Source organism: Malaclemys terrapin, chromosome 1 (genome assembly GCF_027887155.1).
Source record: "Malaclemys terrapin pileata isolate rMalTer1 chromosome 1, rMalTer1.hap1, whole genome shotgun sequence".
NCBI classification, from domain to species: domain Eukaryota; kingdom Metazoa; phylum Chordata; order Testudines; family Emydidae; genus Malaclemys; species Malaclemys terrapin.
The window spans coordinates 47,152,359-47,224,447 of record NC_071505.1 but is presented as its reverse complement, the minus strand read 5'-3'; the positions used below and the strand labels follow the sequence as shown (position 1 = coordinate 47,224,447).

Sequence of the window (72,089 nt, the reverse complement as noted above, 5' to 3'; positions counted from 1 at the left end):
ACAAACAAAAGGAAGTACTTCTTCACACAACACACAGACAACCTGTGGAACTCACTGCCAGCAGATGTTGTGAAGGCCAAAACTATAACCGGGTTCAGAAAAGAATTGGATAAATTAATGGAGGATAGGTCGATCAATGGCTATTAGTGACAACAGTCAGGAATGTATCCCCATGTTCTAGGGGTCCCAAAACCGTTGACTTGTGTCAGATGCTGTGACTGGCAGGCAGAGGATGGATCACTCAATAATTGCCCTGTTCTTCTGGCATCAGCCTATATCAGAAGACAGGATACTGGCTAGATGGACCATCTAGTCTGAGCCAGGCTGGCAATTCATGTTTATGTTCTTCAATGCTGAGGCTCTAAAATGACTGACCACACGGGGATGTACATTGTATCGGTGGCATGATCATCTCTCCCCTCCTGTGGCAAATGCAGAGGTTGGGCACATAAGGGGACTGCCTCTGGACCGAAGCGCAGCAAACTCCAGCTGCACCAAAACTCTGTCCCGGCACCGACACGCGCGGGAACCAATCCCTGTCGCCGAGCATGCCGGCCCGCTGGTTTCGCCTTCCGCTGCTGCAGGCCCGGCAGCCCCAGTCCTCCGCGGGGCGATCGCTGCGCCCCCGTTCCCTTCCTTCTCCTCCGGCCTCGGCGGGGCTCGCTGCGGGATGGAGCGTGCGCGGTCAGAGCGCGGAAGCTGGGGGCAGCTCCTGGCGGGCGCGGCGCTCTCCGGGGCGGGGCTCCGGGCCAGCCGGGCTCCACCCAAGCCCAGGCTGCGCGGAGCCCAGCCGGAGGCAGCCACCAGCGGGCAGGGGGGCCCCGGAGGCAGCGCACCAGCGGAGCCGCCATGGGGCTGGAGAAGGAAACGGGAGACACGAAGATCTTCATGGCCGAGGACAGCTTCGGGCGCCCCGGCGGCCCCGCGCTAGCCGGCCCGGAGAAGCGGGCGGAGAACAGCCCCGACAGAGACCCGCATGGGCTGAACACCCACCTGAAGGTGAGGAGGGGGGGCGGGGGTTAGGGCTGCATTGGCGGCCACCTGCACGCCGCTCCCTGCTCGCCTCCTGGCCGCTGGCTCCTTGCAAAGCCGGGGGCTGCGTTCCCCCTTAGCCGCCACGCTGCAGCCCCCGTGGCCGGCATCGGGCCCCTTCCTCTCTCTCTCCCCAGGAGCCCGGGCCTAAGAATATGTTTTAACATACGTGCTGTTGTTTGAAACGGGGCAACACAAAAATCGCGGGGGGGGGGGGGTTGTCTCTGCCCGATCCCCCGTGAGCCCGGCCTACCCGCACACCTGTGCAGGTCAGGCTCAGGCTGAACTGAATTGTTACAAAGCGAACTTCCCTGGTGCGACCTCTAGCCAAAAGTCACTCTGCGCTGTAAAGCCCGGGGACAGGGGTATTTAACCAAGCCGAGTGCAACCTGCTCCGTTTCTTTCCCATCAGCAACAAAAACCCCAATATAGTTCCCTCTTCATCCCCAGCGTTGTATCATTGCAATTGCCGTTGGAGACAGAAGCTGATTTAGCTGGGGGGGTGTTTTTTCTGTCGTTCTAGCTAGGGTTTGAGGATGTCCTAGCAGAGCCTGCATCATTTCACTCCTTTGACAAAGTTTGGATCTGCAGCCACGCTCTCTTTGAGCTCAGCAAATACGCGCTGTACAAGCTCCTGACTCTATTCCTTGCTATCCCACTGGCTCTGGTTGCAGGAATTGTCTTTGCAGTACTCAGCTGTCTGCACATCTGGTGAGTAAATTTATTGCCTTCCTCCTGAAACATTAATATCCATATACAGTAAAGAAGTGCCTCTATAAATTCAGTCTCTGTGCACAAGGGAGAATGAACAATTCTTATGATGTTGCCATAGATCCTAACGAGTGATAGTCATCTCTACAGCTAGTAAATTTAGGCTGATTTGAGTATTTACTGTGTTTTTAAAGTGACAGTAATGAGCTTTCTGTGCCTGGGGTCCCCCATCTGTAACAATTTCTTCTACCCTGGGTCTGTCTTGTTTATTTAGTTTGCAAGCTCCTTGGGACATGGACTGTTTCTTACTTTGGATTTGTGCGGCGCTTAGCACAATGGGGCCCTGATCTTGGGTAGGGCCTCTAGAAGCTACTGTGATATAAATAATGATGATGATGATTTAGTTTATTGGACTATGCAGATTGCTTAATCATGTGTATTTAATATAAGGGCTTGACAGAGGTATTCTGCCAGCTGGGTAGGAGGGCCATGTTTCCCTCCTTCCCACTGCAACTTTTTCTCATCAGTTTGGCACCCAGTCCCCTACTCAGTCTTACTCAATTGAGCTAGCTACTCCTCCTTTCCCATGCCACCTTTGCTGAAAAAAATAACCGTAGGGTACATTTTATCTTTGCTATTGCCACTAAAGCTGCTGCCTCTGCCTTTGAACATGAGGCATGGTCATAACAAAGTGCAATGCAATGGACGGTGGGCACCTCCAGGAAAGGGACCCCCTGCTGAGCTCAGGCAGTCTGATCCTGGCCACACGCCCAGTTCCACAGGCAGACACAGTAGCTCTAGAAGCTCACAAGGAAGCTGATGTACTTTGTTACATTTTTGGCAATGGTTTGGAGAATCTTCAGAACAGAGAGGCAGCTAGATTGTGGAGGTGGATGGAAGGGGGAAAAATGGGGGCTGGAGATGAAAGGGCTACATAAGGGAAGTTGGGAATCCATCTGGCTGCCAAGGTAGGTGAAAGGAGTAGGATGACCAAGTGCCCAGTACCATGCCCACAAACCAAGATTTTCTTTACCTGCTAGTTTTAGACAAGATTTCCATTATCAGAACGTGTTTTCAGGCATGGATAGCTGGAGTTTAACAGTGAGACCTTTCGAGCTCTTTAAACATCTAAAGATGTTGTAGTCCAATAAACCCCAATTCATTAATACTGTTCTAGGTTTCTGTGCCACAGAAGCACCTCTTGTATAGACTTCCATGCGGTGGAATGCAGACATGAGTTTTACAGAATTAGGTCTCTGAAAATCAGTTACAGCGTCAAATCCTACTCATGTGAGTGATCCCCATTGACTTTAACAGGAGCTGCAGTGGCTCAGCGCTTCTCAGATAGAGGTGTCTAACCATAGGCACCCAGTTTTGAAGATTTTGGCCTCAGTCTCTTTATAGGCCTAATTATTTCCTTCACTAAAAAGTACAGAAGAGAACTTTCATTCTCATCTCCTGTTATACCCTGGGTGGGGAGTAGAAGAGTTAGCTACCCCTGGCTCCATTCCTACCCTATCCAGAATCATAGAATATTAGGGTTGGAAGAGACCTCAGGAGGTCATCTAGTCTAACCCCCTGCTCAAAGCAGGACCAACACCAACTAAATCATTCCAGCCAGGACTTTGTCATGCGGGCCTTAAAAACCTCAAAGGAGGGAGATTCCACCACCTCCCTAGGGAGACCATTCCAGTGCTTCACCACCCTCCTACTGAAATAGTGTTTCCTAATATCCAACCTACACCTCCCCCACTGCAACTTGAGACCATTGCTTCTTGTTCTGTCATCTACCACAGCTGAGAACGGCCTAGCTCCATCCTCTTTGGAATCCCCCTTCAGGTAGTTGAAGGCTCTATCAAATCCCCCCCTCACTCTTCTCTTCTTTAGACTAAATAACCCCAGTTCCCTCAGCCTCTCCTCGTAAGTCATGTGCCCCAGCCCCCTAATCATTTTCGTTGCCCTCCGCTGGGCTCTCTCCAATTTGTCCACATCCCTTCTGTAGTGGGGGGGACCAAAACTGGACACAATACTCCAGATGTGGCCTCACCAGTGCTGAATAGAGGGGAATAATCACTTCCCTCGATCTGCTGGCAATGCTCCTACTAATACAGCTAAATATGCCGTTGGCCTTCTTGGCAACAAGGGCACACTGTTGACTCATATCCAGCTTCTCGTCCATTGTAATCCCCAGGTCCTTTTCTGCAGAACTGCTGCTTAGCCAGTCGGTCCCCAGTCTGTACAGTGCATGGGATTCTTCTGCCCTAAGAGCAGGACTCTGCACATGTCCTTGTTGAACCTCATCAGATTTATTTTGGCCCAATCCTCCAATTTGTCTAGGTCACTCAATTTGTCTAGGCCAGGATCCAATTCTAGTAGGAGACAAAGACCAGCTAAATCCAGTTTTCCCACACCAGCTTCAACCCAAAATTAGTGAAGCTTGAGTCTCTGTAAAGGTCTGTGTAGCACTGTCTGCCCATTCCACATTCCTGGGAGCATGGATTTGAACGCAGCTGTGTTTCCAGGATCTGGTGATGGGGCAGGAGACCCCAGAGCTGGCATGGAGTGGAGGCATAGGGTTTCCAAACATATAGTACTGGCTTCTTTTGGAATCCCACTGGGCTTACGAACATACCTGCTGCTTGTTTTGTGGGTGGGAGGAGGGGAATTCCATTCAAACCCTCCTTCCCTGGAACGATTCCAGGAAAACTCCATTAACAGATTGCGAGTTCTCCCTCCCATGTAACTGGCTGCAGGAGGAGCTATCAGAGCCTCTATGCCTCAGTTTCTTCATCCATCAAATGAATTGAGCCAATTATACTGAGGGGTCTTTTATGAGGCTAAATTCCATGCTGTTTGTAAAACACTTCGAAGTCCTCAGATGGAAAGTGCTATAGACATGCAAAGTACTGTTGTTGCAACTATATTGGCACACTAAAAATCCACTTAGGCCTGGCCTGGCAATGCTCACTCACCTAGAACCCCCCAGGATTTCAGCAACAGTTGTGCACCCCAGATCTGAGAGCAGATTTTAGTTCTCGGTAGCTGGGATAACTTTAAAGAAAGATGCAGGATGTTATACATCATATAATGGGAGTGGGGAAGGCGAAAGAAGTAAATGAGAAAAATACCAACAGTGTGGTTTGATTTACACTTACTTTTTTTCCCCCTATTAAAAAGTAACACATTCTGGACCCTCCCTCATACTGGGTGCATTAAGCCAGTCTCCATAGTTACACTATCTGGTAAGAATGAGACAGTCTGAAACTGTGCCAATGCCAGCCAACAGTTTAGTGACCTGTATATGAGCTCCTTGGAGCAAAGTTACTTCTCTGCATTCCTTTGCCTGTAGTGATTTATTTCTCTCATGCTACAGACTATAAGTTGTGGAAAACTTGTCACACCAACTCTTAGAAGCTCCGTGTGAATATCCTGAGTAAACTTTAAAAAATATCTTTAAACTGGAGCTTGAATTTTCTGTTGAAGTGGATTGTTTTATGACTAGGTTGTGCTATGTCAATACCAGTGTTCCAAGTGATGCACTCAAAATTCTGACCCTTATTATAGATCAGGGATGAAATATTGCCCTGAGTTACATGTGTGCAACCACCTAGAAGTGTAAGTCATGTATAACTCATGGCAGAATTTGGCCCTACACTTTTTTTCTAAAAATGTCCTGGTGATTGTTCATTAAGGTTCTAACCATGAGAAAAGCTGAGGACTTGCAACTCCCTCTGGGGAACCTTCCATGCTAGTGTAGCATGCACAGATATCCTCTCCCAGGTTGCAAAGCAAAGTTCCCCTCTGCCCGTGTAGAGATTTCCAAGACCGAGCAAGCTTCATGCCTTGACCTCATTTGGAGCTGCGGGTGCTTGGCATTATTCTGTATCACGGCCTGAATTTCCATCCATCACTTGCTACGGTGCACAGTCAATGACCAAGATGCAAAGAAGTGGACATCTGTCACCTTTCACATTTCTCTTTTATGGCTTATAGCAGTGGTACTCAACCTTGATGACCACAAAATCATGAGTGCTGAAAAGCCACATCCACACTGAATTAATGGAATCAGAGAGCCACTGAACAACTGTCCTGACATTGTGTTGTCTCCATATGAGAGTTGTCTGTCCCACCTCTCTACTCACTTTTTGGCTGCAGGGAATGAAAAGGAAGAGATGTTGTTTCTCTCTCTGTCTTTCCCTCCCCACCAACCAGTTTGTAGGGAGTGGATCTTTGAGGTTCTAGTCTGTTGGTTCACATATTACATTCCACATTGGACAGCAGGGAGACTTCTTGTGACTCCCTATTGAGTCTTATCAACACCTCTGTTATGAGTCTTCACTATCACTTTGATTATATTCTAAGCCAATGGGTTTGATTTACTGCTGGGAACTATGGCTGTGTGTTCCCACTAGGCACACCTGCACTGCATCTCGGCGCAAACCTCCCAGCCCACAAACTCTCACTTGCGGGGCTCATGCTAGCACTGTAAAAATAGCTGGGTATATGTTACAGCTTTGGCTGGAGGGGGCTTGAGACCCCGAGCTCCTCCCCCAGCCATTACCTCGACGCACCGTCTACATAGCAATTTTTAGAGCACTAGCGCAAAACTGTGGACCCAAGCTGGGAGCCTTGCTCTCAGATGCATTGGGGACATACCCACTGCTCTGAGGGGAGTTTGAGAGGCTCAAACTGCCTGCAGCCCACTCCACTGTAGAGCCTGGAGCAATCCTTTTACCCCCAGAAAGTAGGAGGCAGCCAAGGAAAGGATTCTTCCAGAATACCTGTGCGGGGCAGCAGTAAGACATCTCCCCTGAAGGGCAGATTCTGTTACTATTACTGCTGCCCTTGCCAGTGGTTCTGCCCAAGGATTGCAGCTTTACCACGGCCTGTCCATTAGGGGTGATTTCCTTCTCCCCCTACCCCACTCCTGATGCAGCTTCCCCCATAGGATTTGGGGTGAAGGTTTAAATTGCACTAGATTATTCAGATAATGTAGAGAAAATCATAAGCGACTCATGGAAAATTAGTGAACAGAAGAGGAGGCACAATTTATCTAGCAAATGACATGCAGCACACTATATGCTATAGTCATAATAAATTGTATACACAGTTGAACTGTACATAACCATAGCCACACTTTAGAGTGTAGCATACCCTCTTATACTACATGCATATTATTCCAGTAGCATTCAAAGCTCTATATGGTATGTACGTTACTTGCTGTTTCAGCAGAGACAAAGAAAGGGAAGGTTTTAGAAGAACTATTCTTGTTTAAATCCATCTGGGTTAGCTGAGAGTGCAGCATAGACATATTAGTATTCTGTTTGCATTGTTGGACTTGATTTGATAATGGCTGAGAACCCAAGCAGACAAACATTTAGTATTGCTCTATGGCACAGCCTTTTAGAAAAGCACTTTAAAATCACAGTTCAACATTACATAAATCATTTCTACGTTGTTTTTATCTACACTGAACACCCTTTTAAATGACTTCTAGCTTACTGAAATGCCTGCATAAATGAAGATAGGTCACATCCCTTTAGCACAATGTACACCATATGTTGCTTCTCAACATAGCCAAACTCCCATTTTTCTGAAAGTTTTAAATGTCTCTGAAACCTTTTTGGTTAAATAAGATTCCATTGTTGTTAATAAATGTAATCAAGCATTGACTGGCAAATCCATTATTCTATACTAGTAGTAGTAATCCTCAAATCTTCTCCTTTCTAGGATTGTGATGCCTTTTGTAAAGACCTGCCTCATGGTCTTGCCTTCAGTGCAGACTGTATGGAAGAGTGTGACGGGTGTTCTTATTGCACCGTTATTTCATAGCCTAGGCCGATGCTTTGCTACAGTCAATATACGCCTGGACCAAGAGTAAACATCAGGGATACAATTCTGCTGTAGTCTTAGATGGTGGTATGCTTCTTTGCTAATGTAACATAGCTACACTTATCATTCATTCCAAAACTGTTGGGATTAAACTAGCTGGTTTAAAATGGGGATACATTATTTAAAAAAAAAATCATTTACTTTCAGGGGATCAATTTAAGACTATTTTCATATCTAACTATTTTAAACAGAAAAAATGTGGGTATTTTGGCAACACTTTATTTTAATGGTACATTGATTGCCAGGTTGCAGAAAAATTCATGTGGAGGTATATGTGACCACCACAATAGGATCATAGAAAATTGCTGTGGCAGGTGGTGTTACTCGGAATACTAATGAAATTAGTAATGATGTGATATACTGGGCCAAACTCACTTCTAGGGTTTCAGAGATGGGTCTGGCTCACTATTCAGCATAATACATGGAAGGTTGTATGCTCAGTTCTCATTGTCAGCAGGAGTTGTGCCTGCAACTCCCTGCATGATACAGTACTGTTGTGCATGGGTAATATTCATTCAGCTCCCATTACTGCTTTGTAAATCTGCCATATATCAATGGAGAAGAGTTCCCCAAAGTTTACCCCTTAAAATAAAGTGTTAGCTAATGGTTTGAGACAATCAGCTAATCTATATATTTTATTTAATGAGATTTTAATTTTGCTGTATATTTTGTATTTATGTAAATGTTACTTTATCAGTTTTCCTTGAAGCATTATTTCTAAAGGATTTGTATACTTGCGGAATTATTATGCTGAAGAAGTTTGACACTGCAGAAGATTAAATGAGATTGGTGAGATTTTACTGACTAGATTACGCAGATCTTTGGAAATGCTGTTGTGCAATTCAAATATACCAAGTATATATTTTTTTCGTAATTGAATGTAAAAGCAGTGCACACAAATGTTTTCATACAAGATTATGCAAAAGAGTTTGAAATATATGTTTATGAGAATTGTTCATTTTTTTAATTAAAAACAGGCTGTAATAAATGCAACCTTGCCTATCTCTGTGTATTATCAGCAACATTGTGATATTTAAAATAATATACACTATTCTCACACTTTGATTAAGTGGAAAGCATTCTCTCTTATTTCAAGAAAGTGGACATATTTAGTATGCTTGTCCAGTTCTCTCCACACATTTAATTGACTCTGGTAAATGCTTATTTATTACTTTTAAAGTCTAACTATAAAGGATAGTTTTCCCTCCTGCACTTAATACAGCTTTATAAACCAGAATAGCGTGTAAACAAAGGTACATGAAAATTATATTGATCTTTTGATGGGGTACATGCTACTGATTTATATAAATGCAGATGAACAAATTACAACTGTAAAATGTTTATAATATGTTGCAATATGTTTTCCTCTGAAGCAATGTCATGCATTCCTTATCATATATGAGGTATGTAATAAAATAATAAATTAGCTTTTTCTATTTTTGGTAGCCCAATTTACTCAGTCATCTTTTTTTGTCTTGGTTCGATGACCAATATTTAAATCATTTTAAAAAACTTTTCTTTTAAATGAATGTAGGATACTTGTGCAACTTTACACTAACATATGGTAGGAAAAAGATGATGTAAATGGACACAGCTCCACTGATCTTGGTGATGTTTCACCCACTTACAATAGTAGAGAATTTGTCTCCCTATGTAAGATTTAGAACCACTCGTAAGTTCAAACTTAGCAAGTAAGACAGACTAATTTCTTCTAAAATCATGTTAATATTCTCTAAAATAGACTTCCCATTGAGGTACTTTGGCTACATGCCAAATGATTTTTTGGGGAATAAAATAGTACACAAATTTCATAGCATATGAAACAGAGCTTTATTTAATGAGCTGCAAAACATTCTCATTCGCCACTCAGTAGTAAACGAGCTAGTATACATTATGTAGTCTTTGTACTTCAAAAATGCACTTTTTCCATAGGTAGCAATTGGAGATGGACTCAAACCAAAGTTCTAGAACTGCACACTTTCACGTTCAAATCTGGATCTTAATACACATAGCTGGTCTCTATTGCGCTAGTCAGAAATTCCCACCCCCTCCCAATTAAAATTTTCAATGAAAATATGTTCTTCATATTTTTACCTGCATATTTTTCAAAAAAAAAAAAAGTCCATTTTGTAGAAAAAGCTATTTTGCATCAAAAAGGTTTTGTCAGAAAATTGGTGACGAGCTGTAGTCCTTATCTTTGAAATGTGCTGAACCAGTACCCTATCAATGAATAGCACTAAGCTTTGAGGAAGTTCAGCTCTGGATCCAAACTTTATGATTGAGGCCTAGTGACAACTGATTTGCTCTTGGTCACATGCTAATGGATACGTGCATTCTTAAAAATAGCTTGCTGAAGTCAGCAGGGCTCTAAACTGCCAAAGAGACTGATCTGGGTTGGGTCTGTCTTAGATTTTGGCCAGTCTGTACATTATTCATCACTAATTGATTTTTTTCACCATTACTGTAACTACATCACAAGACAAAAGCAAGCTTGTAATGAAGAACATCTCATTAAGGAAAGTATATATAGTTATAAGCTGTCCTGTTTTTTCTATTTTAGGACCAATAACTTTCTCTGGAGCAGGTATACCTCTGCTTGTAAAAGTGTTGCTTCCATCCTTAAAAAAACTGTCAGGTTTTGGGTTTTCTTTGGTCATGTAAAATGTATCTTCTAAATTTTGAAAGATCAGTGTTATGAAAAAGGAGGAAAGAATCATAGAAATGTAGGACCTAAGTTCCCTCTAAGGTGCACACCTGCGCAGCCATGCAGAGGCCACCAAGAGCTGTCACCTAACTCCCCCAGCCCCAGGGCTGCAGCATGGTGAGAAGAGACACCTCTCCCTCCGAGTTCCAGGGCTGCAACGGGGAGAGAGGACTCCCACAGCCCAGGGGCTGTGGTGGGGAGAGGCGTCTTTCCCCCAGCCCCAGAGCTACTGTGGTGGGGAGAGGTGCCCCTCCCCCAGCCCAGACCTACTGTGGTGGGGAGAGGCTCTCCCCCAGTCCAGGTGCTGCTGCAGGGAGAAAGAGCTAGGGGGAGTCCTCTCTCCCCACCACAGCCTCAGGACAGCTTGCATCCCAAACCCCTTATCCCTGGCCCCACTGCAGAGCCGGCACCCCCAGCCGGAGACTTCAACCCTCTGCCCCCACTCTGAGCCCCCTCCCACACTCTGAACCCCTCATCTCCATCCCCACTCCAGAGCCCAAACTCCCAGCCAGAGCCTTCACCTCCTGCACCCCAACTCTCTGCTCCAGCCCTGAGCCCCCTCCCACACTCCAAACCCCTTGTCCCCACCCCCGCCACACATCATCTCCATACAGTATTGGTGCACATAGCAAAATTCATTCCACACATGGATGGGAAAAATTAGAGGGAACATTGTGTAGGACTGGAAAGGACCTTGATAAGTCATGTAATCAGTCCCCAGCAGTGAGGCAGGATCAAGTATTATCTAGACCATCCCTAACAGGTGTTTGTCTAACCTGTTCTTAAAACCTCCAGTGACAGAGATTCCACAGCCTCCCTAATTAATTTGTGCGAGTGCTTAACTACCCTTACAGTTAGGAAGTTTTTCCTAATGTCTAAGAGAAATCTCCCTTACTGCAATTTAAGCCCGTTACTTCTTGTCCTGTCCTTAGTGGTTAAGGAGAACAATTTGTCACCCTCTTTATAGCAACCTTTTACATACCTGAAGACTTAGCATGTCTCCTCACAGTTTTTTCTTCTCGAGACTAAACACAAACACTTTTTAGATCTTTCTTCATAGGTCATGTTTTCTAGATCTTTAATCATTTTTGTTACGCTCTTTTGGACTTTCTCCAATTTGTCCTCATCTTTCCCAAAGTGTGTTGCCCAGAACTGGACACAATACTTCAGCTAAGGCCTTGTGGGTGCTGAGTAGAATGGAAGAATTACTTCTCATGTCTTGCTTACAACATTCCAACTACTACATCCCAAAATGATTTTTGCTTTATTTGCAACAACATTACCCTGTTGACTCCTATTTAATTTGTGATCCATTATAATCCCCAAATCCTTTTCTGTAATACTCCTCCTAGGCAGTCATTTCCCATTTTGTATTTGTGCAATTGATTATTTCTTCCTAAGTGTCATGCTTTGCAGTTATCACTGAAATTCATCCTACTTATTTCATACATTTTTTCCAGTTTGTCAATATCAAGTTCTAATCCTGTCCTGAATAGAATCAGACCCAGGACTGATCCCTGTGGGACCTCGCTTGATATGCCCTTCCAACTTGATTGCAAACTATTGGTAACTGCTCTCTGAGTCTGCTTTTCCAACCAGTTGTGCACACACCTTATAGAAGGTTGATCCAGGCTATATTTCTCTAGTTTGTTTATGAGACAGTATCAAAAACTTTACTAAAGTTGAGATATATCTCATCTACTGCTTCCCCCGCCCCCCTTCACAAGGTTTCTTATCCTGTCAAAGAAGGATTTTAGGTTGGTTGGGCATGATTTGTTCTTGATAAATCTATGCTGACATCATTTTATTTTCTTCTAAATGCTTACAAATTTATTGTTTGATTATTTGCTCAATTATCTTTCCAGATATGCAAGTTAAGTTGACAGTCTATAATTCCCTGCATTATCCTTGTTTTCCTTTGTGTAGATAGGTACTATATTTTCCCTTTTCCAGTCTTCTGGGATCTCTCCTATCCTCCACATGTTCTCAGTGATAATTGCTAATGACTCAGAATCTCTTCAGCCAGTTCCTTATGTATTCTAGGCTGTATATCAGGCCCTGCAGACTTGAAGACATCCAACTTGTGTACGTAATTCTTAACTTGTTCCTTTCCCATTTTAGCCTGAGTCTACCCCATTTACATTGATGTTTGTTATGTTAGAAGTCCAATTACTGCAAACTTTCTTAGTGAAAACTGAAACAACAAATGGCATTTTGGCCATTGCTGCATTTTCTGTTGTTATTTTACAAACATGTGAGAAGCAAGAGGAAGACCAAGGGCAGGGTAGGCCCATTACTTAATGAGGAAGGAAAGATGTTTTCTTACCATTTATGTACCTAGCTAGTTTAATCTTTTTTTTTTTTTTTTGCCTTGGCCTTTCTAATTTTGCCCCTACATTGAGGGTTTTTTTATATTCTTCCTTTGCAATTTGACCTAGTTTCCACTTTTTTGTAGGACTCTTTTTTGGGTTTCAGATCATTTAAGATCTTCTTGTTAAGCCAAAGTGGTCTCTTACCATACTTCCTATCTTTCCTATGCATTGGTTAGTTTGCTCTTTGCCCTCAATAATGCCTCTTTTAAAAAAAACTGCCAACTCTCCTGAATTCTTTTTTCCCTTAGACTTGTTTCCCATGGATCTTACCTACCATCTCCCTGAGTTCACTAAAGTCTGCTTTCTTTAACTCCACTATCTTTATTCTGCTGCTTTCACCCTATCATTCCTTAGAATCATGAAGTCTTATAATTTCATGATCATTTTCACCCCAGCTGCCTTCCACCTTCAAATTCGCAACCAGTTTCTCCCTGTTTGTCAGAAATAAATCTAAAAGAGCCTCTCCCCTAGTTGCCTTCTCCACCTCAATAAAAAGTTGTCTCCAGTGCATTCCAAGGACTTGTTGGATAATCTGTGCCCAGATGTATTATTTTTCCAATAGATGGCTGGGTAGTTGAAGTCCCCCATCACCACCAAATCCTGTGTTTTGGATGATTTTGTTCATTGTTTAAAAAAAAGTCTCCTCCACCTCTTCTTCCTGGTTAGGTGGTCTATAGTAGACTCCTAACATGACATCATCCTTTTTTTTTTTTTTGCCCTTTTGTCCTTACCCAGAGACTTTCAACAGTTCTGTCTCCCATTTTAATCTCAACCTCAGTGCAAGTGTATACATCTTTGATATACAAGGCAATACCTCTTCCCTTTTTTCCCCTACCTGTCCTTCCTGAACTAGCTGTATCCTTCTATACCAATATTCCAGTCATGTGAATTATCCCACCCAGTCTTTGTGATGCCAATTATGTCGTAATTGTGATTATTCACTATTTCTAGTTCTTCCTGTTTATTCCCCATATTTCTTGTATTAGTATTCAAAGATCTTTATTTGACTCCCCCTCTATATTCCTACATGTCTCTCCTTTGTCCCTGCTATAATTGCCCATATTCTCCCCAGATTCTGACCCTTTGCCCAGGTCTCCATGTTTTGGACTTACCTGTGGGTTTCTGCCTCTCCTGTCCCTGTCAAACCTAGTTTAAATCCCCACCTCACTAGGTTAGCCAGTCTGTATCCAAAAATACTTTTCCCCTTCCTTGATAGGTGGACCCCATCTCTGCTCAGCAGTCCTCAGAACAGCATCCCACAGCTGAGGAAGCCAAAGCCTTCCTGGTGACACCATCCACATAGCCAACCACGTGAACTGGAGGAAAGATACAGACACCACCCAGTACCTGGTTACTGGTGTGAATCTGCCCCAGGCCAATTATCCTTCCATTATGCCTTGCACATATTAGGCCAAAATCTGCTCTCAGATACACAAGTATAAATTCAGAGAGATGCCATTGACTTCAGTGGAGTTATTGCAAATTTATAGCTGTATACCTAAGAAGAAGAGTGGTCCCGTGGTTAGAGAACTAGCCTGGACCTAAGAAGACCTGGATTACAGCCTTCACAGGCTTCCTATTTTCAGCAAGTCATATAGGTCACCAGATCATCAGCTGTCAATTGTTATAGCTCTATTTGACAGCTGTGAAGCCAGGCAGCGAAAGTAAAAGGCTATGGATGCACATCTCATAGAATCATAGCAGTGTAGTTTGGAAGGGACCACAAGAGGTTATCTAGTCCAATCCCCGCACTCAAGGCAGGTTTCATCGAGCTAGCACAAGCATAAACAGCAGGGTAGCTGTGCTAGCATGGGTAGCGGCCTCCTGAAGTACAGCTTAATAATGTCCATGGGGTTCAGGTGGGTTCGTGCTCACACGGCTCTACCATGCCTATGCTATTGAGGCTATACTACTATTTATATTTGTCTAGCTCATTGAGAACTAGCACGAGTATGTGTATGCGAGCAGGGCTGTTGTGCCCCCCAGCTCATAGTGTAGATGTAGCTTAAAAGGATGGATCCTCTGACCCATTGACTTCAACTGATCTGTGACAGTTTAAACCAGCTGAGGGTCTTCCACTTAGGTTTTCTTAGCCTCACTTCCCATCTGCAGAATGGAGATAATAGTACTTTCCTTGCTCACAAGTGTGTTGGGAGGATAAAGACATTAAAGATTATTGTAATGGGGTACAAATAAGTACCTTAGATAGATTTATATTTATGAATTGTCAGTTTAGCTCTGCTAGGGAAATAATTTCAGAACCATGTTTTACATGCGGAGAGTATTCTTATTTAAAAAGCATAACTAACCTTAATTTGTCTTATTCTATATTTGTCCTTTAATATACAGAGGGCTTTAACCGACCTCCTCACATGAGTTGTTTAACATGGTCCTTTGCATCTGAGTTATTGTAAAACAAATATTTTACTGTTGCATGTAGAAAGAGGTTGTTACATTTCTATCTTCCCCCCACCCCATGTGTTGTTTAATAAAACTGAGTTTGAAAGAAATCCTAACAGGAATGTTGATTTATGATTAAATAAAAACCCCTTCCCTTCTCCCCCCCCCCCCCCCACCCTCCGCCTAATGAGTATACTTAGGCACACACCGATTTTTTCAGAGATAGCTGAAAAGTTCAGGACACTCCTGCAGTTCTGGCGCATTGGACCACACACTTATATCTTGTAGAAGCCAAAAAATGATAACACCATTATTTGTACTGGGTGTGATCTTCCCCCACCTGCAGGGATAAACTGTTGCTGTAAAGTCACATGAACTCTCTTTTTTAAAAATACATGTTGAAAAAGAACAGTCTTTGAGAAAAACAAGTAGAACAAGGTCATACACTGGACACTTCCACCAATATTGTACACTAACAGAGTGAGCATAAGAAAGTTAGAGCTAACTGCAAGAAGTTACAGTAAATGCACTCAACCTACAATTATAAAAGAGGTGGCAAGTGAGGTGCTGTAGATGCACATTATGTTCTAGCTAAATCACCACAGCTAATGCCTATTTACTGATTTCAAACCCAGCAATTGGCAGGCCACCTAGTCTTCAGCTGAATGGAATGAATATGGTTATGCCATAAGTGTTTTAATACAAGAATAGATTCCCCCTGGAGAAGTTTGTACCTAAATGAGCCTTAAGTAACTACTGTAAGGCTTTAATTGACTATTACTCTGACCTTGAACAACACAGAGTAATCACTTGGCTAGAGATAGGTATAAAATACAGTTTCCCATTATGCAATATATCCTCCTCCCATTGAAGTCAATGGGACTTTTGCCACTATCTTCAGTGGAAATGGGAACTTCCCTGTCTGTATTCATTACTTTGAACCTGACCCAAGACAACATGGTATTTCTAGCTATTAAGAAAAAGAGAGAACTCTGCAGCAAACCTGACAAAAATATCCCTATATTTTGGCCTGCTTGTGAGAGTGCCTAGAAAATGTACTTTTTTCCTTGGAGAGATTTCTCCATCAAAAACAAAAACCTTTCTGCTTCCCAGAATAATTGTGTGTTCCAGTCAAGGTGATGCTGACAGTTATCAGTGAAATACAGCTTATTTTGTCAGTTTGACTCAATCTGAATACTATCAATACCAAGTATTTGTAGACCAGCAAAGACTTGATGATATAGTGCAAGCACTGAATGAAGTGTTGAAGGAAGCTATAAGACCAACATGGATTAGCCAGTTGCATTATATAATTCATGCTACAGCAACTGTAGCGGCTCATCAGTTTATCATCAAGCCAGCAGAGGATGTGAACCAACAGAAAAGTTGCTATATTCAAAAACCTCCATGGAAATGAAGGTTAAACAAGAAGATTAAGCTGTTACATCACAATATCAGCCTATTGGATGAATTTGGGGGGAAAAAAGTTAAAAATAAAACAGAAGCAAACAGCCCTGGAGATGAAATATGAATGAAAGGGATGTGAGAGTTGTGAAGGAACAATGTAAACAAAAACTGACCATACTGAGTCACAGACTTGAAAAATATTCAGCACGAAGCTGTCAATGTCAAGAGAACAGACACTCCATGAGAGACCACAGAGATTCTTTGATTAGATCAACATTAAAAGCAGAATAGGAAAATGTAGAGAGACAATCAATAATGTGGAAGAGTTTCAGTGCTACTGGAAGGAACTCTGGTCAAAGGATGTACAATATAATCCAAAAATGTAGAAAACACACAATAAAGGAACACACAGGAATATCAAAGAAAGAAATAGATACTGACAGGAATTAAAAACTGGAAAGCACCCAGACCAGGTGGGGTGCATGGATTCTGGCTGAAATGCCTACCAACTCTCCATGATTGTTTACCTGAACAACTTAATAAATGTTTGAAGAACAGCTGTCCAAGATGGATGGTGATGGGGAGAACAGTCTTTATATAAAAAGAAGGCCATAGACTGATCACGTTTACCAACTGTGTGGACATTTCTAATGGCTATTCTGTCCAAGAAGATCTGAATAGTGCTAGCTCCTGAGCAAAAAGGCTGCACAGAAAACATGAAAGGTACAAAAATGACCTCAGACTGAACGGAAGGATCACAGAAGAGGCAAAACAAAAAAAGAAAAATGTAGAGATGGTGTGGATAGACTACCAAAAAGCACATGACAGCATCCCACGTTCATGGATAATTAAGACACTGAAAATGCACAAAGATTATTTCCTTTCTGCAGCAATCTCTGGTTAACTGGAACATTCGACTCATCCTGGAAGGGTGTCTCATTGATGAGGTCCAAATTAAAGGCGGAATCTTTCAAGGGGATTCCTTATCTCTAATGCTGTTCATGGCAGCAATGCTCCTGCTGTCATGGATGCTCCATGAGATAAATTGTGGTTATCATATCACCTAGGAGCAACTACCAGTTAACCATTTGTTATACACAGATGGTTTGAAACTATATGGATGGTCATAAAAGGAGATACAGAAATTGATGACTTGTAGAAAAGTTTGGTGAAGATATAAAGCTATGGATTGACTTGGCGAAATGCGTGTCTGCATCTGTAGAGGGGCACACTGGTACAGCCAGAAGGCATACAAGTTAACAAAGATACTATCCAAGATATCTCTCAGCATCATAGCCCCTACAAACACCTTGGAATCAGGGAACTGTCAGAGCTACAACATAAAGAAGCCAAAGAAGAAGTTAGGAAAATAATATTACTCTAAGAACAAAATTCTGCTCAAAGAATTTGATCCAAGCTAGCAATATGTGGGCGATATAAGTAGTACAGTACAAAACCAGAGTACTCTAGTGGAAACAAGAGAAGAAAACATCTGACATCCAAACAAGAAAGCTCCTGGTGATGCATAAAGTATAATGAATATCAATCAAGACTTGGGCAGGATGTACATAGGACAATGTGATGGGGGGAAAGCCTGCTATCTCTGGAGGAAGCAATTGACAATGAAGAATATCACATCAAAATATATGAGGAGTCAGCCAGAGTTTAAGATGATCTGGTCTTGATAACAAGTGACTGGTGAGCCTGCATTCCAGCTCAAGGAAAGACTTGAGAGATTTACACAGAAATCAGTGCACAGATAATGGAAAAAGATCAAACCCATTAGTGACTGAAGATTAACAAACTCTTAGCTTGTAGGATACCTCAAAAGAGAGACAGGGAGCCTCATTATCAGTGCACAAGAACAGTCTTTAAAGCTTAACTACGTTTGAAACAAAATTGACCAACAGAATTGCTTCCCTAACTGCAGAACATGTTCTGAAAAGGAAGAGCCAGTGGAACAGGTATTCAGCACCTGCATGAACCTGGCTGGGAGGGTCTATATGAACAGACACAATGAGATCACCAAGTATCTCCATTGGAGCCTCTGTGGCAAGTACAGATTTGAATGAAGCATGTGGTATTATGATCACTGAACTCATAGTGCTGTAGAGAATGAAGAGGCTAAGATTTTATGGGATCTAGCCAGTGTCACAGACCATGCAGGGCAGGCAAGCAGGCCGGATATAGTTGTAAACAACAACAGAGGGTCCTGTGGCACCTTTGAGACTAACAGAAGTATTGGGAGCATAAGCTTTCGTGGGTAAGAACCTCACTTCTTCAGATGCAAGGCATTTGTTCCCACATGAACAAATGGACTTTTTCCTCTGCCAAAATTGGGAGGAAAATTGGGAGGAAGGCATCTGAAGAAGTGAGGTTCTTACCCACGAAAGCTTATGCTCCCAATACTTCTGTTAGTCTCAAAGGTGCCACAGGACCCTCTGTTGCTTTTTACAGATTCAGACTAACACGGCTACCCCTCTGATAGTTGTAAACAAGAAGACCAACAAGACCATGTTAATTAATATTGCATTACCAGTAAGCAGAAACAGCAAAAAGGAACAAGGAGAAGATAGTGAAGCATGAAGAACTCTGCTATGAAGTGGAACCATTATTGAAAACTAGAACAAAGATGATCCCAGTGATAATTGGAGGACTTGGAGCAATCCTTAAGGGTATGAATGAGCAGCTCAAGAACACATTATGCGTGCAAGACATGATCAGTGTCCTCCACAAGAAAGTGCTTTTAGGCACTGTGAGAATTTTAAGGAAAGTCAAAGGTGAACGAGGCAGTTGAGCACCTAAAGGCAGGAAATGCAGAGGGTTTAACAAAACTCCTGACTACCCAAATGTATGGAATAAGTTCATGGTCAAGATTTATTGGTGACTCATAGGAATAAATTTTAGATAGTAGCTTTCCCTTTTTTATACTTAAAGATATTGTGTGTTGTGAAGGCTATTTGGTTTTTAAAAAATCCCCATGATGTAATACTGAGGGATAATATATAGCACTTCTCATCTTTAGATCTCAAAGCCTTTTACAAAGGAAGGCAGTACCATTATTCCCATTTTACAGATGAGGTGACATACCCAAAGTCACCCACAGGGCAGTGATAAAGCTGGAAATTGAACCATGTCTCCTGAGTTCCAGACCAGGGCCTTATCTACTGCTGTTTAGCAATAGCTCTCTCACTGGGGCCTATATATGTAGTACGGGGAGGGGAATTTTGGCACAGGAAAAAGTCCATGCTGGAGTTAGAAAAGTAAGCTGAAGAATGTACTAAAGCAGGTGCCTAAAAACGCACCTGCCTGAGCTTTGTCAATTCTGCTTGTGCTGTTCATTTAGTTGTGCTGCTTCTCTGCAAAAGCCATTGTATTGGCATGAGGGAGGCTGTGAAAGGGAAAATATACAAAAGAGAATAAAAAAAAAATACCCAGCAATGAGAAAAGAATAGGGATTAGAGAGCTAACAAGAGGGTGGATGAGTTTGCACTTAGCAAAGACTGTAAGTTCCTCCTGGAAAAGAAACAAAGCAAAAGGCAGGAGCAGTCATGATTGGAGTTGCAGCATCTCTGTCCATTGTGGACACATCCAATATCTCCTTTAACTGCCTGTGACTCAGCTGTAATTCTTGTGGTAATGCCAAAGACACAAGCAAATGGGAAGAAGGAAGCAGCCGCAGCCATACTATCAGACCAGAGTGAATTTTGGAGAATTTCTGCAAGCAAGAGGGAGCTGCTATATATTCTAGTTATCGTATCTGTCTGAGTATTTATAGTATTCTCATCCCCATGGTAGCACACAGGATGGTACACAGGTTTTTTTTTTTCATATATCCCACTGAGTGAGCAACCAATGCAAAATGATTTGCCTGATATCTTCCATTTGCCACACTGCAAAGTCACCTTTGCTCAGGAAGTTGTACAGGCCTACAGAAACAGCTACAATTTCATTTAATATAGAGTCAGGGTCTATTATATTTGCAGCTCTCATAAACTGTGACTAACAGTATATGAACAGCTAAACGAAGAAGAATAGACAGGCCTGGCACCAGAGCTGATCCGGAGAACAGAGGGTTGTGCTGTCTGCGGGGAGCTAAGGTATGGGATGTTGACCTGAGGAGGAAGAAGATCCTAATGGGAGCAGGAAAGAATCCACTGATTGTTTTTCATGTGGGAACAAATGATACAGCTAGGTTCTCGCTGGAATGTATCTAGGGAGACTATGCCAGGTTGGGAAAGACACTTAAAAAAATGGAGGCGAAGGTGATCTTCAGTGGGATTCTACCTGTCCCTAGAGGAGGAGAATGAAGGTGAGACAAGAAACTGATGGTCAACAGATGACTCAGGCAGTGGTTCTATAAGAAGGGCTTTGGGATGTTTGACCATTGGGAGGCATTCATGGACAGAGAACTGGTCTCATGGGATGGACTCCACCTGAGTAGGGAGGGAAATAGACTTCTGGGATGGAGGATGACGCAACTGATTAAAAGAGCTTAAACTAGAAACTTGGGAGAGACGTTTGGAAGATTCTCATATAATCATATTTTAACATTGAGAGGGGGAAATCAAATAAGAAAGGATACAGCAATGGAGAAAGGAACAGCATTGGGTAAGAGAATGGACATTAAGAGGAAAGATAGTGCCGATACCAATGAAGCTAACAGCAGAGGTGAAAGTAAACCGGTACGGTCCGGGCCTTTTGAATCCCCGCCTGAGCCCGGCTGCCAGAGCTGCGGCAGGGATTTAAAGGGCCCAGAGCTCCGCAGTGGCCGGAACCCCGGGCCCTTTAATTTGCCCTGGAGACTCCCAGCCACCTCTTCAGCTGGAAGCCCCAGGGTGATTTAAAGGCCCTGGGGCTCCCAGCCATAGCTGGTGCCCCAGGGCCTTTAAATCTTGAGAGGTCCCGCCTCTTCTGGGTGAGGCCACGTCTCTTCCGGGTGAGGCCACGCCCCCACTCAGGACTCCAGCTATACCGGTAAGTCCTGTAAGTTACTTCCACCCCTGGCTAACAGTCGGGTAGGTGATACTGGCAGTAGAATGACAATTCCTTGCCAATCAGGCAAAGAATGTGGGTGAAGCCAAGCGGCAGCAATTAAGATGTTCGCACACCAATGCAAGGAGCCTGGGTAACAAAATAGAGGAACTAGAACTACTGGTGCAGAAAGTGAAACCAGATATTATAGGGATAACAGAAACATGGTGGAATAGTAGTCATGACTGACTGGAGTACAGGCATTGAGGGGTTTGTGCTTTCAGGAAAGACAGAAATAAAGGCAAAAGTGGTTGAGTATCATTGTATATTAAAGATGAGGTAGACAGTAAAGAAATTAGAAGTGATGGAATGGATAAGACAGAGTCTGTTTGGGCCAAAATCACTTTGGGGAAGGAAGCTACTAGAAGTTCCCTTGGGTGAGTGCTCAGGGTATGCTACAGACCTCCAGGATCCAATTTGGATCTGGATAGAGACCTCTTCAATGTTTTTAATGAAATAAATACTACTGGGAATTGTGTGATTATGGGAGACTTTAACTTCCCGGATATAGATTGGAGGACAAGTGCTACTAATAATAGTAGGGCTCAGATTTTCTTGGATGTGTTAGCTGACAGATTTCTTCACCAAAGAGTCACTGAACCAACAAGAGATGATGCCATTTTAGATTTGGTATTGGTGAGTAGTGAGGACCTTATAGAAGAACTGGCTGTAGGGGACAACCTTGCTTCAAGTGATCATGATCTAATTCAGTTTAAACTTAATGAAAGGATAAACAAAAACAGATTTGCAACTAGGGTCCTTGATTTCAAAAGGGCTAACTTTAAAAAATTAAGGGAATTAGTTAGGGAAGTGGACTGGACTGAAGAACTCATCTGAATGTGGAGGAGGCTTGGAATTACTTTAAGTCAAAGTTGCAGAAACTATCTGAAGCCTGCATCCCAAGCAAGGGGAAAAAATATGTAGGGAAAGGTTGCAGACCTACCTGGATGAACAAGCATCTCAAACAGGTGATTAAGAGAAATCAGAAAGCCTACAAGAAATGGAAGATGGGCTGGATCAGCAAGGAAAGTTACCTCTTGGAGGTCAGAAAGTGTAAGGATAAAATGAGAACTACCAAAAGCTAAGCAGAATTGGACTTTGCAAAGGGAATTAAAACCAATAGAAAAAGGTTCTGTAGCCATATAAAAAAGAAATCAAGAAAAGAAGTGGGACCACTAAGCGCTAAGGATGGGGTGGAGATTAAAGATAATCAAAGCATGGCCCAAAACCTAAGCGCATACTTTGCCTCAGTTTTTAATATGGCTAATGAGAGTTTAGAGCTATTAGCAGGGTGGCTAATTGGAACGAGGATATGGAGGTAGGAATTACCACATCTGAGGTGGAAGTCAAACGCCAGCAGCTTAATGAGACTAAATCAGGAGGCCCACATAATCACTGTCCAAGAATATTAGAAGAACTGGCACATGAAATTGCAAACCCAATAGCAAGGATTTTTAATGAATCTGTAAACTCAAGGGTCAGACCTCATGACTGAAGAATAGCTAATATAGTACCTATTTTTAAGAAAGGGGAAAAAGTGATGTGGGAAACTACAGGCCTGTTAGTTTGACCTCAATTGTATGCAAGGTCTTGGAACAAATTTTTAAAAGAGAAAGTAGTTAAGGACATAAAGGTAATTGGGATAAAATACAACATGGTTTTACAAAAGGTAGGTCATGCCAGTCCAACCTGATCTCCTTCTTTGAGAAGATAACTGATTTTTTAGACAAAGGAAATGCAGTAGGCCTAATCTACCTGGATTTCAGTAAGACATTTGATACAGTTCCACATGGGAAATTATTAGTTAAATTGGAGAAGATGAGTATTAATTGAGAGGTGGATAAAGAACTGGTTAAAGTGGAGACTGCAATGGGTACGGGTCATACCCAAAAGGTGAACTGTCAGGATGAAGGGTAGTTACTAGTGGAATTCCTCAGGAATCAATCTTGGGACCAATCTTATTTAACATTTTTATTACTGGCATTAGCACAAAAAGTAGAAGTGTGCTAATAAAATTTGTGGATGACACAAAGTTGGAAGGTATTGCCAATATGGAGGAGGACCATAATATCATACAAGATGATCTGGATGACCTGGTAAACTGGAGTAATAGAAATGGGATGAAATTTAATAGTGTAAAGTGCAAGGTCATGCATTTAGGGACTAACAACAAGAATTTTTGCTGTAAGCTGGGGAAAAGCTATAAGCTCGGAAGAAGCAGAGGAGGAAAAAGACCTGTCTGTATTGGTTGGTCAAAGGATGACAATGAGCCGCCAATGTGAAGCGGCTGTGAAAAAGGCTAATGCAGTCCTAGGATGCACTAGGCAAGTTATTTCCAATAGAGAAAGGAAAGTGTTAGTACCATTATACAAAGCACTGGTAAGACCTCATCTTGAATAATGTGTGTAATTCTGGTTTCCCATATTTAAGAAAGATGAAGTCAAACTGGAACAGGTGCAGTGAATGGCTACTAGGATGAGCCAAGGAATGGAAAACCTACCTTATGAGAGGAGACTCAAAGAGCTTGGCTTGTTTAGCCTCCCCAAAAGAAGGCTGAAGAGAGAGATGATTGCTCTCTAAAAGTATGTCAGAGTGATAAATACCAGGGTGGAAGAGGAGTTATTTAAGTTAAGCGCCAATGTGGACACAAGAACAAATGGATATAAACTGGCCATCAACAGTTTAGGCTTGAAATTAGATGAAGGTTTCTAACCAAGGGGAGCAATGGGGGCAAAAAACCTAACTGGCTTCAAGGCTGAGTTTGTTGAGTTTGTTAAGTTTATGGAGGGGACACTAGATGGGGAGGGTTCTGAGTTACTACAGAGAATTCTTTCCTAGGTGTTTGGCTGGTGGGTCTTACCCACATGCTCACGGTCTAACTGATTGCCGTATTTGGTGTTGAGAAGGAATTTTCCCCCAGGTCAGATTTGCAGAGACCCTGGGGTTTTTTCGCCTTGCTCTGCAGCATGGTGCAGGTGTCACTTGCAGATTTAAGCTAGTGTAAATTGGGGATTCTTAGGAACTTGAAGTCTTTAAATCATGATCTGAGGACTTCAGGAACTCAGCCACAAGTTATGGGTCTATTACAGTAGTGGGTGGGTAAGGTTCTGTAGCCTGCGATGTGCAGGTCAGACTAGAGTATCATGATGTTCCCTTCTGACCTTAAAGTCTCTGGCTACAACCGTTGAGCAAAATGGCTCTACATTCTTATATTTTCATAAGAAATCATGGACAATATTATATTTAGCAGGAATAAGAAGATGTAAATACAGCATCAGGGAGATCATTGCTGGAATACAGTGCTAGTTGTGGTGTCCACATATTAAAAATATGTTGACAAATTGGAAAGGGTTAAGAACAGAGCAACTAGAATGATTCAAGGTGTTAAAAACATGTCTTACAATGAGATACTTAAGAAGCTCAATCTCCTTAGCTTATCCAAGAGACGGTTAAGAGGGGAGTTGATCAGTGTCTATGAGTACCTCCACAGAGAGATTTGATAATAGAGGATGTGTTAATATAGCAAAGGCACATGCCTGGAAGCTGAAGCTAGACAAATTCAAACTGGAAATAAGGTGCAAATTTTTAACTATGAGTGTAATTAACTGTTGAAACAATTTACCAGTGATGTGGTGGCTTCGCCATCACCTGTAGTCTTTAAATCAAGAATGGATGTCTTTCTAAAATATGTGCTCTAGCTTAATCAGAAGTCATGGCCTTGATGAAGGAATTATCGGGTGAAGTTCTACAACCTGTGTTACGCAGGAGGTCAGACTAGATGATCACAATGATTCCTTCAGGCCTTAATGTCTGTGCATCAGGGAATGAGACTACATTGTAAACAAATCCCCATGCTTCATGCCACATACCAGTTGGGGCCCAATATCCAAAAGAAAAACTCCATAAAGAATGTATTAATGGCTGAGGTTCTCATCCATAAAAAAAACACTTAAGCCTGTGCATAACTTACAGCACATGAATAGTCCATTGAAGACATTAGAAGGTGGGATTCACAAAGGTGAGTTAGGCACCTTTGTGAATCCCACCCTAAATTACTTAAGTGATCTTCTTATGAACCCTCTCCAAAGTGTTTGGCTCTTTTTAGTACTGCACATGCTGAAGGTTGCTTACTGATAGACACCGTTTTAGAAATGAAATAAACTGGCTGGCTTCTGTAGAAAATAAATTTAAAGGAAATACATTGCCAGGAGCTGATTCTGATCTCAGTTACACCAGAATATATTAGGAATAGTGCAGATGATGTCATTGGAATTACACAGGTATAAAATAGGTGTAAAAGAGATCAGACTCAGACTCCTAGAGGGCAGTTATACACTTGTAGTTAACTGTTATATCTCAGTCTCAGACATTGCTGCGTGGCGAGTAGTTTACACTCTGGTACCTATTTGGTAGAGCGGGAAATCATGCTGGGTATTAATCTAGAAGCATATAACACAAGTGCCGAAAAAACTTCCACTTCTAAAAATGAGAAGTACTGCCAGTGCTCAGCAAGTATTTTGTTCAATTCTACACTTACGTTTCAATCTTTCTGAAGGTTTCCATAATGGCTTATATATATATATATATATATATATATATATATATATATATATCTTCAGATAGTTTTTCAACAACAGATTGTCCCATCTGATGAACAATATAAACCATGCTGGTTGTTCTTTTGCTCAGTTGAGTTGCGTCTCTGGATCCACATTTGTGTTGGCTGGTTTGTTTGTTTGATTAATTCTTATGAAGGTAATGGTGTTATTGGAAATGGACACATTCCTTTGACCCTACCCATCCCTACAGATATGCCTCACACTCAGAAGTTGTTAGCATCAGTAATTTTCGCTTTGTGATTTATTCTCTCTTGGCATTTAACTTTAAGCAGTAACTTGTATTCTCACCAGATACCGTAGTTCATTTCAACCCCTAAGTTCCTTGATCTGGAATTCATCTTTCAATGTGTATAAACTCTGCCAACTTTGAAAAATTTTTGTACTGCAGTGATGCTGCAGTCCTACATGACTTCTTACAAGCTTCCTAGAAACAGGTTTCTTCTGAAGAATGTAAGAACTCTGGATCCATGTAGACTTCGGAGTTAACAAATGTATTTTTAATTTAGTCATCCTTAAGGCATGCAACAATGCTGCATAATGCTTCTAAAACTTCTGATACACATGTCTGAAACTGACTAATTTAAACATTCCTAACTTTTAAAACAATGACATGTTCTTCTTCAAATGCAGATTGCTTTTAAAAAAAGTTTAGGCCAAGTTTCTAGCCAAACGATTTTGCACACAAAAAAATTAACAAGATCATTTGAAATGAGAACCAATGTGAAGCATGGAAAATCTCCGCCCTGAAGGAATTTGCTTGATAAAATTATGAGCACTTGAAAAAGAGGGGAGTGAAAGGAGGGATAATTTACCATTAACTGACGACCCGTCCTCACTTATGATCATCACGATAATATGTTTGAACTCTATTTTCATTTTTAGGGGATGAACTTTACAGGCTATTTTACAGCATTAAACCAATGTTTACATCTAGTTTTCTTGGTGCAATACTCTGCTAACGGACATGTTTTAAAAGGTCAGATTATCTCTGCAAACGTTTAACAGAAAATAACTGATCGTTCCAACACGGCGAAATCTTAAATAGCAAAACAACGAATTAGTTCCTAGCAGTGCAGTGCCTTTGTAACCACAAGCAAAGGCACTTCAGACCCACAGAGCGCTGAGCATTGTTGTTATTTATTATTAATAAAACCGAATCTCTCTGAGTTACCCTGGGGTTTAGATTATAAAGAAACCGCATGCTGAAAACATTACAGCGTTTACCTCAATATCTCGTCTTTAAAAATCCCGGAAGATAATATGCATGGCAAACAGGCTACAATATGTTTGCATGGATCATTCTCCTCCCAGAAAAAAATACAGTAAAAGCGCGGACTTGTTAAATATTTGCATAGCTGTGAAATGAATCACTCGGAACAATTTCCCTCTTGCAACCCAAAAGGACCCCAATTTTCCACAGTTGTTCTTGTATGTAAACTATTGTCAAAGAAAAATACAAACTCCTCACTTTGATTTAGATGTGAAATACAACTACTCTCATTACTTTCCGCTCTGAAACATCAAGGCAACCGTTTTAGTACACAATATCTGGGGATCTGAAACAGGATTTATGAAGGAAACTGGAGACTTCTGACTGCGACCAGAGAACACAGAGACAGCTCCGAAGAGCTTGTCATCTTAGGACTAAAATTTGGTGCTTTTCCAGCACCACCGCCCTCGCAACATGCCGACGTGCTGCAGAGTGAATACATCGATTTTCCTTTTCGAAGCAAGCAGCAGTCTAACTTGGATCACTGTGTGGAGTGGTTGGCAAAGCAACCTCGCCCCAGGTTTCAAAATCTGCACAGGCAGAACAAGGTTGGGAAAGTCCAGTTTCAGGAATTCCCCCCCCCCCTTTGCACCCCCTGCTGCTCCCAGAGCTTTGGGGATGTGCCTAGACCCACCATTGCTGCCATCCCAGCCAAAAGCAAGCAGAACAAACCCTGGCCGGCGGCCAGCTGTCTCACTTATAGCTACCTCCCCCTCGCTTGCTTTTTACAATACAGGATCTTCCTTTCTCAGCGCGTCTAAACTATAGCGCAGTGAAACCTCAGTCAGACTCTCCACCAAGCCCAGGACAGCATGTCTGGTAGCCAATACGTAGACTCAGAGGTAGGATTTCCTTGGGATCCTTTAAAAAGTTAGTTCCAGTTCAGATACTTCTAGTTCCTGCTTCCTCCTGCCTCTAAGTACCTGCTTCAGCTATCGCTGGCTTGGCTTCTCTGGGCATTCTTGGCACTTTACTGATCTTGCTCTTGACCGTCCGTAACCCCTCCAGCAAAGAAGATAGGCTGTGCGCTTGGGAGGGGTGATTAGAGATAAGGATAGCAATCGGGGGTTATTTGTCCATGTTGCTAGCTCTCCGAGGAAACCCGATCTATTATTCGGCACCTTTGGGGAAGTTCCTCTCCCCATCCAGAGCCGATCGCTTTCCCTTCGTCCGGCTCTTTAACTTGTATTTGTAAACGTCGATATAGGAAACCGCGTCGCCCCGCAAAGCTAAAGGGTCAGGTGAAGCGCTGACAGCTTATTTCGTGGGCTGTTAATGAAGCTGCGCGGTGTTTTCCAGCCAGCACTAGTGACATGTTGCACAACGAGCAAAAGTCACCACCTGAGCAGGCTGCTCGGCTGGCTGCAGCCCTGTCGGGAAGGGGGTATGCTCTGCCCCGGCGGCGACTCTCCTTGCAGCCCTGGGGAGGAGTATTTGACAAGAGCCCAGGGCGACCCGTGCCAGGGGTCTGGTGTGATGGAATGTGGGACTCGCCCCAGGGGGCTGAGGGATGAGATCAGGGACTTGGAGCTGCAGTTGGCTGGGCTGGAGATGGGAGCCAAGTGAGGGACCCGGCGCAGAGATCGGGGACTGGGCACGCAGCCCCAGGTTGGAGATCGGCCTCAGATGGGGGGACAGACCTGAGATCCCGGGGGTAGGGACTGAGACAGACTCCGGGGGCAGGAAATGGCCCGGCTCAGAGAGCTGGCGCTGCCGGGATGGGCTGGGGGGCGCAGAACGGGACAGGGCGGCGGCGGCTGGGGCATGGAGCGGGCGCGGATTCAGCGGGGCCGGGCACATTCTCCTCGGGGGCGAGGGCGCGGCGGGGCGGGCTAGGCGCCGGCTGCCGGCGAGCGCTGGCAGGGGACCCCTGGCGGTGGGAGTCGGTGCTCTGCTTGGTACCGCGCGAGCGAGGGGTGTGGTGTGGGCTGCTTTTATCCGTTTAAAAAGCCAGCCGGGGGGCAGGCTCGGCGCTGAAGGGTCCCCGGCTCCGCGCACGCTGCAGCCCAGCCGCTGGATGAGCTCGTGACACTCCCCGCCACCGCCCAGCCCCGGGGAGTGCCTCATCTCTGCCCCGCTCCTGTCCCGTCCCCAGGGGCTCCTGTACACCGCGCCCGTCCGGGAGCAAGGGAACATCTACAAACCCCACAACAAGAGCATGGCCGAGGAGCTGAACGAGAAGACGATGCACGACGTGCATACCAAGGAGATCGACCTGGTCAGCCGGGACCCCAAGCGGCTCAACGACGACGTGGTCAAGGTAAGGATTAAAAGCCAGGAAACGCGGGAGATCCGGGGCTGGGGGCAGAGAAGCTGGAGCCGTTTTGTTGTTTTGGGGGATGTTTTTATTATTATTTTTTTGCTACAGCAGCTCCGAGTGCCGGCGGCACGGTGTTTGCAGAGATGCCAGGGACGGAACTGGTAACATTTGTGACAGTTCATTGCTTCCCTTCCCTCCACCACCTGCTGTCCCGGCAAACTATTTAAGGGGAGGGGGCACTCTACTGCATCGGTTTAAATAGCCTCCTGTCAGTCAGTACATTAATTGTGGCCATTTGAGCTAGCTGGGGAGCTTGCAACTGGTGGGAGCGCAACAGAATGGGGGCGGGGGGGACACCGGCTAGGTGAATGAACCTGCGCTCCGAGTTCCATAGCAATGGAACCTGTTGCGAGAACTCAAGGGGAACAGGGTATTCAGCACCATCCGCACCGCCTGCTGCTCAGCCGGCGTGTTTTCCGGGCATCTCTAAACGGTAACCAACTAGCTACTGAAGCGACTGTAGCTTTCAAGCCAATAGTGCAAGCTGAACAAAATGCAGCTGTAACTGGCGGGAGGAATGCCCCATTACAGAACCCACGGGCTGAGTGAACGGTCCTTCTGTTGCAGTCAAACTGGCTGCAAATGCTTGTTGGTAGTGCTTTGTGGTGTGGTGGGGGTGAGACATGGAACGAACATTACCATATTTAACCCAGGAAGGGAGATTTTACTGGCCAGCAATGATTCCTATAAATACCTTATAAAGGAATGGCAAAAAAAAAAAAAAGCAAAAATCAGGTGGAACTCAGATTACACTGTTAAGGATTTCTCTACACTACTTTCCTGTGGAACAGCTTTTCCCTGATCCAGATGCATACAGCTCACTTTTCCTAAGCCAATTGTTTGCAAAACCATAGCTCCTGGTTATTTTTTTTTCTGCAGTACTGAAATTATAAAAACAGGCAATAAACAAGCAAAAACTCAAAGTGACTGTGCCTGGACCTCTGGTCAGATTTTTAATTCCAATTTTGATCATTTCAGCAAATCTGGGACAATGGACATTGTTGCCTGGGCCCATCTGGGTCAGTGAAACCCTGGAGTTGATCCCTCATTAGCAGAGGAATGTCCTTCAAGTTTGTTGGACTCTGGGGAAACAGCAGATATCCAATGCTAACCTGTTTCAGATCCAGCAGTCATATAGTGCAATCCTAGTTCATCCTGCCTCTAGGATGGGAGGTAAAGCCTGTCTGTTCAGGTACTTTCAAGGAAACATTTCATTCTCTCTGTATCAGAAGAATTCCACTTTTGTTGATTTTCAAGGCAGGTTGGTGAAATGATTTAGACCTCTAGGGCCTAATCCAGAAAGGTGCAGAGCGCTCTTAAATCTCATTGACTGCAACAACATTTGAAGGCACTCATCACAGCAGAGGCTCTCTGCCTTGCTGGATCAAGCCCTAAAAGTTTTTGCAGGCAGATGGTATGCTCATAGAGCTATTTCCATAACTTTGCCTTTACAATCTAGAAACAAAAGAAGTTGAATTCTGTACACACTGAAAAATGGTCTACAAAAGATACAGAATGGCGCAAATGTTAATTTACAAGCCAACAACTTATTTTTATAAACTGAGAATTTTGTTTTCCTTTTGGTTGTGGAAGAGGAGCTGTAGGGGGAGAGCTTTGTGAGAGTTCGGAGAGGAGCATGCTAGTGCTCATGTAACCCACATACCTCCAGGGTGTGGTGTTCGAGCCCATCTAGTGGCACCAGGCCACTTAGGGAGAGCGATTAATGAGTCTGCTCTACAGCCTTAGCTAGGGACCACATGGCTTTTAGCTCATGTAGTAGAGGCTCATGCATTTAGCTCCAGAGGTCCCAGGTTTGATCCTGCCCACCAATGACCGGGGACTGTTGGTGTTACACTCACTGTGTGCGGCAGCAGTGGTAGAAGTCCCCTGCAACTAAACCTTCTGAGTATGAGTCATAGCCCCCAGGCTGGCTGGAATCTGGATATCCACAGAACAGAACTGAACAGAGAAAGAAAAATCCTACTGGGAAAAGAAGCAGATCGCTGATGGGGGAAAAAAAGCATAGCTGTCTTAAAGGAAACTGAAATTTACAAAGCACATCCCTTCCACCCGCCCACAGGGACAAGCCCTGTGCATGGTTGTTTGTTACTCCCAGTGACCCAAAAGAAAGTTAGAAAGTAAGATTTATAGGAATTTAAAAAAATCAAAACCTTTGGTCTCTCTCTGAAACAATCTGGATCCCTCTTTCCACAAATGTGCCACTTGCAAACACCCTAAAAATCTCCACCAACCAACCAATCAGAAAACTGATATTGCTTCCAAAGTATGCCAATCCCAGTGAGTGAGTGACAGGGAATGTCAGTATCATATCAAGCCAGTGTTCAGAGCCCCACTTTCAGTAACATTGAGAGAGATAAGGTGGGTGAGGTAATATCTTTTATTGGACAAACTTCTGTTGGTGAGAGAGACAAGCTTTTGAGCTACACAGGGTATCCAACTTTTGTTTTTTTACTAACAACAACATTTGCAAAATTCATAGGGCAATTGGAAAAACAACATTTTCCCGTCTAGTTACAAGACAGGCAACAATTAATTTTGCTGTTTATACTTTATTTCACAGATAGGTCCAATTTGCAAACTTTAGATCCAAATTTCCGGGTTCTTCGGCTACTGCTTTTAAGTTCAGCTCTTTAAGGGGCAACCATAAAGTTCATATCTAGATCAGAGCTTTCTGAAAGCTTCTGGAGAGGCAGTGTAGTCTTGTGGACAGGACTTGACTGGGTGTCAGGTGATCTGGGTTCCACTCCTGTCTCAACCACTAGCTGGCTGTGTTGCCTTGAGCAAGTAATTTTGCTTCTATTCCCCCCTGCCATTTGTCCATCATCTACTTAGCTGTTCAGGGCAGAGAGTGTCTCAAGACAACAAATGTGTTTGTACAGTACCTAGCATAATAGGACCCCAGTCTCGCTGGGGTCTGTAGGTGCTACCATACAAGTAATAAGCCATATAAGTAATATTACAATACAAGTAATACACAAATAGTACAAGTTCAGGGATGTAAGGAGTCAGAATTGTGATTCAGGCCTATCTCTACTTTGTTTAAAATATTTGTGTTTCACCAGATTCAGAACTTTCAGCCTTTTACTCGGCTTTATGCATTTCTTGCCACTGTGCTATGAGAATCAGAGAGTAACGTGGGGGCAAGTAAATCAACCATGAAAAGTAAATGATTAGACGGAGAACAAGGAATCCGCTCTTTAAGCAGCTCTTTAAAAGGCCTCAGTGTTGCCTGCATTCAAAAAAATCTCATAACAAGTTTTAAAAATAACCCTAGCTTGTGAGAAGCAGGGGATGCATTCCCCTGGTGTACATCACGCTGAGCCTGCCACACAGTTCACTGCATTTGCACAGTGTCCTCTGCACCAGATAAATAGGCTGTAGGGAGCACAGCAGTAAAGCAAGGTGCTATCAGATAGGTAGGAATCAAGAAAAGGGCATAACCCTGCTCCTGATCTGTACTGACACTGGAGGATTATAGGAGCTTGACTCTAAAGCTAAAGATATTGGTGACCTCAGCTTCAGTCACACTATAACTTTAAAAGATCTGTGAAATGGAAGCTAAGTGCCATACTAATTCATGAAAAGCTGACTAAATGACGTGATTTATTTTAGCATTGGGGTGTATATTAGAACTCACTGAATCTAAGGCCCTCTCAGTTAAGGTGAAAAGGCAGCAAGGTGTGGGATTCTATGTGGCAGCAAAACAGCCGGAGGAGTGGAGGAGGCATTGAAACACCTCAGATTTGAGCCTCAGATCCTAAGGTGATGTCCCCCTTACAACTACCTTCAATAGTTAGTATTACCCCTGTCCAATCTCTGACTGTGGGGTGGGAGTGGGGGGAGAAAGAATCTTTTAACATCTGGCATTTCCTCATGCTCACGAAAGGCTGCATTCTACAAGATGACAAGTGCCCCTGACTGGGCAACATGGTGCAGGATGAGGTTCTAAATTAACTGATACGCTCAAATCTCTTCATGTGTGTACAACATTGTGTATTCATGAGGCTGTGTGAGAGAAAAACAACTTGCTTTAAGCAGTGCCATGAGTTGCCTACACCGCACCATTTGGATTGAACTACCGCAGGGGGAATACTGCAAAACTAATCCAGGGGTAGTCTCAATGTTGTCAATGAATTAGCTTCAGCCATGTGCTCAGTTCTCATGTCAGCTTTCAGCGAACATTCACGTGATCAAATTTTATTGGCATGAATGTTCACGGGACATGAATTTCATAGTTACATGCATGAGTAGTTCCCAAATTGAATTTGAAAACTGACATGTAGAAGTATTGGCATGTTTCCACACTTGTCAAATCAGGGAAGAGAAACAATACCACATGACTTATTTCATAGACTCATAGACTTTAAGATCAGAAGGGCCTTTAAGGCCTGTCCAATCCCCACTAACCAACAGAGCTCAACTAGTGTATACTCATACTGAGCTCTTTGATGTCCATGGAGTTAAAAAAATTGTCATAAAATATTTTCAAACAACAAATAAATCTAAAAAAACTGCAACATTTGTGGATATTTCATGAGCAGAAAAAGATCTGCCACATTTATCAAATATATTTTTTGTTCCAAACTTTTTACTCAGCTCCAAATTGAACATTGTTGTCTCATGTTATTTTTTGAAGTAACAGTCCTTTACAAAGAAAATAGTCAGCACCTCTGCAATTTTATTTTTCTTATGCACTCAGATACTCTGGTGATGGAGGCCATATAAGTTTGTAAAGAGGGAGAAAATAAAAGTAATTGTGTTTGCTTGCCGCTGAGTGCCAGATGTTCCTGGTTTATTTGCTGCACGGTCTACATTATCAAAAATGACCACTAATTTTGTGTCCAGCCCCTGGGTACCCAACTTGAGAGTCTAATTTATGAGTGCTGAGCACCTTCACCTCCCATTTGAAGTTGTGGGTTCTCAATGTCTCAGAAGAACATGCCTTGATGTCTCAGGTTGGACACCAAAATTGAGGCACCAAAAACTAGTGGTTCTTTTCAAAATGTAGGCCTTCCATAGTATCTATATTAAGTTCTTCTTCCATTATGCAGATCTGTTACAATTTATTCTAAAGTTACAATTTTCCTGAGGGGATGTTTTTCATCCACTTAGAAAAAATGGGGTGAAACGTTTAGTTACATGTGTGCAACCCCACTGAAGTCAATGGAGTCACATACATGGAGGAGAACCAAATTTGGCTTGTCTTTGTTTATGCTTTCTTTTAAAAACTTAGCTCAATTTGCATAACAAATTTTAAAGTGAGTGTTGGTGCAACATTTTGATATAGAGAAATATGAAGACATGCTGGAAACTCATGAGTATGTAAAGATTCTCTGCTTATCAGAATCTAGATCATTTTCAGCTGAAGCCAGACTTTATATCTACAAGAAGGCATTTTCTGAGGGTTAAAGCCTATATTAATTTCTTCAATCAGAAATCATTTGGGGTAAAGGTATAGGAAGGAGGGTAGAGTGTAACCTCAACCCTCTTGTGAGACCCACATAAGTCCAGGCAAAATTGTAGTCCTAGCACTCAGCGGGAGGACAGAGAATGCTCCCTCTCTGTTTCCTCTGGGATGAAGGGGAGCAAGCTAGAAGATGGGGTAATGGCTCCATCTACCCAACAGTGGAATTGGCCAGCCAGATGGAAAGTAGTAATCGGTTCTAGCAGCAGGCATACTGCCTCTGATCCTAGGAGATCCTGGGGACATTCTGTAATACATAAAACAGCCTTATAGCTATATAGCTCATATATCACAATTGACTCTGAGCTGTACTCTGTGCTTTCTATGCCACGTTCTTCACCTCTGTGAGAGGAGACACAACCATTAGTGTGTGTATCACAATAGTGACCTTTATCACAAACCCCTAATTGTTCTCATCTGCCTTTTATCATTCCCCAAGGGCCCAATATTCACCTGTGGCTGGCTGAGGGGGGGAGAGATGCTTTCTCCATGAGGACTTTCTCATTCTCTGCACTTCCTAAAATTGTGCCTCACAACACACACTGATTTTTTTCCATCTTAGGGCCAAATTATGGTCCTGTAACCCTCTGGAGTACTGTGGCCTGGGGAACACTTTGAGTGCTCAAGCAGTGGTGGAGGAAGACATTCTGCCTGCATAAGGCATAACAACTTCACTGGTGCTGGGAAAAGCACAGCGAGGAGCAGGTTTCTTTGCACCTTTAAAAATATGTAGCCTACCCTCCTCCAGCTATTCCTTGTTTCTGACACAAGCTGGGTGGGCTCTGTCCAGCCTCCCAGCCCACTCAGCCATGCCACCTCAGCACCAGTACGCACTACCAGCAATGATACTAGGGTGACCAGATGTCCCAATTTTATAGGGACAGTCCCGATTTTGGGGTCTTTTTCTTATATAGGCTTCTATTACTCCCCACACCCTGTGCTGATTTTTCATACTTGCTGTCTGGTCACCCTAAATGATACAGCTATCTGGTTCCCACTCCTTGGTCATGAGCACAGCCAGCCAGATTATGACTGTCCCCTACAAGGATGTGTTAGATAGGAAATGTCCATTGCACCTTCTGGAAAACCCATGCAAGGCCATCCACAACTTGGTTTTTATTTTGTTTTTAAAAAGCAATGACCACCAACTACTTACTGCCCATGAGACCCTTCTTTCTGGGAAACATCTCCTGGCTTTACTACAGATACAAACAACAAGGAGTTTTTGCACCTAGTTTAATTTGCAAAAGCTTTTATCATTGTTGCTCAAATACAATTAAGTGTTCAGTCCTTTCTCTTCAACAGTTTATTCAGCTCAATGCAGTTCAGCTCACTACAGGATCAAACATATTCCAGAAACTTTGCTCAGATGTGAACAAACATCACATACACCATTTACACTGGTATCAGGGAGGGCACTACTATTCAGTCTGTACAATGAGCCACGCTGGCCTGGCACTCCCCTTTTATGTATCTTAAAACAAGACTTGGCAGAATTTGATTTTTTTAAATATAATTTTGACAGATAATCAGTGTTTATTTGTAAACATTTTTTCTATTTTTATTTATTAAAAATTTCACAGTTGTAGGAAATTATATGCGGGGGGTGTCAGACAACAGGATGGGTCAGACAATAATCATTTAATGACAATAGACATTGATTTCAAAAAGTTAAAGCTGTATAACCATTAAAATAGAAACTGTCAACATCACATCAAAATATACAGAGTAAATATCCTTAAATCAAACTCTACTAAGTTCTCGCTCAGCATTTTTCTTACTTTGCCTATCTGTACATTTCTGTTATTATCAATGGAAATATTTTTCATTGGTTTGTGTGTGTGGTGAAATTCACATTTTACTGACATTTACAGATAAAAATCTAATCCTTCCAAGCCTACTTAAAAACATTTATGACTCCCATCAGTGGCTAAAAAGAGAAAGTCAGTGCTGAAGGCAATATTAAGTCAGCTTAATCACCTCATCTAATACTTTACATCTAGGAAGTCAGACAACTTTGTGTTGAGTGCAGCATGAATACAGAGATAGATGTCTAGACAGACAGAGCATCTTTCATCTAATGAATGAAAGAATATCTTAGTTCACAAACCTTCTGTGAGGAAAGTCAGTTTTGTCATCCATGTTTTACAGACGGGAGTGCTAAGGCACAGAAAGATTGTGGCTTGTCCAGAGTCAGTGGCAGAGCCAGGAATAGAATCCAGGGGTCGAACTAGATGAAATAAGAGAAAATCCAGGGCTCAGCCAGGACTTTTCTTCCATCAGGAATGGATGAGATTTAATATACAGTCCCTTTCCTTTGTTTCTGCACAGTGCTGATAGTTTCTTAATGTCAAATATTAACTTGCAAGTGTTTATTTGGCTCCTTAATTGTACATAGTCCCAGAAGTTTGGATAAACTTTGCCTACCCATACACTCTGGGGGCCTTGTTCAAATGACTCTTACATAACTAGTTCTGGATTCAGGGCTTAGGGAACTGATTCACCATTGTAATACTCCAGTGCTATATCAGGGTACACTGGTTTGGAACTGGAGTAATATAGATAGGGAATTGAGGCAGAGCTCTTTTGAAGCATCAGTCTTCCTTTACATGGAAAGCAAGGAACTCTTTTGCTGGACTTGGAAGTTTAATCATTTGTAAGAATTACAGTGGTTAACCAGTAATTGTATTTATTCTGATCAAAGCCTCTTTTTGAAATATTTTTTTTATATTTAAGCTCTCACCATAATTAAACCCTTATGCATTGGCTTCCTGTTTAACACCAATGAATATGATTCATAACTCAAAAGGAAAATGTTTGTTTGTTTGCTATGGTGACATAACTAACTATTCAGTACTGATGCTTATTGTATTAGCATTTTTACACTGCCCCCAAATTAAACCAGGTGCTTCACAGAAGTTGAATGTTATAGCCTACATAATTTGACAGATTTAATATAACACACGAACTTTAAAAACACTTTGACAAACTCAAGTTGGAATTATCAGCGGGTAAATGTCATTTTGGGGCAGAATTTATGATGCATAGTGTTGAACTCTTTAGCTCACAATTCTTCATTAATAAAACTGGGAATTCTGTGACATGAACATGTAAGGAGTATGCAATAGAGAGATCTGCACATCAGGTCCAAAAAGAGTATTTTACACTTTGACACTTTTCAAGCAATAAGAAGCAATACACCATACTAAACCGGCTTGGATAAAACTATAGAACTAGGGGCGCCTGCTAACTGAAGAGAAAATCCATGTCAATTAAGTTAATCCCAGTATTTCTCTGTACCCTCCAAGCGCCAGCCTCTTAATAACTTTAAATGATACCCCTTAGTATAGGTAGAGGGGGCAATTTCATCCATGGTGTAACTCTCTGACTTCAGGGGAATTGTATGTGGGATGAGTTTGGTCTGTAGTCTTATGCTTATCTGGCACACATGCAATGTTTTCAGACAAGTGGGAGCTGATAAATTCAGCTTCTCAAATAGGAAGCGAGAAGATACCATCACAGCTTAAGGTGAAAGCATCACATTCCCTATTCAGACTGCTGCTGTGCTCAGTTTAAACTGGGATTTTCAAAAGAGCCCAAGGGAGCATCAGTGGGGTTTGGGCACCTACTTCCCGCAGGCTCCTCCGAAACCCCTGCCCTCACTCCCAACAGATAACAAGAAGCACACTCCATTTGTACACCACACGCAGTTACTATTTCCTATCTGCCCCATTTCTCTGCTCCCAATCCTTTTATGAGCTCCACATAGACAGATCTCTGTTCCTGTGCAGAGCTCATTGCAGGAGCACAGCCTTAGACTCACAGTGTCATCTATAGGAATTATAGCAATATCTAAAATTAAATAGTTTTAACACTGTTACTTGAGGATCTGTAATTTAAGGCCTTCCATAAAAAAAATTCTAACAGAAGATATGTAGAGACAAATATTTTTTAAAGGATCAGAAAAGTTAATTAGACTTTAAACAGCACTATCTACCTTGTATTAATGCTACCTTCAGTTCTAGGCATGGCAGGTAAAAAACAGGAAGGGGGCACTTGAGGGGAAGGAGAGAGAGAAAATTGTTACATATAATTATGGCAATCAAAGGGAAATTGTTTATTTCAGTTGATGTAGTATGGGTACCCAGAGGAAACTGGGTATTGGGAAATTATACTTCTTCTCATCCCAATTATGTGTTGGTGCCTCTACACAAATTCTCATTGAATTTGTTTAATAAAATCTTTATTGATTATTCGTTATTAAGGAGATTGTGTTTGTAAGTGGGGAGATTTAGGTGAATGAGAAAGAGGTTAGAGATACAGTATAACATGGAACTGGAGCATAAACCTGATCCAAAGGCCATTGTAGCTAATAGAAATATTAACAGCATCAGTGTCCTAGAAACAGACATTTGCATTGTTTTAAAGAGTAGTGGAGTCTTTTAAAAATCTCTTTACCAAAACCTTTATTTCTCATAAAGAAATCCTACGGTGAAATCCTGAAATCAATGGCAGATTTCTCATTGACTTCAGTGTTGCCTGAATTTTACCTCATAACTATATTTTTTCTGAGTAGGAAACATTTTCAGATATCCTTGGTGTAGGTGGTTGAATCAGATGTAGCAAATTGTGGAGTGTGAAACAAAGTGACACAAAAAAAGTTAAAGTTAGTTGAGAAAAGTTTCAGTATGGGGAAAATGTAGTGACCTAACCCAGCTTTCAGAACACCAGATTCCAGGAAGGGAAACAGCAGCTTTGTTTCCTCTATGACAAATTTACTCTGGCAACATCAAAGTAATTTTCCTAGGGAATTGGCTGGTAGGAATACACCACCTGCACAGGACGTAAAGCAGTACTTCAGATAGATTCAGATGACTCCTTGGATGGATATTTCATCATATCTCTCAAGCTACGTTGAGACAGACCAGGTGAGAACTTGGATAAAGGCCCGCTAAAGAATGCCTAGTTGTTGCAAGAAATTATGTTGGTAAAAGCAGGTGGAATTCTCTCTGCATTCACATGCATAACTTTGTTCTCAAGAGTAGTTACAGTGACCTCAATGGGACCGCTCAACGGATCAAGTTAAGTATGTGCTAAGAAGCGTATGCAGGCCTTGGGTTGTACTGAATAGTGTCAGGGAACAAGATGCTTCCTTCTTGGCAGGACATAAAATCGGAGCTGGGTGAATTAATAGCAAATAATTTATTTGAAATGTTCACAAGCAAATCATGATTTTCTCAGATTTATTCATTATTCAAAATTATTTAGTGAATGTATCTGTGGATTGTTTACAAGCAGCCCATTGGAATGATTTGATATTCAGAACTGAATATTTGAACGGTATTGGTTAGTTTTGATTGGACACTTGGCATATTTCTCTTCGCTGATTGGAGGAGTGTCAACCTTATAATCAGGATTCTTATTTATGAATTCAGCATTTGCTTTCTGTGAATACTCTCAAGTACTCACTGAAGATTCATTATTTCTATGAACATTCTTGCCAGGAAATGAATTTACTAGAATATTGTAGTGCAAGTGAACACAAAAAGGGAAGGAAACACAAGCAAAGCAAACTCACTTAAAAGTTTGAGCACATATTTGTGGGATATTTTTATTTATTTATTTGCAGCATTGGGCCATTTTTATATAAAACCAAGTTCTGACTATTTATGGCCCTCATGGGTTTTTTTTTTGTTTGTTTGTTTTTTGTGCTAAAGGAAAAGTGTCATCCCTGGGGGACCTGGCTGGCTTCTATGAAGGCAGTGTGCTCTGATTTCAGGGCTAGGAGCCGAAGTCTAATCTTGACTTTTGTGTTTATTGTGGTCAAAGGCAAGTTACCTCTTTGTCTCATGTGCTGGAAGAGACTCTTGATACATTTCTTCCACCAGATTACAGGTCAAGGTGATTTCCCTGTTTCTGATAAAAAATTATGCCATCTCTGGATACTGCTAGAGATTCCTAATCTCTAAACATCCTTGTCAAACCATGAGGATCTGTACTTTTGAATAGTAAGATTTTTGCCTTTGTCAAGTACCAGATTGCACCAACTGGCCAGTATTTAAAAGGGTTATTAGTGGGAAGCAGGACACCTGGGCATAAGCATGCTGTGTGTTTTCAGGGACAAAATATAAACATGTCCCCAGAAATGCAGGTGAATATGTTTGTTTGCCAGACGGTGCTGCCTCCATCCTTGGTTCTGGTATGACAGCGAGTTTTTGTTTAAAATGGAAAGCAAGTGAAGAAAATCCTTAGTTCCTCCCTCCCCCCAGGCACGTGCAACCCAGGGCAGGGGAGTGTATTACAGGTCAAGGAGTGAAATATCTGTTGGAGTTTCTTGTAATATGGACAGCAGCTCACCATGACTGTTTCCTTTTCATAAAGGCTTTGAAGCTCTGAAGTGCTATGCAATGTCAGTGCTCCAGTTTATCATAAAATCAAAATCAGTAAAATCACATGGTTGCTAGGAGCCCAGGCAAAAGAGGGAAGGAGCAGCTCAATGACACATAACGCTACTCCCTCTGCTTCAACCCCAAACCAACCCCATATCCCTCTCCTACTCTTCTCCTCTCCTCACATTCTGCAGGGATGACCTAATGTACTTTTCCAACTTCTCAGTTCCTATGATACATGGGAATAACTGTCAGGAAGGCAGTTGGTTCTGTGTGTGGAAGCATGTATTTTGCAAAGGAAGTGGGAATGTTTGAGTCAGGGAAGCATTTAAAAGTTTGGATGCATTTTATCTGCAACTATTGGGAGCTTCTTGCATAACTTTTACCTAGTTCCCAACCACCTAACAATGTTCTCCAGCTTTTGTAACTGTGAATTTTCAATATCCAAAAAGTAAGTGGAAGTACAAATAGCTAAGAACAAAATCCTCTGGACCCCCCATTTTTTAATAACATATTCACCAGTCTGAACCACGTCTGATAGATTGCATGGGTCATGGAGCTTCTCTCCCCTCCCAAATGTGACTCATAATGCAGTGCTGCTATGGTCATTATGGGACTATATGCATCTTTGCTTCAACTGACTTGTTTTTAAAGGAAATTGAATACAATGGAAAAATTTAAATGATAAATTGAGCACAATAGGGAAAGATCTTATCTGCTTCCTGCTATATGCTTGTTACTAGTCTTGTAAGGATACAATATAATCTCAAAAAAATACTGGCTTTTATTTAATGTGAGGAAAAACTTGCCCTAAAACAGCACAGTTCTGGCATTAAAATCAGCCTCAACATTTCACATTAGACATGTTTTAAAAAATATAAATAACCCCTTTTTATGGCTTATATAGAAATATATTCATGCATATAAATTGCTCATTAAGCACCTGGCTTTTGATCAGGCCCCGCAGCACAGCAGAGCGTTTAAGCCCATGATTTCAGTGGGACCATTCATGTGCTTGAAGTTAAGCACATACTTAAATGCTTTACTAGATTGGGGGCTTAAGGGTTTAGTCATGAAAGGGGCTGAATGCTTCCATAAGGAGCTGAACACCCTCCCACTGACTTCAGTGGAAATTGAGGGCTTTTAGCACTTCATCATGGCGCTCAGCACCTTGCTAGTTCACACCGAAACTGAGCATCAGTGGCGTATGTAAATTGGATCTTTTGTGGACACAAGCAGTAATGCTTCAAAAACATGGCAGTGTTTTTTTGGGGCATGCATAGTTATATCTGCAGAAATGTTGGCCGAATTGAAACCTCTGTGAAAATATGGCCTTCAGATATCCTTAGTTATCTTCCTAGCCATCACAACATGGTAAAGTTTGCTTTCCAATGGGTGATGTCTCAAAGAACAAACTTTTAAAAGGAGCAGCAATGATAGCTGGAGGTTTGGGACTGGAATTTGTAGGAACTTTCCCCCCCCCCCCCCCCCCCAACTCAGCAGCTTTTGATATATAACTCACTCTTGCACCCATCTCTATTCTCACATATAAAGAGTGCACATTTCTTCATTGAGCAGGCTGCTCCTTCAGAACAATAACTCTTATCTCAGACACTGTAAATTAATAGAGGTTTTCTTTAAACAAACCTTGAAAGAGTAGACAAGTTCTTCATATAATTTTCCCCCTTGCAAATAAATCTCTGTTCAAACATACTTAACTCACTGATAAACTAGTTTAATAAACACATCCAGGGCAAATGAAGCTGCAGTATTTCTCTAACAAAAGCTACAAGCAATGCAACAACTGGCTTTACCAAACTGAATAGTAGGAAACAAAGAACCGCTGAGGTCAGGAAATTTATTGTAGACATAGAACAGAAGTTGGTAATGTTTAAAAATCTTTGGCCTAAACAGAAGGTTATTTTGAGTTATTAGCACCCTTTAATTGGTCAAATCCCATTTCCTTACCTTGTGTACTTGTCATAATTTAACATGCCTGTATTTTCATTAGCATTGCAGACATGTCATGGCCATGTCACAACACACCCTAGAGGCTTTAGAATAACAAGTTCCCTGTGTACATGTACTGCAGTGAGGGAGGCCTCTGCCTAAATCTGTGCCTGACTGTATGGAGCTGCAACAAATCCTTTACAGACTAACCTACCAGGGCCAGTGTAAGGAAGTTTTGCGCCCTAGGCGAAACTTCCACCTTGCGCTCCCCCCTCTCCAGTCCTGCGGCAGCTCCCCACCCCCCTCCCACCACCCTGAGGCGCCCCCCCCCCCGCGGCAGCTCCCCCCCTGCCCTAAGGCACCCCCCCCGTGGCAGCTCCCCCCCCCCCAGGGAGCCGTGCGGCACCTCCCCACCCAGCTCACCTCTGCTCTGCCTCCTCCCCGAGCACACCGCCCCCACTCTAATTCTCCTCCCCTCCCAGGCTAGTGGCACCAAACAGCTGATTGGCCCCGCAAGCCTGGGAGGTGGGAGAAGTGGAGCAGTGACAGCGTGCTCGGGGAGGAGGTGTAGCAGAGGTGAGCTGGGGTGGGGAGCCCTGTGGCAGCTCCCCCCCGCCCGCCCTGAGGCACCCCCGCGGCAGCTCCCCCTCCCCAGGGAGCCGTGCGGCACCTCCCCACCCCAGCTCACCTCTGCTCTGCCTCCTCCCCGAGCACGCCGCTCCCGCTCTAATTCTCACTAATTCGCTCTAATTCTAATTCTTCCAGGCTTGCGGCACCAAACAGCTGATTGGCACTGCAAGCCTGGGAGGCGGGAGAAGTGGAGTGGCAACCACGTGCTCAGGGAGGAACACTGTAAAAAAAAATTGGGGGCAGCGCTTTTTGGCGCCCCCAAATCTTGGCACCCTAGGCAACCCCCTAGTTCGCCTTAATGGTAGCACTGGCCCTGTAACCTACGTTTGGTATATTTGACAAAAGTGGAACCCAAGTAAAGTTTATCTTATCCTTGTGAGCCAGTGAGTTTCTCTACTAAAAGCTAATGGGAAACTTTGCTGCATCTCCCTGCCCTAATGTCCATATTTCTAGCCACTTCACTCCTATTTTTACATGGCTTGGTTCACTTTGCCTTTTGTTATCAGTCTGATGTCACTCACCATCGCAGAGTGTTACTGGACTGATAACCAGAGGGGAAAGCTAAGAGACATGAACATGCTGCAGGAAGAGGGATGTAGTCAGAACAATGGAAATGACAACAGAACCTAGAAATGTTGATAACAAAATGCATAGGTTGCCTAATGCAGATGCTGCTTGTACAGGGTTGATCTCTATGCCTGTGGGCAGAATCTGCTCCTCACAGGAGGGATCAGGCTGATAGTTATGACTAAGGCTCCGTGTTTGTCATGGCAGTCATGGAAGTCATAGATTTTGTGACTTTCCGTGACCTCCGTGACTTCTTCAGCAGCCTGTGTGGCTGGCCCGGCAACTGCCTGAGCAGCTCGGGCAGCCCCTGGGACAGGCGCACCGGCTGTTGTTGTGGCTGTCTCGGGCTCCCTGCCCCCCCGCAACAGGTGTTTGGGTGTGGGGGGACTCAGGACTGAGGATTGGCATGCCGGGCGGTGCTTACCTGGGAGGGGGCTCCCCAGAATGGCAACAGGAATTCCCCTCCCTCAGCTCCTAGCTCCAAGTGCTGCTTCTGCCCGCAAGCACTGCCCCTGCAGTTCCCATTGGGCGCCATTCCCAGACAATGTCAAGTTAACATCCCTACTTAATCACTGTAGAGCAGCTTGGGACTTGTGGCCAGTGGAAAAGTGAAATGGGAAGATGTGGCAATGGGACATTGACTACAATTCATATGAGATGGTGTATTCAGTATTGTGCAGTATAATATAAAATTGATATAAAAGTTCCCACATTTGGTAAAGTTAGTCTGGAACAGTAATCCCTGATTGTTGTGGCATGAACTAATCATTGTTTAGCCTCTCACAAACATAACGGTTCCTATGTACTTTTAGGGCATTTGTGTGTGACTTGAGCAGTGCCACCGTGGTATAGTAAGTACCATGACTCCATGACATCATCTTCATCTCTTACACTTAGAACAGGCATGTCTGCCAAGAAAAGAAATATGGCCTGATTCTCCTCTCCTCAGGAGTCACTCCACAGAAGTCAGTACAGTTAGACTAGTATTGTAAGACAAGCAGTTACTGAGACTCAGGCCTAGAGAGAACATTCACTCTTGACTTTTCAGCCTGAAAAGCAATGAGATTGCTTTGGAGTCATATTTTTGAAATAAATATTTCACCATTGTAATGAATTATATGTAAATATATCTGAGCACATGGGCAATTCTAATAATTTACTTTAACAGTTTTGTGAGTTCCATATAAACATATAGTTTCTTTTTTTGGGTGCCAAAAAGATAGTCAAGCATAACCTTTTTGTTAAAAACAGACTAAGTTAAAGATGCAGCCTCAGAAGGGCTAAAGGGCTTCAGTGCAAAGTTAGTTTCCCAGTAAGATTTAATGTTTCTACTATGAGCCAGTCGAAAAAATAAATTCTCCTATAAAACAGCCAGCCAGGACAAACTCAATCCTGTGGTCCTTCTAGATGTGTGTAAAGACTTTTGGCCTAATCCTAAAAACCCTTTATGCACAGGACTAATTTGAGGAGTAATTTGACTCAGTGCAGAAGCAAATACATTTATGTTGCTGAATACATTTTGTGTTTCACCTACATTAGTGTAAGCAGAGTCAGGATGAGCTCTACCCTGACATCTGGTGGTGAATTATGGCGAGTGTGGAAAAGAACTCCAGGGGCTGATCTTGTTTGCATAGGCACACCCACTCGCCTGGCAGGAAACAACAGCAACTCAAAGTGGTTACTTTGGCTGGTGTGGGATCCCCAGTTTCTCTGTTATTGGGGCAGGAAGAATAAAGTTTTGTTACCCTGATTCTGTGAATCAAGGCATGTGGAACTGGTGTATGACAGAAGGACTGAGTGAGTCATTCACCATTACCTAAGTAGCATTTGCTTGTCAAGGGGCATGGGTTACAAAACCCAGTGAATTGAGAGAGGATGGGGACAGGTATTTGTACCTGATGGTGTGGCCCCCTCCCTGAGGGGGTTAAAACACCAATTGCACTACCTCCTCTCTCCACTGTTGAATGTCAGAGCTAACTTTGATTCCCTTAGGAGTCTAGTTACAGACTGCTGAGCTGAGTTCACTTTGGGCCAATAGTGCACCAGCACTGGGGCTCCCCTACTACTAGCTGAAATCATTAAGAGCTGAAATCACAAAAGAGCTAAAGCTATTTAAGAGCTGAAATCACTGAGGCTGTGTTAACTAGTGGGGGAGCCTGAAGCTATATTGCTAAGCTAACTTAGCTTAGCGGGGGTGAGCGGAGCGGCTCACAGGTTGGGGAGCGGAGCGGCTGGAGGAGCAGCTAGCAGAGCAGAGCCTTGTGGGAGCGGCCCAAGGGTTGGCTGGAGTGGAGCGGAGCGGCTCACAGGTCGGTGAGCGGAGCGGAGCAGCTGCCAGAGCAGTTTGTGGGACTGCGGGTGGAGTGGAGCACTTCGTGGTGAAGGCTGCAGTGGAACCCCACAGAGAAGCAGCTGGTTGGCCTCGGATCACGTAAGGTGCCCCTTAACACCCTGCTCACCCCCCCCCTTTGAACTCTGGGGCTGCACTGATCATGGACAGAGACTTTGGGGGGTTGTCGGACTTTTGGGACTTTTGTGATTCTTGGGTTGCTGGACCCAAGAGACTTTGGGATTGGTGGACTTTTGGGACTTTGGTGATTCTTGGGTCGCTGCTTTCAAGAACCAACGGGAGAGGACACGGCCCAATTTGCTGGGGTGGGTCTTCGCTCATGGTTTGGTCTAAAAACTCTAGTTGTGGTGTTTTTCCATTTAATGCTGATGTTGTTTACCTCATGTTATTAAACACTTTCTGTTACACTCAGACTCCGTGCTTGCGAGAGGGGAAGTATTGCCTCTTAGAGGTGCCCAGGGGGTGGTATGTAATTGTCCCAGGTCACTGGGTGGGGGCTCGAGCCGGTTTTGCATTGCGTTATTGAAACGGAACCCCTAGATACAGAACCCGGCCCTTGTTGCTGCCAACTTAGATGGGCAGAAGGGTTACATTAGCATAATGTGATACAAAAGAGAATGTTGATGACAGGTTTTATGTGCTTAACTAGAAAATCCTTGTATAGTTTGGGGAAAGGACTACTATAACCTAAAACTTGTTATCTTAACTATTGCAGAAATGTCTTTTTTTAGTAGCATGTTTTTATGTTCATGAATGAGGCAATATACACATTGCATAGATTCACACTCATATTTTCCACTCTCTGTTAGGAAGGTTGGCTGTAGAAATCAGTGTTGCAGGTCTTAGAATCATCTAATTTCCAGTACATGGATCACTAAACTCCATGTTTTCTACTGAAACAGAAATATAATATCCAGACCCTGTCCTAATGGAAATGATGCTTTTTTTCATTTCTGCATGTATACATTTTTTTTGTAATGTATTTGACCGGCTTCAACACCACCTGACAGTTCATGTTAGCCAAACAATGTCACGACACATCAAGCAAGGATTACTTTTCTTAATATATGTTACTAGATTTTGGTTAACTTGTACTTGCAAATTTATAGATTTATTTTATGGGCTAATGTGCTGCACAAAAGAATTTGGCATCATTTATAAAAGTCCAAAAGTATAAACCATTCAATCCTAACAAAGCTTTAATGGAAATACAAAGAAATTTGAGTATTTTTATTTCTTTGCTGTCACGCACAAGATTGCCAGCATAGCAATATGTTCCATTCATTACAGTTACAAAAATTCCATTTTCCTATCTTTGCTTGTTGATGGTATTGAACTTGGATGACTGTAGAACTTTACAGGAGAAAAGCCCCTAGTTTTCTATACTGATGTCACAGGGAGTTATTCTCTAATATGAGTTAAAACAAAAATTCATTTATATGAGCTACAAAACCATGTTTGTAATTCTTATTTGAAGAAAAGACATTTGCCAATCCTACCTTTTAAAGTTGATATTTTTATTATTATAATATTTTAAATTAGGTCGAGTTACATTTTACAAACTCCTTATAAATTTCTGGCTCTGCACAGCTTCTATAAAAAATACATAGAGTTGTGTCTTCATTGCACATATAACACATTTTCGTAATGGAAGATTGATTCCATGGATGAAATCCTGGCCTCTTTGAAGTCAGGAGGAGTTTTGCCATGGACTTCAGTGAGGCCAGAATATGCTGTTGAATTGGTTAGAAAACTTGTTTTCATTTGGTGAAATAATTCTTTTAGAGAAGTACCAAATATCACTTTTGTGCAATTAGAGCCTTCTTCAGAGTGGCATTATAGCTTGCTGTTTGCAGAACCAGGGAGAAGAATTAGGCTGGGAATGGAAACCTACAAGTAACCAGGGCTGGGGAGAAGTCTTAGGCTTAGTTACACACCAAATTAAGCTAAAATGATATTATCCATCCTTAACCAACACTACACCAGGAAGTTGTATCCATTTAAACAAACCGGTTTAGAAACCATTTTAAACGGTTGGAATTTCTGAGTGAAACCCTGGCTCCATTCAAGTGAATGGCAAAACTCACATTGATTTCAGTGGGGACAGGATTTCACCATCTGTGTGTAGATCAGCTGTTGGTTTGAGGATTAGACAGTGTTATTTTGGAATTTTCTTTTTGTGAATAAAATTGGATTCCCCCATGGTGGTGACGTGGCAGCTAATGACTCTACAGCGAGTGTGTGGCTTGTGTCTGGAGCTGGGTGGAGACTGCACTAATTTACAGGGATTTACATGGTCTCCCTGGAAATACAATTTTAGCTGCTTATCCATTTATGTACATGATTTGTCATCTTTACAGGTATTACAGAAGAGGTAAATGATTACATTCCCTATCCCATAAGGTGTTAAAAATATCAGACTCCATAACCATTGGGTAGAGCAGGATGCTGCTGAGAATAGTATAAGTAACAAATGTGCTGTGCCTTAGAAAAGCACATTAAAGAACTATGGCTCAGTGTGTGGCATATTAATCCTGATCCAGTAAACTCATACTCTTGGCAGCAATCTCATTTGGAGCAGCTCCTATGAGTGTATTGTTCTTTCCACCAATTTATATAATTGTTTTAATTTCTTGCAGCGGAATACTATCGTGATGTTCATTTTTCCTGTTGACCTACTCTGCTTGGTTATGTTGGCCACACTAAATATCCTGTGCCGTGGATTATATCAAACACATGTTTAGCTTGTGTGACATGGGGCTGAACTATTATGTCTCAATATGTTTCTGTTAATATTCTAATGGAAATGTTATGACAATTAAGCTTCCTGGATATTTTGGCATTTCAACAGAGACCTGTAAAATATGCATCCTTTATTGTAGCACTTCCTTCAGGTGAGTTTTTGCACAGGTTGGCTATAATAGTCAAAACTATGGAATGTGTACGAAAGGATATTTCTTCTAAATATTAATATATTAGCCTGGCCAGGTATCTTACCAACAGAGTGTCAACCCATGATCCCTATGGGCAAGAACTAGACTACAATGAAAAGATGTTCCTAATGATTAACTCAAACTGAGAATCCCCTGACACTTCCAGAATGAAAGAGATGCATCATCGGGTGCTGATATAAATATGGCACATGAACAACTATTTATGTTTGGTTTTAAAGCACAAGTTTAAAAAACTGCCTTCCCCACATACTGACTGTGAAAATTCAGTAAGAGTACTAAGGGTGGTATTAGAAAATTCAGCGAAGAGTGCATGTCTTTAAGTTAGAGGACTGCATGATGTGGCACGAATGGATGTAATCACCATAGATGGCTACATACTTATTTTTTTAGGAGAGCTCCCAGAAGGTTGTGTTGGGCACTCAACACATTGAAGATGCCGTACAATGTCTCACAATTTCCCCCCTCAGATACTTTGAATATGAGGGGGCTGTGACGTTGTGCAGTCTATATGGTTTTATAAAAACATGATAATAAGTGAATATAATGTAACTGGAATAGTTTTATAAAAACATGATAATAAGTGAATATAATGTAACTGGAATATGCTTCATGCAAAAGGTCTCTTGTAAGGTATCATTACAAAGCTTATAATCTACTGAGTGTGATCATCCTATCTGTATAAATGTACCACTCTTGTATCTGAAACTAGAAATATGAAATATAACTCTGAGGGCCTATTGTAATTATGCAAAGTGTGGGCCATTAATGGTGGTTTGGAATTTTAATGACTCCCATTGTCTGCAGATGGCTGTGTTTACCTGTGAGTCTTCCTGTATATGTGTGTGCTGGCAAGTGGGTAATGAAGTCTTGCAGTGACATGTGATCATGTCACTTGAACTGGAATCCATCTTTAACCTGGTGCTTTTCCAGTGAGGGGGGTGGAAACCCAGAGGGACAAAGGGTTCCCGCCTTATGCAAAAGATATATAAAGGGGTGGAAGAGAACAGAGGGGGAGAGGAGCCATCATGAAGAATCCCCTAGCTATCACCTGAGCTGGAACAAGAGCTGTACCAGGGGAAAGAATTGTGCCCAGGCCTGGAAGGTGTCCAGTCTGAGAAAAAACTTACTGAAGCATCTCTGAGGGTGAGATTATCTGTATTCAGTTTGATTAGACATAGATTTGTGCATTTTATTTTATTTTGCTTGGTGACTTACTTTGTTCTGTCTGTTACTACTTGGAACCACTTCAATCCTACTTTCTGTATTTAATAAAATCACTTTTTTCCTTATTAATTAACTCAGAGTATGTATTAATACCTGGGGGAGCAAACGACTGTGCATATCTCTCTATCAGTGTTATAGAGGGCGAACAATTTATGAGTTTACTCTGCATAAGCTTTATACAGGGTAAAACGGATTTATTTGGGTTTAGACCCCATTGGGAGTTGGGCATCTGAGCGCTATAGACAAGCACACTTCTGAGAGCTGTTTTCAGGTAAACCTGCAGCTTTGGGGCAAGTAATTCAGACCCTGGGTCTGTGTTGGAGCAGACAGGAGTGTCTGGCTCAGCAAGACAGGGTGCTGGAGTCCTGAGCTGGCAGGGAAAACAGGAATAGAAGTAGTCAAAAGTGTCAAAAGTGTAAAATACTCTTTTTTGACCTGATGTGCAGATCTCTCTATTGCATACTCCTTACACGTTCATGTCATAGAAGTAGTCTTGGTACATTAGGTGGCAGCTCCTCACTAAAATCGTTCATGGCTTTATCATTTTAAGGTGGACTGTTGTATTACACTTTATCAGGGGATAGTCAGAAGGCCCATTACAAGCTTCTACTCCTGAAAATGTGGTTTCCCATCTTCAGAGCAGAGCAACTACTGAGAGCATATTGCATCTGTGGTCCATCATATCCACTGGCTGCCAGTTCTCTGCTGGGTGAAATGTAAGGTGCTGGTTACTATCTATAAAGCCCTAAATGTTCTAGAACCCTGTTATCACAAAGGCCAGCTGTCCCTCTATTCCCCATCATACAATGCCAACATTTAACAGAAATGCTTTCCTTGCCTATCAAGGGTGAATGGGCCCTGGAGCTGAATGTTCCGAGCAGATGTTCCTCATTTCTAGAATTCACTCCTGCCAGAAGCGAGCTGGAGCCTGGCCACTTTTAGAACACGATGTAAGATGAATCTCATTAGTCACGTCCTCCACAAACTGCAGGTTCTGGAATCCCCTGATATATTGTATGGTTTGCCAATTGGTCTTCCCCACCTTTCAAGAAGTTGGCTTGGTTACCATGGGGGTGATTATGTGTGTGCTTCACATGATTGGGGAAATGTTGTTTGCTCTTGATTTAAGCTACATAAAATGTGTCTAGATTCTGAATACCTCAAATACAGCTAATAAAATAATAATTTATATCTAGGGTTTCTGGGTTTCAATTTACATTGAGCTGTCAACATTTTACAAACTATTACATTGCAGTCACCTTAGGATGTGAAAATGACTGCCTAATTCAAATGCACCAGAAGTCCCTGTCGCACTGTTGAAGTCTGGAGCTTGGTTTCATGGTAACATAGATGTCACAATGTGAAGTGGCTGGAATTAAGAGTCCAGTCATTCAGGAGGCAGAACATGCAACATGATTCTGCTCATTACAGTAGGAATTGAAGACAATCAGCACCTTGCAAGTTAAACCCTTACATGATCAGGAGATATGAAAATGTTGGGTTGATATTTAATGACTTAAATTTGTTTCTCTCAATATTTGCTCCTCTGTAATTGACTTCATAGGAAAAAAATTAGGGAAAGATGCACTATTATTTGAAAAACTTTTATTGGGGTTTTTAACCTCATTCTATTAAATTAAAATAGATTTTCCAAATGCACTAAAATTGTCTAAATAAATGACTTGTAATAATTTCACATAACCACATAATACTCCACTTACAGTGCTTTAGGAAAGCAACTATTTTGTTACAAAAATTTAGACTTTTAAATGAATAATATTCAATTTCTCATTCTAAGAAATTTTTCTTCTTTAACAACCAGATGAGCCCAATGTCAAAAGTGCTGTTTTTCATTCGAATTCAAAGGAAATTACACAAAATGTATCATAACTCTTTAACATCAATACTTAATCACTTTCATAAACCCAACAATATCTTGTTTCACTATTAAGAGGGGCCTGAAGAGACAGGACAGTAATTCACTGTCTAGTGTGATTAAGTCTAACATTATTTAAATATTCTAAATGCTTTTGCAAAATGGAAGGCTTTGCATGGAAATCTTTACTACTGTTTATAAGCCATTCATTCTACAGTATTGCATATTGTGATTTTGCAATGCAGAACTGCTGCTCCTCTTTTTAATACTAGTTTTCTATTCCAGAGCATTGCATATTTACATTAGAATATATGGAGCCTAATCTTGATCTCACTTCCCTGATCATATAAATTAGGAGTAACCCCAGTTACGTCTATGAAGTTTCACTGTCGCAAGTGGAAAGCAGATGCTTGTCTGCTGTATCTTCTTGTGTTCTTCAAGGATTGGTTCACAGTTAGACAGCAGCATTTCTCTACAGTACAATTCTCCTTATATCCATTGGAGGTCTGAGAATGGTGTCCCCATTTGTTCTTCTTTTTGCTCCTTCCTTCGGGGTCCATGACCCAATTTCCCTGTGTCTATTATAGGAGGAAACTCCAGGCCAGGAATCTGAGCTTCCATTCCAGTTACATGAACAGATCTGCTAGCCACAACTAGCAGAGACTTGTTTTATATTTTAGACACACTTACATGCAAAGGCTTCACACAGCCCACAAGACTGTTCCATGCAATTCAGAGACTAAGGTCCTGATTCAGCAAATTACGTAAGCAGGTGCTTGACTTTAAGGATATGAATAACCCTATCTTTAGTCAGCAAAAACTTAAGTACATGCTTAATGTACATATGTGCTTAAATGTCTAAATAAATGGGACTTGCATGCTCAAAGTTAAGCACATGCTTAAGTGTTTTGTTGAACCGAGGCCATAATGAGTAGATCATGGATAAGACAAAGGGTATTTGGAATCCACACATCTGTCGGTTGTGAATATCTGTCTAACCTGCTTTTGTGTCCTCTTTGCTTGCAGATTGATTTTGAAGATGTCATTGCTGAACCTGATGGAACACACAGTTTTGACGGGATTTGGAAGGCCAGCTTCACTACCTTCACTGTGACAAAATACTGGTTTTATCGCTTACTGTCGGCAATCTTTGGCATTCCTCTGGCTCTCATCTGGGGTATTTACTTTGCCATTTTGTCATTCTTGCACATCTGGGCAGTGGTGCCATGCATCAGGAGCTACTTGATTGAGATCCAATGCATCAGCCGGGTCTATTCTATCTGCATCCACACATTCTGCGACCCATTATTCGAGGCCATCGGCAAAATGTTCAGCACTATCCGGGCAACAGTACGAAAAGAAATATAAGTGATGCTTCAAGGACAGCTCTCTGTCTGGAGAGTCTTTTTGTGTGCCAATTTCAAGGCTCCTAAATCAATCTGCAGTAACAGCTGGTGAATATACTGGCCCAAAACAAAGAATCATTTGTTCAGTTTTCATTACTAATATTTATCCCTACTGGATTTTTTTTCACTCTGCATTTTTCAAACTGATCTTGAATTGCTACTCTCCCATTCCAGCCGCATATCATTTTGCTGACCATTTGATAAACAGATTGATGTGCTTTTGTCTGGGTTTTTTTTAGCCCTCCATTCATTCCTTGCAAGATACATTCACAATGATATAATAAAGAACTGCAAAAATGCTTTTCAACACTGTCATGCCATTCATTTTATTGTGGGCAAACAGTATAAAGCTATTGCAGCAGAATGAACCTGACAGTTGGCAGGTTTTAAAAGAATGTTCTTTTTTCAATTGTATTGTCAGTTGACTACAGCCATTTACTGTAATGGTCAGATATGGTCTACTATGAAAAGACAGATATAAATAAATTACTTAACTAATATATGTTCTGAAAATCTAATGCCTTATCAGATCAGAGACTTTGACACATATAACTTTCCATGTCCAAATGCTGAATGTCCATAAAAAGCTACAGTTAATGCCTTCTTGTGTCATAGTAGCTATCCTGAAAGTTTGCTGCCAACTGTTTGTCAACCCTTCACTATAATTACAGAAGCAAACTGAAGATCAAAGCTAAAAAATATTGTTATTAAAATGTTTTTCTGGCAGTGACTTATGATGTATCTCTTAGCTAATATGTAGGTGTTTATCACACCAGTAAATATCACAAATGTGTCTGAGATGACACTGGCTTAAAAAATGAATAATCCAGGTGTGCCAAACATGCCAACTATGAGCTGTCTCTGAGAGAAGCCAGCTTTAAAAAACCTTCCTGTCAGCCGAGGTCAGCATGCTGTTAGCTCACAGATTATTTTCAGGAGAATTCACGCTTTGCTGAGTCCAAACTAATCCATCACAAGAGCTGCTTTAGAAACTCCACATTGTGTTCCACTTTTTTAGCTGAGCTGCAGCCATCAGGAAGTCTTAATGGAGGGTATTGTGTGAAACTGTCAAATGTTGCAAAGCATGAGCCCTTGAAAATAAAGCATTTGCAACATATTATGCTGTGACCCATGGGAGCCTTTGACCTCACAGTGATGTTACTGAGTTCAGAGGATATCCTCATAAGGTTTGCATGAAGCATTTGAACCCTTAAAACCTGAAATGTACATAAAGCTGCCTGGTATAGTCAAAGCTTTATGCCTAGTGCTGAGATTCTGCATATTGCTTTCTATGAGTCAGGGGTGCCTTCCATTCTATTTCTGCCATAAGTGCACTTAAAATCTGTTTGGAGGATGCAGCTGCTTCTTCTTCTCTCTCTCTTTTTTATAGGCACATACATTACAAACCTATTAACTACTTTTGTTTTGCATTTAAAACAGACACTGGTATGGGTATAGTTTTATGTTTTTACTATGTACAGAACTGAGAGTGTACTATTATAGAGATTTTGCAGTATTAAAAACAAGCAAGATTGTAAACAAGAAATATTTTATCTTTATATGAGGAAAATCACTTTGAAAAGGCCTCCTTGATTTATCATGTAAACTGTGTATCCTGAAAGATGTCTGTTCACTTAGATTTATTAGTCCCTAATCCAAATACATTGCTGATCCAAGACATTTACATTGCTATTATATGCTTACAGATTTAACCGACACCTTTTTTTTATTTTGCATGTACTACAAAGGCTACAATCTACGCAATAAAAAATGTTTAATGATAGCTCCAGTCTGAATTATTCTTTACCTAAAAAGCTATTTTCACAAATCTCACATCCTTAAGAAGCAAGACCAAACATTTCTCAAGTAAAAGTCAAATAAATCATGTAAGAGAAAGATCCTGTAACTAAACCTTGGGTGGTGACTCGGTGTTTGTTATGAGTAGGTTTTCACAATAGTAAATGATGTTTCCCACACTGTTATACATTGACATTATTTAGCTAGTAGATAGCACACTGAACTGGGACTTGGGAGATGTGGCTTCTAGTCCCAACTCTGCTTCTGGGTGAGCTTAGGTAATTCACTTCACTTTCCTGTTCCTCAGGCATCGGGATAATGATACCTAAAGTGCTTTGGAGCTGTCCTGATGAAAAGCGCTACGTTAGAGCTAAATATTGTATATTTCATTTTACATAAAAGACATTGTGCCTGATCCTGCCACACTTGAGCTCTTTGGGAGTTCTGCCATTGACTTCAATGGGAATAATATTGGTCCTACCAATGCCGCTGTTTATCGTAACCATTTTTTCTATTGTAGGTACAGTACTATGTACTGAATCTTTTGTCCAGTCCTGAACTGACATAACATATGACAGGCTAATTTTTTCCTCAGGTTTATTACTTGATATCTGCCATCCCCTTACCATAATGCAAACACATGCTACAAATTAGGATATCACATTTTGAGCCCATAAATCTATTAGCTATGCTTTAAAGCACAAATCACAAACATTAGCACAAGGTAACTTCTCCTACATTCTACACTCGCAGGACAGTGTGTTCAATGATAATATAGTAAGCAATGCATTTAATTTCCCTGCAGTGTGAATGAAGAGAGCTTTTAAAAAAGAAGATTTTAAAATAAATTAAAGAATGACATGTGGACCCGGAGCGGACGAATATATGGATGTTTTTTGCAGAAAACAGGATGTCAATATTTTAACTGCCTGAAATGCTGTGTTATTTTTTCCTTTGAAAGGTGCTTGAAAGACCTGGGACAAAAACATCCATCCAACTTGTCCATCTGACAATGGCACATCAGCAACAGGCTTCAGGGAACATGGGGATCTGACTTTCTTTTCCATCCTCCGTAGCAACTCACTAGCTGGAGTTTATAGCAGGGAGTACTAGATGAGTATTAGACTGCTGTGGCGGATGAGGCCCTTGCTGCTGAACTGGGTCCCAGCCGCGCTGTTGAATAATGGCAGGGAAGAGTCATGATAACGATTTAGCCTGGTTATGAAACATGGTTAAGGTCCACTCTAAATTACAAATTGGAACCATATTTATAACTACAGTGTAAGAAGATTGCCTGCCACAGCTATATTTGTAGTGTAGACAAGACCTTAAATTGCTAGATTGGTACATAACTAAAGGGTCAGACTGCCCTATAGACTCAGATCCCAGATTCGCTGGTCCAAAAAGCTGTGCTCAATGGGGAGGAGGACAAAGGTGGCTTTAGGTCACCTTTATGGTCCCTGATCCCAGAGCTTCTGGATGCAGGCCCAGTCCCCAGCACAAAACAAAGCAGACTGAAAGCTGCTCTATTTCATACAAGCTGCCAACTGCCCTCAGGCTCTATTCTGGCAGTCAGAGACCCGCGAGGTACAGGATTGCCACAGCCAGTAACTTTCTCCCTGGTCGTATCCCTTAACCAGGAGTGGGGGCAGCCCTTTACCAGCTCTATGCAAGAAGAACCCTTCTCTGGCCAGTTAAATCAGGTGTAAGGCTGCTGTACACCCAAGGAGCAGCACAACGCAGCCTGAATGAACCAAAAGGTGGTGGTGCGGAGGGTGTAAAACTTTCTGGCAATTAGCAGAATATAGAATATCACATATCAAAACACCCGTCTCCCCCACTTCCAGCAACCAGAGCTCCAGGTGCACACATTGCCAGAATTCCTGCTGGCAGGAAACCGCAGATGAAAACAGGGGGTTCAGCAACTAAACCTAAAAAGCGTTAGCCCAGAAAATTAAAACCAAATGGTATGTTCCACAAGACAGACATATTCTAAAGAAAGACTGGAGAGTCAGTATGTAACTTAAAGGAAAGTCATAAACTGCAATAGAATTATACTGGGGAAAAAAACAGTTCAAAATTTGTCAGGCCAACCATCAACCAAAGCATGCAAAAGCTGAGTATTATAGAATCACAGAATATCAGGGTTGGAAGGGACCTCAGGAGCTCATCTCATCCAACCCCCTGCTCAAAGCAGGATCAATCCCCAACTAAATCATCCCAGCCAGGGCTTTGTCAAGCCGGGCCTTAAAAACCTCTAAGGGGGGAATAGCTCAGTGGTTTGAGCATTTGACCTGTTAAACCCAGGGTTGTAAGTTCAATCTTTGAGGGGGCCACTTAGGGATGTGGGGCAAAATCAGTAGTTGGTCCTGCTAGTGAAGGTAGGGGGCTAGACTCAATGACCTTTCAAGGTCCCTTCCAGTTCTAGGAGATGGGATCTCTCCATTAATTTATTTATAAGGAGATTCCACCACCTTCCTAGGTAACCCATTCCAGTGCTTCACCACCCTCCTAGTGAATTTTTTTTTCCTAATATCCAACCTAAACCTCCCCCACTGCAACTTGAGACCATTACTCCTTTTTCTGTCAACTGCTACCACTGAGAACAGTCTAGATCCATCCACTTTGGAACCCCCTTTCAGGTTGTGGAAAGCAGCTATCAAATCCCCCCTCATTCTTTTCTTCTGCAGACTTAAACAATCCCAGTTCCCTCAGCCTCTCCTCATAAGTCATGTGCTCCAGCCCCCTAATCAATTTTGTTGCCCTCTGCTGGACTCTTTCCAATTTTTCCACATCCTTCTTGTAGTGTGGGGCCCAAAACTGGACACAGTACCCCAGATGAGGCCTCACCAATGTCGAATAGAGGGGAATGATCACGTCCCTTGATCTGCTGGCAATGCTCCTACTTATATAGCCCAAAATGCCATTAGCCTTCTTGGCAACAAAGGCACACTGTTGACTCATATCCTGCTTCTCGTCCACTGTAACCCCTAGGTCCTTTTCTGCAGAACTGCTGCCTAACCACTCAGTCCCTAGTCTGTAGCCGTGCATGGGATTCTTCTATCCTAAGTGCAGGACTCTGCACTTGTCCTTGTTGAACCTCATCAGATTTCTTTTGGCCTAAATTTGTCTAGGTCCCTCTGTATCCTATCCCTAATCTCCAGCGTATCTACCACTCCTCCCAGTTTAGTGTCATCTGCAAATTTGCTGAGGGTGCAACCCACTCCATCCTCCAGATCATTAATGAAGATATTGAACAAAACTTGCTCCAGGACCAACCCTATATAACGTGTGACAGTCTGAACAGCAGCTAGCCAGCAAAAGAAAGAGGCTGCAAACATAAAGACTGGTCAGTTTGGGGGAGTAGACAACAGCCAATAGGCCAGGAATCCGGGGTGTGCACAAGGGGGGTAAGGAGGGGCCCAGGACCCCCAATAATGGTCAGGGGCACAGAACTTCTCTGGCCCCACGGCCAGGGAGCCAGGTAAGCGCGAGCTCCTGCCAGGGCCTGGGCCAAGGGGAGGGTAGAGCGAGCGCCTACCAGGCCGGATGGGGAGGCGGGAGAGCAAGCTCCTTGTGGCGGCACAGCATGTGCCCTCCAAAAGGGGTCAAATTTAAATTCCTCTGCACACCCCTGCTAGGAGTCAAACTTGGGGCCAATGCAATGTTACTCAAGTCAAGCACTGTATGCAGCTACAGCCTCACCCCCAGTCTCCAAATAGCTGTATTGTCACAGGCAGCACTGGCTATTTCAGACGAAAGAGACCAGTGCACCTGTGTCTGGTTAGCTGCCTCCCAACTGAGGTTAAGGGAAGGCACCTGGGCCACATAAATGGGGAGAGACTGAGACAGTGGGATCAACCAGGAAAAGGGGCCGGTGAGAGCTGCCTGACAACAGCTGAAGAGAATCAGAAGATGGACAGGTGAATGCTGTCTGAGACCAGGAGAGTCAGGAAGAAGCAGCAGAGAATTACCCGAGGGAAAGACTTGGAAGGAGGGCAGAAACCATGAGCTGCTGGTTAGGAGCTTGGAAGAAAGCTGTTGGTGACAACTGGCCAGTGCTGGGGACCCCTCATGAGCAGAAGGCTAGTGCAGTCCAGCTTAGTCACGCAAAGCTGAGCGGGAAGCAATACGGTTGTTGTAGGAGGGTGGATCTCTGAGCAGGGGCAGGATCCCAGGAGGAGGAAGAGAACATTGTTGGAAGGGGAGCCCTTGTAGTCAGGGCCGGCTCTGGCTTTTTTGCCACCCCAGGCAAAAAAGCCTCCGGCCGCCCCCCCCCCGCCCGAGCGCGGCAGGGGAGGGCAGCCAAAGCGCTGGGGGGAGGGCGGCGAGTCCCGGTCGGGGCTCCTCTCTCCCCGGCGGCGAGTCCCGGTCGGGGCTCTGCTGTACCCTACGGCCAGAGCGCCGGGGGGAGGGCGGCGAGTCCCGGTCGGGGCTCCACTCTCCCCGGCGGCCAGAGTGCCGGGGGGAGGGCAGCGAGCCCGCTGTCCGGCGGCCGCTGTCCGGCGGTCGGGGCTCCTTTCTCCCCGGCGGCCAGAGCGCCATGGGGAAGGCGGCGAGCCCCAGCCGTGGCCTCGCTCTCCCCGGCGGCCGGAGCCGGAGCACCGCGCTGCCCCCCTCCAGGTGCCGCCCCAAGCACAAGCTTGGTGGGCTGGTGCCTGGAGCTGGCCCTGCTTGTAGTGCAGACCTGAGCAGAGGGTTGTGGGAAGACTGGTCTTTCTCTGGCAGGGAGGTCTGGAGAGTGGGGCCCTGGCTCAGGGGAAAAAGGGAGGGGCTTACACTGAGAGGAGGAAAGGGGAAACTAAGGCAGGTGCACCTGTTGCACTGTGGCCTGCTGCAGGAGGTGGCCCCAGCCAGGGGCCAACTTGTGACATGGACAAATGTACTCAAATGATCAGCTGCAAAACAGGTCACAATGAGATAATTAAATTATTATAATTAGACTTCAGAATCAACATCCCACTGAAACAACTGGTGGCTCACAGCTCTCCTGCTGCTGGTATCTCAGTCAGTCCCAGCGTTGGTAAGACAGGATTACGTCCAGTCAACATTTGGAAGGGTTTTTTTGCTAGTGTAGCACTCTATAGAAAGTGTACTTTGCAGAAACTGATGGGACCCCCCAGAGAAGCTCCCAGTATGTCATCCCTACCATATGCTCCTTAGAAGTGTCCCTTTTTTTTGGAAACAATGATGGACAAGTAGCTGAAATTTCCAAGCAAAGATCCTTCCCAGCCACGGGTGCTGATAATGGATATAGCTAAAACAATAGATAAAAATATCAGTGCCAACATGTTGCACAGAATCTTCCAACTCTCACTGTATCAAGTTATTGCAAAGATGATATCTGATTGCAAGGCCTCCAGGGTGGGGACCATCTTTTTGTTCTGTGTTTGTACAGTGCCTATCACAATGAGTCCTGGTTCAAGGAATGTGCTTCCTAAGGGCTACAGTAATACAAATAATAATTATCCTCAGGTCCCAGAAATCTGATTCACATGTACTACCCGGGTAGCCTTCAAGGCCAGAATACCATGCTCCATTTGCAGAAAATCTTACAGAAAAAGGTTTAAAAGCATTTCAAAAAGGCCAAAACACTCCCTTTCAGCCTGGAATGTTTTGAGTCTCCATTTTCAAAAGATTTTTTAATTTTATATGCTGTAAAACTTTTGAAAAGTCAAAATTAGAATGAAATGTTTTGATTGTATCCAAACAAAACATTTCAACTGACTGGATTTTTTTTTTTTATTTTGGTTCATGGGAATTTTGATTTTTTTTATTTTCATTCCATTTCACAACAGAACTTTTTTTTTTTAAATGGCAGATTATCGCACAAAACGAAAACTCCAGTTTTCATCTCGCTCTTCTCATCATCTTAGCATCTGAGCTCCTCCTAAAGAGTTAAAACCCAAATTCACAAACAGCCCAGGGCCTGCCTACTTACCCCCAGGCAGCCAGGGAATTTTGGTCTCTCTCTCTCTGTCTCTTGCTAGCTCTCCCAATCTCTCTTTGCATGATAATTACAAGTGACAGACACAAATTATAATGGAGCACCCAACTTGGACCTTGGCGTAAGACCCTGGCTCATGGTAGGAGCATACAAACTGTATTAGCCCTGGAAGTATTGTACTTTGGTTTCCTCTGGGTGCCCAGCCCCATAGGACAGTACAGAGAAAACCCGGGGGCTGAGCTCATGGACTGTGATTGTCCTTGGCCCTTGCACAGGATATGCAATGTGAGGGAAAGTTATTTGCACCTTTCAGGGCCCAGGGAAAATCTGGCTCAACTGGCAAGTAACAGAATATTTGGCATAATTTTATGGATCTTCCCCACTTTTTGCAGAAATCACGCTGTGTTTGCCAGTCTCTTATTCTACCAGACCAAATCCATTCGGTGTATCGCGCACATTGTGCAATTTTTTCCATTTCCCTTGGTAACCACTAAAGAATTCAACTTTGCTTCTTCAGTCCTTTCTTCTTTTACTGATGCTGGAGCTGCTCCATCTTTCCTGCTGGTGACATCAGGTTGAAAAGTCACCATGAGCAACATCTGAGTAACACTAGTACATGTCAATAAAATAGCCTGGATCTATTTTATCTAACCTACCAAGGAATTTATCACCCCAGATCTGAAAGCCTGACAAAAATTTGCAAAGTAACCACAGGCAAAAATATCCAGGGTTAGGGATTCTCTTTAAAATCACACACAAATTCCTACATGGAACAAAAATTCAGTGAGCAAAGGGCTCTTACGTTTATCCTGCATTTTGAAAATGTGAATGGCTAGTATTCTGGTTTTGTAATGAAATTGTGGGGCAGCCATACTAAGTTCTCTTACATGTACTTTCCAAGGTGTGATCTATATACATACATGCTGTCCAAGCTTACTCTAAAGCCCAGTTTCTGGTCCAGCCAGCAGCAGCACAAGTTGACCTGTGTGCTTAGCGACATGCCTGCATCCAAGATCCCTACCAGCCTGCAAAAATCCTCCATTGTTCCCTAGCTTCAGCATGTGACAAAGATTCTGATAATAGGAACTGAGACTGGAATAGGGCCTGGTTGTAGAACAAGGAACAAATTATTATCGATTCAGGTGAGTTACTGGCCTACAGAAGAGTTTTCTCCATTCAACTCATTTGGATTATTAAATCCCAGCTGTAGATTCCTGTTCAATAGCTTTAGGATTCTTCTCAACAGAATTATCTCCTTTTCTTAAGATTGTGCTGTGAATATTGTTACAACTAGGGTCAGGCAATAATTAAACTGGGGTTGAAATCAGCTGAAGACGCCACCTGTTTCTTCTGTGCTGAGTAACTTGACCAGTCTTAGCCATGAAGAATCACAGATAGCAGATATGACTAGTAACAAAAGCAAGTTTTGTCATATTTGTCTGCATCAATTTTAACAGGACTGGGTCTCGGTGTAACGCTGGGTAAATTTGGGCCCTCATTCCAATGGCTAAAGAAAAGAGCCTGAGACCTCTTTGGCTTGGCATCTCTCTACCTCCCAACCTGTAAGCAGGGCCATTTAAGATATGGATTTACCTTTATGGTTGGTTGTTCTGGCATCTGACCCATAAGCAGCTGAGCTGGGCATTTCTCTGTAGCTATTATGGGGTCTTTTTGTAGAATTCTCCTAGCAAGCTATACTGTTCTCTGCACCAGTTCATTCCTTTGAGGATTGTAGGGGCTGGAACTATTACATTTGAAATTATTCTGTACCCCAAAACCTTTAACTCAGAGCTAGAAAACTGTGGCCAAGTTAACAAAGATTTCGGTGGCACCTTAAAGACTAACAGATTTATTTGGGCATAAGCTTTCCTGGGTAAAAAATCTAGTGGTTTTTTTACCCAGGAAAGCTTATGCCCAAATAAATCTATTAGTCTTTAAGGTGCCACCGGACTCCTCATTTTTGTGGATACAGACTAACATGGCTACCACTCTGATACTTGTGGCCAAGTCAGTGGATATTCCTCCAAAAAGACCAAAATAAGAAAAAATTTCTTTTAAATTTTCTATAACCTCTTGACTCATGGGTCTAGTGAGAAGTAGAATTTCTACATATCCCTTGTAATCCTGCTGCCAGGGATTGTCAGCAGTAACAAGGGCTGGGTTCAAATGTCTATGGGGTTTTTCTTAAAACTAACAAACACCACCTACTTGAGCTCCCAGAAATCTGATAAAAACTAAAAACCTGCCCTGGGCACCTTACTAGGCAATGTTTCCCCCCACTTGCAAGCAACGAGTTGGCGTATAAAACGAGTGAACACAATCAGCTTGGGAAAACACAGCAACAATAAATCAACAATACAGCTATCTGAATAATAAAAACACCCACCTTCATAGTATCTTTGGCAGTAGTCCTTTAGATTGTTTCCCCACCCACTGGTGTGAATGTCCAACATGCACATATTTCTTTGATGTGTCACCTCCCTCTGTTATACCTCACTCATTCTTTGGTATCAGTAGTTAGCATAGACTCAGAGTTGGGAGTTTCTCTGGATCTTAGACAAAGTGATGCCCTTCCCCTGTGGAGCATCTGTCAGCTCTTTCCCCTGTTCACCAACAGGGATGGCAGAAGCGAGTTCCTTCCCTCTCTAGCGTCAGGCCATATGGCTTATACAATGAAAATAGTCAGTGGCTATCAGACAGGTACAACACTGTGTATGCAGGTCTAGTGCTGGGTTTTCCAAAAACCTTGCAGACAATCTCATGGTATTAGATATTCTTTCAGTCTTGGAGATTACTTGTGGCCCCATTCATGACAATGAATACCCTTTGCCTTTGAACTGATCGAGTGTACATTCTGAATTGATCCCAACAACTCATTTGTCCCCCTGGTTTACTGAGCACTGCTGTTGGTTTAAGGATCTGGAGAAATATAATTTAGCTGTCAAAGTGATGCTGCACTACCTCTGTTGGTGCAGCCTCAGAGGGTCTGACTTTGTACCAGTGGAGTCAATGGGAGTGTTGCTATTGGCTTACAATGGGAGCAGGTGCAAGGCCATGCACAATCTATTTTGAATACGTGTAAATACAAGAATATTGTCTGAAGATGAATCTATACCCTGGGGGAGTTGTACATTAGAAATAGTTGCGTAACCAAGACTGGTAAAAAATGTACTCTCTATACTTAAGTCTACATAAAGAACATGACTGTTGCAGGGAATTAGTCCACATTTTGTTTTTAATACATCTTAAAGTGGATTGGATATTCTTGAAAGATGGCAGATGGAGAGCTCTTCGGGAATAAGTCCTCTGTTTCCAGAACAAGTATGGTACAGGTGAGGCAGCAGAGATGCAATTTTCCCCATATTGCCCTGAAAAATGTCTAATTTCTGTCCTGGTGAAAGCAGCCTTAAGGGCAAGAGGATAATTCCATGGACATTCAGTTTTTGGCTCTGCTGAAACTGACAACTAGAAAGCTAATGCAAGTTCATTGTGTCAGTGGTTTTTGTGATGTCTGGAGGTCTGGTCACTAAGAACTACTAGACTGAGACCACAAATCCATTTCACAAAGACCATTAAACAGTGATTAGACAGTAATGTCTTTTGTTCCTCATGAATCTGGCGTAGATTTAAACCAGGTACCTAAAAGTGAAATTTTGCATAGAAATGCTTTGGTTGTTGACAAAAAACTTTTTTTTAAATTAATCATTTTCAATTTGGGGCTCTCAAAAATGGAAATAGTTTGGGTTTTTAGAAACAAATTTTCTGCAAAAAAAATATTTTCCAAAAGAGGCATTTTTTTTCACTGAAAGAAGTGTTAAACTAAAAAAATCTGGAACAGCTGTATCTAATACCAATCTACTAAGCCATCTAAGTCAACATATATACACTATTTTATAAGAATAACTCCTGTACTTGGTATCTTACAGAAATCCTCTGTTGCCACAAATTCACTCAGAAATTCTAAAGTGCAAAGAGATCAACTATCAGTTATTCAACCATTACCCCACCAATATGCTGATTCAGCAAGGTACTTAAGAACATGTCCTACTTTAAGTACATGAGTAGTCTCATTGAGTTCACTGGGATTATACACATGCTTGAATTTATGCACGTGTGCGCTCAAGTCCTATCAGTCATTGGTCCCTGTATGTTAATGGTACCATACTTAATTCTGAATGAAAGCTGAAAGTGGAATTCCCATTAAAGTAAATGTTGCATCTACACAGATGACTGTCTTATGAACAGTGCTACTACAAGGCATGTTAAATACATTTTAAACACATACTGAACACACTGTTATTAAGAAAAAGAGGAGCTAATCCAAAGTATTGAATCAGGTCCCGCCTGCATCCCAGGACCGCCCGGGGAGGGATAAGTGGGGCAATTTGCCCCAGGCCCTGGATCCCAGAGGGGCCCCGTGAGCCCTGGCCCGGCGGCGGTCCAGGTCTTCGGCGGCATTTCGGTGGCAGGGGGCCCTTCAGTGCTGCCGAAGATGCGGAGCAACTGAAGGGCCCCCCACCGCCAAAATGCCCCGTGAGCTCTGGCCCGGCAGCAGTCCCGGTCTTCGGCGGCATTTCGGTGGCAGGGGGCCCTTCAGTGCTGCCGAAGACGCGGAGCAACTGAAGGGCCCCCCACCGCCGAAATGCCCCGTGAGCCCTGGCCCGGCGGCGGTCCAGGTCTTCGGCGGCATTTCGGTGGCAGGGGGCCCTTCAGTGCTGCCGAAGACGCGGAGCAACTGAAGGGCCCCCCACCGCCGAAATGCCCCGTGAGCTCTGGCCCGGCAGCAGTCCCGGTCTTCGGCGGCATTTCGGTGGCAGGGGGCCCTTCAGTGCTGCCGAAGACGCGGAGCAACTGAAGGGCCCCCCACCGCCGAAATGCCCCGTGAGCCCTGGCCCGGCGGCGGTCCAGGTCTTCGGCGGCATTTCGGTGGCAGGGGGCCCTTCAGTGCTGCCGTAGACGTGGAGCAACTGAAGGGCCCCCCACCGCCGAAATGCCCCGTGAGCTCTGGCCCGGCAGCAGTCCCGGTCTTCGGCGGCATTTCAGTGGCAGGGGGCCTTTCAGTTGCTCCGGGTCTTCGGTGGCATTTCGGCGGCACGGGGCCCTTCAGTGCTGCCGAAGACACAGAGCGACTGAAGGGCCACCCGCGGCCAAAATGCTGCCGAAGACTCGGACCGCCACCGGGTGAGTACAAGCGCCACAGCTCCCCCGCTTTGCCCCAGGCCCCCTGAATCCTTGGGGCGGCCCTGCTGCATCCTATGGTCCATTTAGTCATCTGACCAAGTCCCTTTGTAAAATGTGGTATCATTAGATGATGTAGGTTTCTTGCTCCCATGAGAACTTGTGCCTTCTGTACTTTTATATAATTATAAAATTTTTCTTCTGAGGCTTCTTGTTGCTGAAAATATAGAGCCTGATATAACAAGCACATGTTCCATTCGTGTTGTTGTCCTATATTTGGCAGATTGTGATATGAAAATAGTAGAGAGCCATACAACTGGAAGTTAATGCTGTAAGATGGAACCTTATAAGTGAACCTAGTATGTAACGTCCCTCTCATTCTTAATACTGATTCTTTTTGATACACTTTTCAACTTCACTCTTAGGAAAGAAGGTAGACACTGAAATAAACTCTTTTGGTATAAATGGTGCTCTCTGAGATGTAATTAAAACTACTTTGTCTTTAAACATGGAGTAAATCCTGTCTGGAATGAAATCTACAATAGTAGAAAGGGAAGAGGTAGATGATACACAACATGCGTAGTCTGAGTAATGGGCAAAAAATTGGAGAGTAACCTTATGACCATATTTAGTTTCGACATCTAAATCTTTGCTGGCCTAAACCCATCCCACATGGCCTGTGAGCTGGACATTTTTCAAAACTGCATATGATCAGAGCCCTGAGTCTCACGGACAAAAATGTAGGAAGACTAAGACCAAAGAGTACAAGGTTTTCTTTCTTGAGGGTAACATTTTTCTTTGTCAAATAGAGACACTTCCAGTCATAACTCAGCTTAGTGTGTGATTTTTGTCAATTCACAACAATGATGACAAAAATACAAGAGCTGAAGGAACCTTTATAATTTCTGGAGTTCAACTGTACAAAATCAAACAGCTCTCCTATTTTTAAGAGAGTGAGCCATGTTCATCACCAGTGTCAGATGCTTGAAGACATTGGAGCTGCATTAGGTACACATTTGGCCCTTATAAACATTGTACCTTGTATTTTCCAACCTGCCAAAGCACAAATGTCTGAGAAAGTCACAAAATGAGGGACACAAAGAGTATTCATGCTGTGGGATTCACTCCTTTAATGTAAACAGGTCTATCTACAACCACTGTTTCATGATTCTTTATTTCTGGTGTAAATCATTTTCAATATCAAAAGTGATGGGACAACATAGGGAACTTTGAGGGACGTCACTCATTTGAGTCCTAAAGTGAGAAACATTTCAGAGGAATCTGTATCTTGTATAGGGTGACCAGATGTCCCGATTTTATAGGGACAGTCCCAATTTGGGGGGCTTTTTCTTATATAGGCACCTATTACCGCCCCCCCCCACACACACACACACACCAACTCCCTGCCCTGATTTTTCACACTTGCTATCTGGTCACCCTAATCTTGTATATCTATGGTGGGCATTTCAAAGTACCAAGGTTGGCCTGACTTCTCTCACTGAAGTCAAAAGAGTTTTACTATTGACCATGGAAAATCAGACCCCAAAATTAGTAGTTGAGCCAAATCTTGCTCACTTTACTGATGTCAGTTGAATCATTGAAAGGTGTTACTGGCGTGAGTAGGGCAAGCATATTTGTCACACCATTTCTCCTCTGATTTGCACCATTGGCCCTGTTCTTCTGAGATTCAAGAGTTACACGAGCTGCAGATCTCACCCTTAGTGTCCAAAAATGAGAACATAAATGAAACCTGTCACATCATTTTTATTCCAGCGTGATTCCACTGACTAAAATGGAGTAACTCCTGATTTACAGGAACAAAATCAGGTTCATGCAGTTTAATTGGTTTCAAGCAATCGGTCTGTTTTTTCCTTGTGGTCTGAGATGAGATTTGAGGAAATCACCCTCTGGAATTATGAGACTCACAGCTAGTGGTGACAGAATGATAGATCACCTATATAATAGAGCACTTTCAATTATTTTTTCCCCCCTGAAATTCATTATAGTAAATGTTCTACAATGGAAAAATAATGATAGATTTTATTTTAATGTTCTGTAGTGTAAAAATAAAGGTCTTTTAGCAAAATTACAATTGAAAGGGAGCTTCCAATGCATCTAGGACTCTGTTAAATGAACTGAAGTTGTGATATTCCAGGAGCTGACAAAACAAAATTCTAAAGCTGTTTTTTGGTGGTTGTTTTTTTTAAAGGCTCTTATTGAATTATAATGCGGAGACTGACATCTACTGGCTGCCTACAAACCAAATAATGACATCCTTGTAGATCAACTGGTTAGACATAGAGAACTAAACTCTAGAGTAAGATCTAAAAATGAATGTGTATTTATAAATTTTTTGCAACATTTATAGCAGTGGTTCTCAACCTTTCCAGACTACTGTACCCCTTTCAAGAGTCTGATTTGTCTTGTGTACACCCAAGTTTCACCTCACTTAAAAACTTATAAAATCAGACATAAAACTATAAAAGTATCAGAGCACACTATTCCTAAAAAATGGCTTATTTTCTCATTGTTATCATATAATTATAAAATAAATCAATTGGAATATAAATATTGTCCTTAAATTTCAGTGTATAGTACATAGAGCAGTATAAACAAATCATTGTCTATGAAATTTTAGTTTGTACTGACTTGGCTAGTGCTTTTTATGTAGCTTGTTGTAAAACTAAGCAAATGTCTAGATGAGTTGATGTACCCCTTGGAAGAGCTCTGAGTACTCCCAGGAGTACATGTACCCTGGTTGAGAACTACTGATTTATAGTACAGATAAAACAATAGTTAGAACATGTTCATATATGTACCAATACAGGAAATTACTTACATGCTAACTCCCATTAATTTCAGTGGGACTTAAGCAAGCACTTTAAGATATGCACATGCTTACCTGATTTCCTGAATTAAGGATAGTTATGAACATACATGTCGGAAAACAGCCAACTTCACAAGAGGGTTTGCATTTCATCTAGTGAAACAAATGTTTGTGAGCCACACTGCCAGTGGAATGGTGCCCTCTGCTTTCATCCTAATAAAAGTCTTCTTTTACTGTGAGTGTGAAGAGGAGGCAAATCTAATCTAATTCTCCCCAGAGTGCAGCAGAAATGGATACGCTGGCATTCTGTTTTGAGTGGAATGCACCTGTACACAGAGCTTGCACACTAGGAAAAGGCACCCAGCAAGAAAATAAAGCATGAAATACACATAGGAAAGCAGAGCTCCTATCTGCACAATTGTTGATTGGGTAGAGAATCCAAGCAAGGCAATATTACCCTGGGTAGGAGATATTTCCTGTGGGGTTTCTTTTTAAATCCCATTTTGGACCAGGCTCACTGATGAACTCTGGACATGCAAAGCAGCTGTAAAGCAATCCGAACTGAATGGTTAACCCGTAACTGAATTGCTTTGTATCACTGGAGTACTCTGACCAAAGTGGTGTTAAGGGAGTTGTAATGAACAATCCAAAAATAAAAGATTGCTTTTCATGTAATAATTGTTGTAAAAATTAATTAATTAATTGGGAAGCCCTGTCTTTTGAACAAGAACCTTAAATAATGGTACTGAGGACAAAAATCTGTGTTCAAAAGACAGTTCAACCTGGAAGGGGAGTGAGAAGGGGAGACTTTGAGCCAAATTCTCAGATGGGGGGAGGGATAGCTCAGTGGTTTGAGCTTTGGCCCCCTAAATCCACAGTTGTAAATTCAATCTTTGAGAGGGCCACTTAGGGATCTGGGTCAAAATCAGTGCTTGGTCCTGCTAGTGAAGGCAGGGGGCTGGACTCAATGACTTTTCAGGGTCCCTTCCAGTTCTATGAGATAGGTATATCTCCATATATTTATTTTTTATTTTATTCTGGCTGTTTTGTGCTTCTCTAGTGTTGCAAATCAGCCATAAACACAGTTTACCCAGCCAGTTATACAGTCTACAGTTGCTTGACATTTCAAGAGCAGCGCAAAGCTGCAGAAACAGATTGATGCTTAATACACCTCTACCTCGATATAACGCGACCCGATATAATACGAATTCGGATATAACGCAGTAAAGCAGTGCTCCGGGGGGGTCGGGGCTGCACACTCTGGTGGATCAAAGCAAGTTCAATATAACATGGTTTCACCTATAATGCGGTAAGATTTTTTGGCTCCCGAGGACAGCGTTATATCGAGGTAGAGGTGTATTTATAAATAAATAAACATAGTGTTTTGAATTTGTATAGGCTTTTTCATTTGCAAATCTCATAGAGATTGCCAAAGAAGGGTAAGCATTATATTTATCATTATACAGACGTGGAAACAGGTCATATGATATGTCAACAGTAGAGGCAGGAACAGAGCCTTGGCCCCCATGCTAGACAACAATTGCTCTCCTTGATTAACTACCACACTCCAGCAAATCCACATTATCGAAAGGAATGAGGTCCTCACCAAAAACACAAAGCCCTTTAGCCTGATGATCAAGAGCAATGCTCAAGACCCACCCTCATTATCTCACTGTTTATCGTGGAAATAAATAAAACATATGCTTTCTGCATTTTTTTTCCAGAACCAAAACCAACCATTGACATTT

General features: G+C 42.6%; 2 protein-coding genes across 5 annotated transcripts; both read left to right on the top strand.

Moving 5' to 3' along the window:
- The first annotated feature begins 733 nt into the window (after positions 1–733).
- CAV2 (caveolin 2) lies at positions 734–15,221 on the top strand. The gene is made up of 3 exons (XM_054023733.1): positions 734–999; positions 1,556–1,743; positions 7,474–15,221. The coding sequence occupies exons 1-3, from the start codon at positions 850–852 to the stop codon at positions 7,622–7,624; spliced, it is 489 nt and encodes a 162-aa protein (XP_053879708.1). The 5' UTR covers positions 734–849; the 3' UTR covers positions 7,625–15,221.
- Positions 15,222–28,165: 12,944 nt separating this feature from the next.
- Positions 28,166–56,375, top strand: CAV1 (caveolin 1). 4 transcript variants are annotated; one of them, XM_054023707.1, is made up of 3 exons: positions 28,166–28,283; positions 29,537–29,701; positions 54,213–56,375. In XM_054023707.1, the coding sequence occupies exons 1-3, from the start codon at positions 28,254–28,256 to the stop codon at positions 54,552–54,554; spliced, it is 537 nt and encodes a 178-aa protein (XP_053879682.1). In that variant the 5' UTR covers positions 28,166–28,253; the 3' UTR covers positions 54,555–56,375. The 4 variants fall into 4 exon arrangements, with proteins under 4 accessions (XP_053879682.1, XP_053879697.1, XP_053879673.1 ...); XM_054023722.1 differs by lacking the exon at positions 28,166–28,283 and adding an exon at positions 28,807–28,825; XM_054023698.1 differs by lacking the exon at positions 28,166–28,283 and adding an exon at positions 28,875–29,095.
- Positions 56,376–72,089: the final 15,714 nt, after the last annotated feature.

What these genes read in the sequence shown, in the direction of transcription:
- CAV2 (XM_054023733.1), top strand. Translation starts at nt 850, where the DNA reads ATGGGGCTGGAGAAGGAAACGGGAGACACGAAGATCTTCATGGCCGAG. An exon ending in GGCTGAACACCCACCTGAAG is followed by an intron (nt 1,000 to 1,555) that starts GTGAGGAGGGGG and finishes CTGTCGTTCTAG; the next exon opens with CTAGGGTTTGAGGATGTCCT. An exon ending in CTCAGCTGTCTGCACATCTG is followed by an intron (nt 1,744 to 7,473) that starts GTGAGTAAATTT and finishes TCTCCTTTCTAG; the next exon opens with GATTGTGATGCCTTTTGTAA.
- CAV1 (XM_054023698.1), top strand. Translation starts at nt 28,952, where the DNA reads ATGAGATCAGGGACTTGGAGCTGCAGTTGGCTGGGCTGGAGATGGGAG. An exon ending in ACAGACCTGAGATCCCGGGG is followed by an intron (nt 29,096 to 29,536) that starts GTAGGGACTGAG and finishes TCCCGTCCCCAG; the next exon opens with GGGCTCCTGTACACCGCGCC. An exon ending in TCAACGACGACGTGGTCAAG is followed by an intron (nt 29,702 to 54,212) that starts GTAAGGATTAAA and finishes CTTTGCTTGCAG; the next exon opens with ATTGATTTTGAAGATGTCAT.